The 72,089-nt window shown below is 40.8% G+C and overlaps 1 pseudogene; it reads left to right on the forward strand.

Annotated features, from left to right (window-relative positions):
* Positions 1-10,345: 10,345 nt before the first annotated feature.
* Positions 10,346-29,139, forward strand: LOC147462277 (uncharacterized; annotated as a pseudogene).
* The last annotated feature ends 42,950 nt before the right edge of the window (positions 29,140-72,089 follow it).

Below are 72,089 nucleotides of genomic sequence, written 5' to 3' on the forward strand. Positions count from 1 at the left end.
CAAATGGATCTCAGAATCTCCTACAAGTACAGATATAGTCATTTCAGTCTCGAATGATCACACAAAGATAGAATTGGAGCCGAGCCAATGCCAAAGACCAAAAGGTGACTTGGGGATGCTCAAGGATCACATGGATATCCAAGGAATGCCTGAAAAATGCACAAATTTGGAAAACCTCCTAAGACAGGGTATAAAGTGCCTGATCGAGTCAAAATCAGACAATGGAGTAGGCTCATGGTAGTAGAACCTCATGGAAGCAGTGCGAGCTCTAAAACTAACTTCAACTAACTCTAGGATCCAACCAAATTTCTTCAGGAAAACCCAATATGGTTAGACTTAGTAAAATATGGTCAAACAGTGAAAAATTGCTCTAATTTTTTCATTTTAAGTCCAAAGTTGAAAATAAATCATCATTGGGCTAGGCAGGCATAGGGGTTCATGAACATCTAGTTTTCACTAGAAAAAGGCCCAGAACACCGATCGCGATCGGTGTACCTCAGCATCAGATTTTGACCAAAACCTATCAGATCCCTTGTATACATCTTGTTCAACTCACCAACCAAGTTTCAAGCCATTTGGACATCAAAAACTCATAAAAAGTCAAAGTCTAGTCCAAAACACCCTTGTAACGCAGAATTGGGACCTGTAAACTCAAAAGTGGTTCAAATGAAACACAGAGTGGACCAAAATGACCCTCCAACTATCAACAACCCACTCATGTGATCAAATCTAATTTTGGCCTTTGTACTACGATCACGATCGGTGTACCTCAGCTCCAGAATTGGCTCAGATTTTAATCAGATATGGACAAGAATGGATGAAATTTGTTCAAATTTATGATCAGTTTTAACTTTTGAACAGTTTTTTACTAAAAGTCTAAATGCGATTGATTGCGAAGGGAAAATCCTGACAGCTTGTGATTTTCCTGACACAGAATGCCTTGCCAAAAGAAAGAAAGGCAGTGGACAACAACACCATATGAAGTGGAGGAGCTCGCGACAAATGAAAAGGATCACATCTCGAATGAAATACTTGCTCAGATCCCTCCCCACATATTCACCTCGAAGTTTAAGGATGCGGATGGTGACATGGTAAAGACAACTATCATGCCACGAGAGATATGGAACCTTCACCAAAGGCCGGAGGTAATAGAGGCAGCGCGAGCTGTGCACTTGGAGCAATTTTTAAGATTACAGCCATGGGGAACAGATTACATGAGGTCCCACGAGCTCATGAGCTCTATACAATATGACGGGCAGGAAATGCTCACGGACAAGGATGGATCGAAGGTGAAAGTAAAGGTCACGAAAGAAATCATCAACGAAGCTCTGCATTTCCTCCTAGGGCAACACGATTTGCTGGCGAAGAAAAAGTCACTGGATAATGAGAAGGCATTTGTCAAAGCAAAGGGAAACAAATACAAATACAGTGACATGATATACGGAGAGCTGGAATTGCCGATGAGATTGATCTCTCAGCATTTCAGAGCACAAAAGCCTCCTCGCTACACCGAGCCAATCATGCACATTGTCGTGGTCATGGCTCTAGCGACAACCGAAAATAGAACCATTTGCTGCAAATACGGTTCTTACATTTTGGAAAATTTGATTGAAGCAAATTTGAAAAGCTTGGCAAAAAACAAAAGCTACATGAACGCAGGGCCGATGCTAACCAGAATAGCATACCAGGCTTTGGGAATGATTGAAGATTTGCCAGCTGCCAGTAAAGCTGGTTTCTCATTCCGTAAGGACGACCCCTGGCGCGACATCATCGCGCTCAGCAAAGGCCACCAAAAAAAGCTCGAGTGATGAAGAAAACACGGAGACAGATGATGAAGGAAAATATCAAGAGTCGAAAGACAAAGGGCCATCAGAGTTTGAATAAAGTGAGGAGGAAGACTCCACAAAACCGCTCAAGAGAAAAAGAGGGGAGAGAAGTGCAATACCGCAGTCAGACCTGCAAAAAGCATATGCGGAAGCTCAACAAAGAGTTGAGGAAAGAAGATCCAAGTTAAGGGCTAAGAGACAGGCTAGAGGGGCTGCAACACAACAGACACAAAAAAGAAGATTCAAAAGGGAAAGGCAAGAAAGAATAGATAATGCAACTCGCATACGCGCGGAGAAGCAAAGGTTAGAAGCAGAGGAAAAGGCTGCGGAAGTGGACACCTCTTCGCAGTCCACTGAAGTAATGAAGGAGAAAGACGCGGCTGATGAAACAAACGAGGCAGAGCAGCTAAAGAAGATCCAAAGAGAGAGGAATCTGGAAGCGCGACGGGCAGCGGATCTCACCCGCCAAAGAATCATCAGGATTCTAAAGAAAAGAAAAGCGGAAGCATCCGCTTCGCAACAAGGGGAAGAGACTTCCAAAAAGAGGCACATACAAGAAGAATCAAGCCCACCTCCTCCCTCGCCCAAATCACCTCCTCCCTCACCTAAAAAAGCGCCTCCCCCCTCTCCAAAATCTCCTCCTCCTCCCCCTTCTCCATCGAACAAAAAACAACCAACTCCTCCCCCTTCAACCTCGCAAAAGGAGTTTATACCTCCTACAGAAGTAATCAGATACCACGAAGCCTGCCAGGCAGTGACTGGTTTTGATTACAAGCAAACTCTAAGGGAATTAGAACGGAAATTCCAGTGTCAGCACATGGTGCTGAGTGAAAAGGAAAGGCAAGTACAGGACGCCCAACAAAAGAAAGCATCTGGGCAAGAGGAGTTAGAAAGCCTGAGGGCGCAACTAGAACGCATAACGGAGGAGAGAGACCTTGAGCGACAACAGGCTCAGTCTATGATCAAAGACTTGGTGGACGTCAGGACAGACTTGACCGCCAAAGAAAAGGAGTGCCAAGAAGTGACGACTAGAGTACAGAAAGCAACGGAGCAGCTTGTTGCCTACGAGAGCGCAAGATTTCAAAGGCTTAGCAGTTCATACAATATTGTCAAAGGCACTCTGACAACTTTGATGGTGGCGAATCAAAAACCTGCTGGGGCTTTGGTCTCCACATCTGACGATGCCACAACAATGAACACTATAGCAACACTAAAAGCGGAGCTAGAGCAAGAAAAGCTTCAAAGAAGGCTGCTCGTATCAGGAATGGTGGCCCAAACGGCGACAAATGAGCTAAAGCTAAAAGAAATGGAGCAGCAACTAGCTCAAGCAAGCGCCGAACTACAGATTCAGAAGCAGATCAGTGACACACTGCTAAAGGAAAAATAAGATCTGCTTTTTCAACAACAAATCAAAGCAGACAAAGCCCAGAGTCAACCACAACTGCTGCCCGGACAACAAGTGCCAAATTTGCCTGGAACATCATACCAATGGCATCAAGAGCATGAATTTGAAGGTCCAGATCTGAATATTAGAGATGAGCTCAATGAGAGCATTCAGGACATGCAAGAGGGGCCAGCAAAGGAGTACATGCTCTATGAAAAGAAGATAATGGAGTCAGCAGCCCTGGCATACTTACAACCAGAAGAGCAGGTGGAAGGATTTGGCCATGAGTACCTCCCGTTTCCTCTGCTATGCCATGAAACAATTTTGTGGAAAGAAAAGATGTGGCCAGCCATGCCATGAAACAAAGATGGGGGTTACGAAGGCATTGCACTAACAGTGGAAGAAGCTCAGATGCTTGTCGATGACCACCCCAAGTGGAGGCAGGAGTGATTGGACAAACGGCCACATGATCTAACCAATTACCACAACGCTCCTCATCATATACAAATAGATCCCACTTTCTGCCAAGTCCCTAGAAGACGCACATGGAAAGACTTCGCCACATGGAAAGGGTCAAGGCCACAAAAACTGAATTACCCGGTCTTGACAGCGCAGCAACCCCCTACGATAGCCTACATGGTCAGCACACTGAATTCGACAGTCACATTGCTGCAGGATGTCCCCGACTTGGCGTGCCAAATGTTAGTAAAGATAGCCCGAATGATCTTGACCTGCATTTAGGTGTTTAAAGACACAGAAGGAGACGATCATCTAAGGAATCTGTTCTTGGAAGGACACAGAGGCATTTGCTTGAATCTACAGGATTCACCGCCACGACACATATTGTTGGCCATGTACTCTAGGCTAATGTACCTGACCTCACACTACTTGCAGACATTCAAAGAGGCCTTTGTCATAGGATTCTTTGAAATTGACTCAAGGATTTTCCATCCTATGGCGAAGGACCTCAAGGCAAGGTATGTAGCATACCAATACACATTATCTGAAAATCCATTCAGACAGCATCAAGAAGCCCTGGAAGCCGTCCTGCGAACAAGAAGTTTTTCAGCGACACTTGCTTCATTAGAGCCACATCAATGGCCAAAGCATTGAACATGCACGAGGGAGTGCAAGGATAAGAAAGGGGGGAGTGTTTGGCGGACGAAGCAACAAGCGGCCGTTTCCAGAGAAGGATCATATTTTTCTAGGAACCATTGTAAATTTCTTTTTTAAGGAAGCATCTCTAAACCGAGAATTTGTCAAAGGATGTATGATTATTCTTATGGGAGCAATTGTATATTAGAGAGCCAGTTAGAAGTTTAGGAGCTTATGGCCGGACAAGCCATTTGTAAAGACCTAATCTATAAAGGTCATTTTTTGTAAGTTTGAACACAATCTTTTTGATGGAAAACTGAGAAGACAGCGTACGTTTGAGAGCTCCTTCTTGTTCAAACTTGTAATCTTCGCCATTGCGGCTACGGTAATCCAAAATCAGATTTGTTTATTGCATTGTGTTCCTCTCATCTTGCTCTTCCATTCAAGTGTAATCATTCAAGATTCGGTGTAGGTTTTCAACTATGAGTTTGAGGCCTTAAATCGCTGTTTTGAGTGTCTATATGTGTGTTTTATGTTGTTTTGACCCTAGGAGGGGCTTTAGGGACCCTAAAACGACCCATTAGGATCACCTGGTTGTGCTATTTTTTCTGACTTTGGGACGAACGATCGCGATCGTTGTACCTCTCCAGAATGCTGTGACAGTGATAGGATATGTTCCTGATAATCCCCTGTAGCTTACCTTCAAGTTTTGTGCGATTCCGATATGATTTGCATGGTAAACAGGTATGATGACTGTAGAGCTGTGTAGAAGGACATAGGCAGACTACTTGGCAGTAATGCGTTTGATTTACTTGTAGAGTTAGTAGTTGCATCTCTTCGAGTTCACTTCATTAGGATTGACACCCTAGTGAGTTTCCATGCCTCATCCGAGTCGCTTCCCCTGTATTGATAAATATGTTGATGCTTGAGAGCTATGCTATGGACATCCGTCGCGCGACGAACCGCAAACGAAGATCTGCAGAATGTTGATTCAGAGGGGGTGCAGACTCCTTCATTGACAAGGTTTTGGGAAGCACAACTAAAAAACTGGAAAATTGGTCTTGAATGTGATGATAATGAATCAGAGGGGGTGCAGACTCCTTCTTTGAAAAGTTTCTGTGACCTAGAGCTACCGATCTAGCAGACTGATCTTGAATTTGATGATGGTGATTTAGGGAGGGAGCAAACTTCTTCTCTATCGAGAATTTGTTAGACACGACTTACACTATGGCAGAATGATCATGAACTTGATGATGGTGATTCAGAGGGGGTGCATAATGAAGTGCAATCTCTTGTTGATGAATATGATTGGTTTCGTTGTGCCGATGATACAAACCGGGCCGTAGATGAAATTTTGAATGTGCATGCTGAACTTTGTGCTACAGAAGTGCAAAGATATCTGGATGAGGGTGAAAGACTTGAAAAGCAATTTACTGCAGATGTGTTTAGTATGCATGTCATATGTGAAAATCCTCGTTTATTGCAGCAACCTGAGATGTACAGGATTGAGAAACCTTCTGAAGAGGTGGACCTAGACCTTATGTTCTTACTGGACGAAGCTTTGCAAGGGTTCTCAAATACAAACGCTAAGGATACCAATCAATCCAGAATCATGCATGAGCCAGTTTGTTCAGATTCAATTGATGATGAACTTATGCAGTTGTTAGATGATGCACTACTTGATTTTGAGTCTCTACGAGATAGAGAATTGTTTTCACATGCATCTTTTGAGCCTAATGAAGAGGGTTTTACTAGAGACTTGATGTATTCAGATATGCATGATTGGGACTCCAATACTAGTGAGAGTGAAGGTGCATTGCCAATGCTTGTACCTATGATTGATGATCAACAATTGGATGAGCCAGTTGCACAGGGGATATGGCAGTATCTGATGCTACCTGATGCTATATGGAATTTGATGTTACCCTATGATGTCGAGGATTTTGAGCTAGCTTTTGACCCGGGAGATAACAGATATATGCATGGTCCTGGGCAATTGACTTATATGCCATATGATCCAGGTGGTTTGTATGAATATTTGTGGGCTAATTTATGTTTATGCTGTAATGATTGGAAATTCTTGTATATTCCCTATGATCCTGGAGGATGGTACAAAATCTTTAAAGGAATGCTCACAAAGGGACAAATGACTAGGTTCCCATTTGATCCCGGGGGCTACTAAAGTGTGAAGTTGTTGATTTGAAGAATACCAGTTATCTGTTGAAGCAGGTTGCATGGTACAAGGTTTTGTTTCCTAGATCTATGCTAAGTTAGAAGAGTTTTTTGTTATGCAGTCAATAAGCTTACATGGCTGGATTTCAGTTGATTTCTTTGGAAAATTGGTGTAGTATCTTCACATCTTTTGAGTTGGTTCTACTACTAGAACTTGAAATAAAGGACTTGACGGCCATTCCGTGTGCAGACAAAGTAAGGCATACTTGAGCTTGAGAGGGTTCCTTAAAGAGAGCTTAATGGTCAATCTGTGTGCATCATTAACTAGAGCACTTGAGCCTGGCGGGGTTCACTAAACAAGTTATCCATAATTAAATGCTTTAAAGATATGGCAGATACAGCTTAGAGATTTTTGATGGAGAGCTACCTAATGATTAAGCTAAAACATTGATGATAGGGTATAAGCCTTCTTTCATTTTTCATATGTTTACCAATTACGTGAGTCTGATGATAGGAAAGAGCCTAAGGTACTTGTAGTAGATGCAGATTGAAGTGTTGTTGGCACAGACCGGAGGCTAGGTAGGTTCAGAGGGGGTGGATGTCGTGCAGCTCCGCTCCCATGCTAAGAAATATGCCAAGAAGATGCATATAAAGCTTATTTAAAGCCTACTTAACTAATGGTCAGTGTTGAGAACTTGTTAAACAAGTCAATTTTTCTGATTAATGTATGCCAGATGCGGCTTAAAAGGGCCAAAACATGCCTTAATGATGCCAACAATGATTATGCTTGAAGTGAGCATAGATGGGAGTTTATGATCTAGAACTGTAGTGCTTAAAGTGCTCTACCGACCTGTCTTTACGGCTCATCGATTGGAGCTACAATGAAGAAGTTATAGCAGTTTCAAGTTCAAGTCGATTGCAGATCCGTACCGGATTACGCAACTGAAAGTGAGGTGAAAGAGATGAAATGAATGCAAAGGCCTGAAGTGCTCACTTTGTGGAGCGCGTCGGTCTTTTCAGATCAGCGATCGGAGTCCCGATCGCCAAGATATCAGCCGTTAAAGATTCATCGGGGGTCGGCTCAGTACCAGTCCGGTCCGCTCGATCAGAGTGTCCTTTGGAAATTTTGACCTGCAGCCAGGGTTTTGGAATGCGCGAACAGTAATATTTTGAGGAGTCTCATGTTCGGGATGCCATTTCATGTATTGCTTGGGTGGCAATAGTCGTGATTGGCAATGCCCGGCCAGTTGGACTAAAATTCACGATGAAATTGTCAGTCAAGGCTAGCTTTGGCTGGTATGTCACTCTGAACAATGATTTGGCTGATGCGTATACCAACTATGGTGCCTTTACGAAAGCATGATGTGTATGCCAAATATAATGCCTTGTTTTTGCGGATCAAAGCTTTGATCAATGCCACATGCCAAATAAAGTGAAGCTATCCATGCCAAATGGGGTACCCGTTAAGGGCTGCCCACTACCCATAAAACTATATTGGCCACCCATTTTCTTAAACTCAAAGGCCAAGGGCCCATAACTAATAGCAAGTGGCCGTCTGCCTGCAATCTGAGGGCCGCCCAATCAAAGGGCATGGCCAATGGTTGCCCGCCCAAAGGAAATCAAGCCCATGACCTAAAAGGAATGGCCTCCCAAATTCAATAGGGGCTTAACTGTGAAGCCAAGCAAGGAAAAGAAAAAGGAAGCCTGAGGAAGCGAGGAGCAGAGCGCAGGGGGAAGAGGAAGACTTGCACCGGCCACAGAGGGCATCAAGCGATGTCGAGAAAGAAGGGAAAAAGCGAGAACTTGCCAGCGCGCATCATTTGGTACTGATCCCGGAGGATTTGGTGTTTCTCGTCGCCGTCAATTGCCATGTCATTGGGCCGACTCCCGTGCCACGTCAATGACGCCCGGCGCTACTGCTAAGGGAGGGTACACGCTATTAAAGCGGGACGCTTTTGCAAGGGATGTAGGTCATTACAAGCGAGAGAAGGAGGGGAATCTTGGACGGGAGCAATAAGGTAGAGAAGGATCGAGAGGGCTTAGCAAGGAGGACACTCTCTCTCTCTCTCTCTCTCTCTCTCTCTCTCTCTCTCTCTCTCTCGATTTAAGCAAGGAGGACACTTTCTCTCTCTCGGCGTAAGCAAGAACGAAGCCTCTCTCTCTCCATCATATACTCGAGAAGTGAAGTTCTTACTCTCTCGCGCTCTCATGCTCGGCAAGGTAAAGGAGGCAAAGCTTCTCTCTTTCTCTCTCTCGGCTTAAGCAAGAAGGAAGCATGTCTCTCTCCATCATATACTCGAGAAGCAAAGTTCTTACTTTCTCTCGCTCTCTTCCTCTCTCTCGGTCCTTGAGAAGAAAAGGGAGATGGAGAAGGGCATCGAGCAAGGAGGATAGCAAGGAGAAGGGCAAGAAAAATAGGGAAGGATATTGAAGCTTTTCCGAAGAAACTAGGGCGGGACACTTAAGGTAAGCAAAAGCAAGTTTGAGAAGGAGAACTCTATCAAAGCAGAAGAAGCACAGAACAAGTCTGGTTGAGGCAACCAAGCAAGGGATAAAGTTTCGGCTAGCAATTGAGAAGCAGGAAGAAGTTAAAACCTGTGAGTGGCAATTGAGTGCAAAGCATAAGGAGCAGGAAGCTATGGAATAATTGGCAAAATTGAAGCTTGCTAAATCTAAGGGAACTTGAAGCAGATGAAGCGACAAAAAATAAATTACCATCACGGTCATCGACTAGAGATTAATTAAATAATTTTTAAGTCCGGTGTCGTTAACGGCCCGGTTAATTTTGTAAAGCAGGAGCTTAAACTCCTAGCTAGAAGATGACTCAAGTGACGGCGCTATTAACATCCCTCCTTGGCTAAGGACTAAGTTGTAATGAAAGTAATATTCAACTAATTGATGATTGCGGTAATTGACAGAGCTGTCAGTGTCTATTGTTCTTGTTCTCTCTCTTTGACACCTCCCACAGCCAGAGGCCCGGCGCTTGCCTGGCTCACGTAGCGAATACTTATCCCCTGACACCGCGTTCCCCTAAGTGATACGCTCATTTTGAGTTATCACACTAACCATCGTACGACACGCTTAAAAAAATCTAGTAAAAAAACAAGAAAAAAACAAGAAAAAATGCTCAAAAACCTAGTCACGTCCCCTAGAGAACCTTTTAACACCTTTACGGTACCAAAAGCACATGCACCTACGCTCTAGTCGGGTACTAGAGCACGAACATACAGATAGTGCCTCTGTTCATACAGGCACCCATTACCCTTCTACGCTAGGCTCTAGGCCCTCAGCGGGGACTCAAGGGAATACCACTGAAGAACCCCAACTAGCCGCTAGTGACTCTTCCTCCGACTCAACATAATGCAAGATTATCCTACACAAAGCTCTGAGAGAGAAGGACATGTACCCCTGAGGCTCCACAACCCAATGCTAGCATGTTTAGCCGCCTTATGGATACATTGGGTAGAGCTACTCACTTCCAACCCAATTCCAATGAAGCATATGAAGGGGTGGGGGAAGTAGATTCTCCATTCACCTCGCATGTGGACCCCACACCCCCTAAGAGTGTCCATGTGGATATCGTGCCTACCTCTTACAATTTAGGCCCTGTCGAGCTACCTCCTTTGGAAGTGCTCTCTATAGTAGCAACTATGACAGGTAAAACCATTGAGAGCAACATTGCTTCTACCTCACAAGAGACCCCTAGCACTCCAAATCTAGAAGGGATATTCCTTAACGAACATTGGATGTATGACCTTCGCACTGAGGTATTGACGGATTTATACTCTGGCCACTCCTACCATGTAGGCTGGATAGAGATTTTACAATCCACATCAAGTGCCAATAGTATTGATTAGATCAATAAAAAATGATTTGTAATGTCATCCATGGCATTATCCAATCGGAGAGGCAAAATCAAGGGGTAAATGTACCTTCAATTGGCCTCATGAGATTTTTGGATACGAGCAAGGCCCAATAGCCTACTTTATCACAAATGGGGACTCCTTTAATGAGTCCCATGAACCCCTCATATGTCGTTTCACGTTGAGTCTCCATGCAATCCGAGCCTACGAGCAAAAATTTTAGTTTCCCTAACTTGGCTCCAAAATCTATCAAAGAGACCATAGTTCCTACTCCAGGGATTGGCCTAAAGAGAATGCACCTATGACATCTAGGATGAGTACAGTTCCCCTACCCAATGGCGTAGTACCTACCCCGGGGCCTAGACCGTATGTGCCTATGGCAACTTATGCACACATGGCCCCTACACCTCCAGTGGTACCAATAGCCTATGATCCCCGAGCACCACTCTCGAGCCCTTATCTAAGTGGACCTATGCCTAGTTATGTTTCATATCCTCCATCATCCACATATATGCCAAGGCCAGTACCCACCCCAATCCCACATATGATTCCAAGAGCGCCTCCACCGGCCATGCCTCCACACATAGGTGACTTAGTAATATTTGCTCAAACGATAGGTCGATCTATCGCGGAAAACATGCGTCATGCGCCCGATAGAGAGCCTAGAAGTAAGGCTGTACAAATTGCAAAGCTCACGCAAAAGTTCAATGGCAACGAGGATGTTCAAAAGCACATTGAAGTATTTGAACAAGTATGCGATTCCTTAGGGGAGCAGAATGAACTACATAGTGTAATGCCTTAAGCTTGACCCTGAACGGGAAGGCTGGGGATTGGGGTAGGACCCTAAGGGTGGAAGAAAAAACCATTTACCCTACCCTTCAAATATTGTTACTAAAGGAGTACATACAAGAAGGTGTGCTTTGTGGTGTAGAATCTCAGCTACAAAAGGCTGAACGAAAGGAAGGTGAGCTAGTGCTTTATCAGTCATTTAAAGCACTTCAACTCTCGTTGCCCTGTAAATGAGTGCTTCAACAATAATGAGTTGCTCAATAGATTCATCCAAGGATTGCAACATGTAAATATCTATAATGGCTTAGTCATTAGAGGTATTACTATTTGGGAGGTAGTCACTGCCAATGCAATCCAATTGGAAGACAATCTAATGATTGCAGGTGAAAGAGTGTCCTCTGAGCCAAAGTCTAGTAGCTCACAAGTGTTAGGACATGAACCAATGACGATAAAGCCAATTGTGAAAGAGATGAAGATATCTGATATGAATTTGGTAGACCTCACCAAGGCTCTTCAGGAAAGTCTTAGAGATACTTGTGCTCCACAAAACAGTCTCATGTATCCAAGAAGGGAGCAACAATGGTGCTCGGTTTTCTTGGGACCACATAGCACTAGTGAGTGCCCTACATTTAGAGTAACATTCAATGGAATTTGCAATGCATGTAGTAGGTACGGTCACCAAGCTAAGGATTTCTTGATGTTCAGATGTGTGATGAGGAATAGGCCACCTTTGGCTTGGGCGGATTCACCTCGAGCTCCTGCATTGATGCCTGCCCCACTTGTTGAGCAACTATCGCAACACATGGTCCCTAGACCTCAAAATGTTGTTCAAGCTACACCACTACCACCTCCAATGCTAGGACCATAGCCCCCCCATCCAAGAGTCACCCTTGTGAACCAAGTGGGTTGCGAGCCATGTAGTGCTTATGTGGAGGGCAGTGAGGAGGAAATAGACATTAGTATTGCCTATGGACTTGATACATTGAAAGAGTGTCCTATATACTACATGGAAGATTGTTGGGGGCAAGTCAAGCCCGTTTATCAAGAAACTGCTCTAACAACAAGACGTCAAAACCTCAACCTCATGGCTAGGAGGCCACCTCTTCAATGCTACGAGTGTGGTGGACCACATCAGATAGCTGAATGCCCTATTAGGCTACAAAAGAATGCTACACAAATGCAAACCAATCAAGGGAACATGTCTACAATTCCACTACTCACATGTAATCGTTGTGGCATAGACCATTTGATTGCCCAATGCCCCCATAACCCAAATGCACCCAAGATCACACCCCTAAATTTGGTCAAAATTGCTAGTGGAACATCAACAATACCACCCATTGCACCTGCTAATGTGATTACATGATCCATGCTTCAAAGGCCAAACCATATCCTCAAAGAGAGAGATACTGCATCGGTTGCCCAAGCAAAGAAAAAGAAGACGCGAAGAAAGAAATCACAAAATACCGGGAGTTCAAAACCAAGTTCTAAGACAAACATAGGGAAATGTGATTACCCCATGTATATAAACAATCTCGAGGATGATTTAGACTCAATTGAGACAATGGAGACCAGAGCCGATACCGCAAAGGGAAAGACCAACAAAGAATCCTGGAAAAAACAACAAGTATTTTCAAATCCAATCCAAGACTCGCAAGGTAAACCACAAGGGCCAAATGTGAAAAATCATAAAAAGAAGATTGGAACGTACCCAAACCCAATAGAGGAAATTAAGCAAGCTCAACACTTAAGAGGTTTGGTGGAAGAGACTCTGTTAGCAGCTGGACACACCCAACGGAGTATGATTGCTCGGTAGGATAGTATTATTTTTAATTATTCTTTAATTGAGAAAAACCTTCATTTCACCTTTGTAAATAGTGGGGCTTGCAAAAGCTAGAAGCTTCCAGATTGTATCCCATTTTTGATATTTAGATTGAGTGGATGGTTAAATTGGAACATTAGGGTTTGAGATTGTAAGGTACTTATACCACTTTTGACCTTAATGAAAAAAACCCTTTTTGTCATTTTTAAAAAAGTTATGTCTGTGTGAGTAAGCGTACTCTGTGTACGAGAGAGAGAGTGAGAGTTTTATCTTGACGCTACGCGTGCACCGATAGTCGGAATCGAGTGCGGATAAGTGCAATGTGTTGCCCCTAAAGAGAGCTACGCGCCAACACCTACATTGCAGGTGTACGATCTGGCTACATCTGGTGATTTGATGAGAATACGTTGTCTGTTTTCGCATTTCAACATATCCACACATTCGCATTGAGTAGAGATACACATTAGACACTTTAGTTTTTGAAAACGACGACCTGCAAATTTTGACCAGACATCATACGTGATTTTGCACCAGGTATTTAGGGTTGGGGTTTTGGTTCATGGACCTTAGGGAGAGCTACCTATTGGTGTTAATAGGGTTTCCTTTAAGTTCTGTGGCATTTCGAGAACGTTTGATGGGTATTGGCTCTTGAAAGCGTTGTAGGAAATCTCCTCTTATGCACTCCTGAAGGCTATAGCTTAGACATTGGGTAGAGACCTCTGTATGAAGTAGTCGAGAGTCGATCGAGTGTAGTATGACACCCTATGCTTGCTTCCACGCGCCTGCGGGTCAAGCTTCATCCTTAGCTGACAAATCTTGTTAGGTGAGTTCTCCCTGTGCTGACGTACGTCGCGGCATATCCGCCAACATTGGCGCCGCTGCCGGGGACGAAAATCCTAGGTAGGTGAGCGAGACTAGTCCTTGAGGATAGGGATTCTCTGTCTTGCTAGAGTCTTGTTTTACATTTAGATAGGATCAGAGGGTAGAGGACTCTCTAGGTCTAAGGAGGAGTCTAGGGAGCAAGTGTCTCGCCTAGATCCTTCGACTTGGGTAGACTTAGATAGTTTTAGGTATTAGTTGAGATGTAGTGTAGAGAGTAGGAGTTAAAGTGGTAGAGGAGGTGAAAGGATAGCTTGAGAGTCCGGAGAGGCCAGGAAGCAACCAAGACACCAATATCTCCATCTCACATAATGAGTAGGAGTAGGGTAAGTAGGACATCATGATTTATGATCTAGAGCACTTCATGCATGCTATATTTGTTGTTAGGCTCATCACAAGGTTGTAAAAGACGGAAAAGAGTGTTTAAAAGCTGAAGTGAAGTTCAAAAGTTTCTGTGAGTGTTTCTGAGAGAGCTGCAGAGCATAAGGAGTACTTCTGTTAGAAAACAATTAAATTTTAAGCCAGGAGACATCCTACGTGTAGTATGTCTACAGGGTGTTCTGGTGGAAATTTTGAAAATTTGAGTTGACTAGTGTGTTTAGAAGGTAGTTTTTATCCTATTTTCACTTGGAAAGTGGAAGTTTGACCATATCTTGACAGGATAAGGCCAGATAGAAAGAAAATTTCCATACATCCTACCCAAATTGTGCCAAGGCATTATTTTAAGACCAAAACCATAGGATGGCTGCATGAGCATGATCTGCATGATTTACTGAGAGCCTGAGAAATGTTTCATCTCAATTGGGTGAGAAAATTGGGTTTTAAACAGACTTTAGCATTCTTGACTGAAAAAGGCTAGTATAGCTAAAATTGGGGTCTTTTGAGATCCAAACCAAAATATAAGCATAGCACTGGGTTGCTGACATCAAGGGGAAGTTGTGGCTCAAGTTTGGGGTCAAACAGACTATATAGACATCCTACGCGTAGGATGTGTGCTGTGTGATTTAGAACTCCAAACCCAGCTTTGAGCATACCAAAGTGACAAGCACTTTAAGAGGAGTCTGTGCTTTTCATTTGAAGCCATTTTGATTAGTTAAGTCATGCTACGCGTAGGATGTCTACTGCATGATATTGAGCCAAAAACTGATTGTAGGCACAGCAGGGTGTTGTATAGCCTGAGGCAAGCCTCCTAGTCAATTTTGGTCCAAATTGGAGTTGATTTGATTGGTCAGACCAACATTAGGCTGCTGAAAGAGATTTTTGATCAATTGACCAGCTTATAGGTGTCCAAATCAAAAAGTAAAAACAGTTGTGGACTCAGCACATCAAGGGGAATCTATAGTGCAAACTCCAGGCAAAACAGAGCAGGAAGACATACTACGAGTAGGATGTCTACAGGGGTCTAGTGAAGAGAAAAGCTGACTGGGGATATAGAGTAATGTTCCAATTGACTTAAGAGTTCCAGAACTTCTTTCAGAAGTAAAATTGGACCTTGTTTGATCTTTTGACAGAGCAAAGACGGAATTAATACTTTCCATGTAAATTGACCAAAATCCGAGGGAAGTACATTTCCAGATTAGGAGACCTAATCAAGAACATCCAAAGTGTATAAAATACAATAGTGGTTGAGGTTAACCCTCCAGCTATACCAATCATTACTACGACCACCTCTAGCGGGGTTAAATGCTTTGATTCGATTATCGAAATTAAACGCTTGTGTACAAGAAGTTGTGCGGAAACTGATCCTTTTCAGGTGAGTGGTCGGATTTGTGATAAATTGCATTTCTAAGTTTGATGAATTTAAGAGCAGGAAGACACATTCCTAGAGATCAAACGAGGATAGGTGATCAGGGTAGCTAAGTGTCTACCGAGGAGAGTGTAACTCAGGCAAGGCTAGATCCACTAGCACCGATTATTGAGGAGGGTAGTGATACTGACACTTCATTAGATAAGTCCTTCCTCATGATGGGTAGTCAATAGCCAGGAGGTTTCTCCAATGAAGGACCAATGCTAGGAGGAAGCACCTCCCAAAATTTGGACGATTCCAAGTTCACTATAATCTTCTTAGAAGGAACAAACTCGAGGGGAGCCCTAGTTTATTTTGACTATCAAGGACGCAAGTGTATTTTTATTGAAGAAAGACCTGCATAGAGACTAGAGATAATTCGAGTCTATGATGATGGAGATAGATTCCAAGACGAAAAGGGGAACCACTATCTTATAGTTCGTAACCCTGAGGATTACAATAGATATGGAGATAACGTGGCAAAAGGAAAAATGGTTTCAGAAACTCAAGAACCGCCTCCAAAAATTGATCGACCTGGAGCTCTTTTTATGTATGATAAGAAAACAACTAGGGTCTCTACCTATAATGAGAATGTGGGAATCTACAAGCATGAGAGCGAGGGAGTAGTCTCTTACTTTTGATGTAAAGAACTCTACCCAAATGAATTAAGCAAAGACAAGGTTCTTTACTTCTTCTCTTATGAAATTTCTATGGGGAAGGATATCTTTTTTATTGATAGGTACGGGCAAGAATACAAATGTATTCTCCCAGAGGAGGTAGAAAAGGCAACAATTCCAGAAACATCAACATATGCCCCCGATGTTCAACTACCAGAACCAACAAGCAACCCAACCATCATTGCAGCATGGCTTCGACAAAGTGCAACATTAGAACAAGACCAAAATCGAGATGGTTATCCAGCCGCATGAGGGCTAAGGGACTTACAAGAACCACCACTCTATTCACGGTATCAAGGCTAGAGTAAGCCAAAAACTCAAGGGTCAACAGAGCCTGGGAGACGACCCATAGAACGAGTTCAAAGAGATGAACCATCTCTTGCAAAAACCGTCAGAAATTACGGCTTAGGGGCACCTCTGGGAGAGGAACCCGCCCACTACCGAAGGCCAGAGGAGGTATATCGAGTAGGACGAGGAGAACCAATGATGAATTTGTAGACCATCGTAGAATTAGACCTTCTCAGGTGCAAAAATGGGTAATTAGAGAAATACACGGGAAACAGAGATCCTAGAGATGATGTAGCAGCCTTTGTGCGTGTAATTAGAGCTGAAGAGGTGTTAGACTTACCTACCCAATTTGCAGTGTTTGGACTGACCCTAGAGAAGTATGCTGCTACTTGGTTTGACTCTGTGGTGCGTAGAGACTTTGAGCCTATGGAGAAGGTGTTTGACGAGTTTATTGAGGAATTCTCACAAAGGGGGATAGCTCATAATACAGTCTCACAAATCCATAAATTCAAACAAAAACAAGGGGACTCTGTGCGAAAGGCAGCCCTATGACTAAAAAGATATGTTAAGTTCTGCCCTGTGGAAGAACTGCCAACTAAATCCAGACTTATGCTTATATTTATTCAAGGACTAAGGAATGTAGATCTCTAGAAGGACTTACATATGAAGAGGAGCACAACGCTAAATGAGCTAACTAAGGAGGCTCTTTACCTTGTAGACAATTGTGCGGTCTACAAGGAGGGTGAATTCAAGGATCTTGATGACAATTCATCCTCACAACAAAGTGGAAGCAAGTCCGCTAAGGCAGCACCGAAAGGAGAAGTAGCTGTAAGCCAGGAGCAGCTTGTAGAGGAAGTGCTAAAAAAAATAGATATGTATGCCAAACCTCAGGCTAAACAACCCAAAGTGGTGCGCTATTGAACAAAAATGGACAAACATGTGATGGAGGAATGTTATTATAACAATATGTGAGAAAGCGATCTTATACTCCCCAGGCTCAGGTAGCATCTCCTCAACTTCCACCGATGCCTAGGTATCAAGCAGGAAACCTACTAGGACCTTTCTGTGTAGAAAGACCACAACCAGTGTTGGGGCAGCAACCACCCCTACCAGGATTATGACCAGTCGGCATAAGATACACACCAACAGTAAATGAACTAGAGGAGAAGGCTTTGGTGCCTATGCATGCATATTATGAAGATTCCAATGGATATGCTACAAATCCTGTCTATTATCCACCGGAAGAACCCCCAACGCCAGAACCTTGGAGCATGATGGGAAGTGCAGGACCACCAACAGCTGCACAAGCACCAGGAGAAGGAAGATATAGCTTGGATGAACAAACATTGTTGTTCATAGCCAATGGCGACATGGGTGGGCAAAGACATGCATACCAACAAAGAGGAGCTTAAGGAGCACCTCAACAGCCTAAGGGACCCTGCTACAAGTGGATGGAGACCATTGGCTAAGAGACTGTCCTCATGATGAAATCATTAGATTCAACTCATATTGCACGGAGTGTGGAATTGCTCATTTGATTCCTGATTGCCCTAAGAACCCTAGCAAAGGAGCAAAAACTACCTTGAACATACGGGAAGTAGTGCCTTCCAGTGGAGGGTCAGAAAATGAGACAGTAATACCTATTCAGGTAGTGACACGAGCCCAAGCTCAAAGAATGACAAATGAACCCATAACTAAAGAGCCAAAAACCGATGCCCCAAGTTCAGAAATGAAAAATCAGAGAAGCACTTGGAAAGCTAGAAAGGCTCGTATGAAAGCCAAGAGAGAACAAGAGCAAACGGCTCTATCCGAGGAGTTTAAACACACAAAGGATAGATTAGAGAGGTTAGAGTATCTATCTAGTCTAAGCTCACACACTGCGGCAACCATAGCACCCAAGGAAATAGCAGAACCCAAAAGTGAAGAATGACGAGGATCAGTGTTGGCAGAAAAGGTAAATGAGCAGTTAGATGCACTTTTAAAAGCATACAAAGCCAGACTCAAAAACAACAAACCCAAGACTCAAAGACTTATCCATATGCCAAAATAGAAAAACAGTGGTTGGAAATGTGTCGAAAGATGATTAAAACAGCCCAATCCTTGATAGGAAACCCGCTTGGTAAACCTGCAAGTTGGCATGAAGTACGATCTCCAATCCCTATCAAACCAACTTTAGAGAAACAAGTAGACACGAAGGAGAGAATCACGACTGCCTCTCAGTCTAGGAGAGAACCTATCATAGTGCCAAATACAACAGATGAGACAATTGATGGTTTTTAGCCTAACACAATGGTAGAAATGGGTAAGGATTGTAACGGTCTAGATGACCTGTGGAAGAAAATCTGTGATGCCAACGAAGCTAATAGGGGGAGCTACCAAATGAATAGCACGAGAAAAGAGAAAAATGGGATCTTACCTCCTATTGAAGAATTTGAGGCAAGATCACAATTGAACTTTGATATGCATTCACAAGGGGGAGACCAGGGATCAATTAGTTCGCGGCACAACCAACCAGACTCGCTAAAAACTCTACCCTCTTACCTGGGGGAGTATGAAGCCAAGTCTGAGGTGAGAGAAATCCCATATCAAAGACTTTCTTCCAACAGAGTGATGGATTCACAAGGATTGATTGAGTTGTTGTCCACTCCTGTGGCATGCACAATCACATTAGCCGAACTCCTGAGGTTACGACCAAACATGTGGACCACCGTAGGCAAATGTTTAAAAACATTTGGAGTAAAAGACCCTACCTCGAAGCTTCAAGAAGGGATCAGAGAATTGGAAAAGCCTCAACTCAATACTAGGCCAGTATCTTTAAACAAGGTTGGAGAATATTGCGAGGGAGAAGATGGAAATACCACACTACCAATAGAATTCCAAGGAGTAGTTTCCAAAGCTATTCTTGACAGTGGAGCAGGAGTCGCTATCGCCACCAAGGAAATCTGGAAAAAATGGGAAAAACTGGCTTTGGGAGCTATCAGAATGAAATTGCAACTGGCAGATGGGTTCATGGAAAAGCCTCTAGGACTTTTTAAAAAGTAATTATCACCTCGTGAGGAATCAAGTATGAGCATACATTTACAATAGTCGATTTTGACAAAAAGAATAATTACGAGATCATCTTGGGAAGACCATTCATGAGACAATTAAAGATGGTCCAGGATTGGGGTTACGACCACATATACCTCAGACATGGTGAGACTACAACCAAAATACACCTAAAAGACCATAGTTACAAAGATGTGAACTAGACACCAGTGGAAGAGTTTGATTCAGCTACATTGGAAGGGTCCGAACTCCCAACATGGTTACGGAAAAAAAAGAGCTATGGATGTGCGGAGCTACACATTGTGGGAGCTTAAAAAGAGAGGAATGCATCTTAGAAAGAGCTATTGAGGACAAGGATTACATTCCGAAACCTTTTCCGGAAGATTCCTTAGAACCTCTAGAATGGGAACACATACTAGCAACATTGGATGTCTATACCATTAGAGATAGCCCAACGACAAAATTTTGCGATAAGGATGGCTATGATGTGCTACCCTATTACATGGTAAGCCTTATACCAACAGGAGATGAGATTGTAGACCCCCCAGAACAGGAAGAGTTTTATGACTCCTCTGAGCATCTGGAGGTAAATAATGATGCAGATAACGAGTGTTCAGATAGCTCAAGCGAGCGTGGGGAGACAACAGCGACTATCAAATTTTATGATTTTGTCAATCAACACCCTAGACGCCAGGAACGCCATAGAAAAAAAAAGAGCAAAAAACAAAATTAGAGAGAACGTGATGCCCGGGATAAAAGATAAAACTCACTATCTAATGCTTGTCAAAGCAAAGGATTGTGTAAAAGACCAAATATCAGGAAGACTCTCAAAAGTTCAAAGGAAAGGAACGCATGAGGAAATAAAACAAGTACGAAAGATTAAAACAGAAACAAAATCAAAAAAATCTCAACAATCAAAATAGGAAAAAAACAAAAGACCCAGGGTGGACCAAAATGGAGCGTAAATAGAAATACCAAGAACTAAAACGGTCGTTACGAGAGGTATGGACTACTGAGGGAGAAAGTGATGGTAAGGAGGAGTCAGGAAAAAGGAAACATGAATGTACCATCACATTATCGAAAATTCACCATCCAGGACAGAAAAATCATAATGACACCACCAGTCAGGAAAGAATAAAGCAAGAATCTTACGATGGGCCAAAAAATGCAAAACGGATAGACCTCGCTGCGCCAGGCAAAAAGCCTCAACCGGTCTATATCGCAACTGATTTAGAGCCTGAAGAAGAAGAACTGCTAACACAACTTCTCAAGAAGTATAAAGATGTGTTTGCATGGTCCTACAAAGACCTCACTAAGGAGTTGATCCATCGATATGCCAACATACAATTCCATTGAAATCAGATGCCAAACCTAGCAAACAGCGTCCTTACACATTTGCTAAACAAATCAAAGAGGAGATTGACAAGTTGATGGATGCTGAATTCATCTATAAAATCAAACATACAGATTGGGTGTCACCCATTGTGGTTGTCCCCAAAAAGAACAGAAAGATGTGTGTGTGTGTGTGTGTGAACTTCAAAAAGATAAACATAGCCACAATAAGGGATAATTATCCCTTGCCGATCATAGAACATGTACTTGAGATGGTGGCTGGAAAACGGGCTTATTCCTTTTTAGATGGGTTTCAGGGTACAACCAACTGGCAATTGCAATAGAGGATCAACACAAAACAGCGTTTGCCACAGAATGGGGAATATATGCGTATAGAGTTATGCATTTTGGCTTAACCAATGCCCCAGCTACCTTTCCAAGGCTAATGACTCATGCGTTCAAAGAATACATGAGAATATTCTTATAAATATATATGGATGATCTGTGTGTGCACTCTCTTCTACGAGAAGAACATATCAACCATTTACAAAAGGTATTTGAGAAATGCAGAACATATAGAATCTGTCTTAACCCGGAAAAGTGCATTTTTATGGTTAGGCAAGGCCGCATCTTAGGACATATTGTCTCAAGAAATGGCATAACCACTGACCTAGACAAAATCAGAGTCATAGTAGACTTACCCAGGCCTACTAATGCCAAACAAGTACAATCCTTCATGGGACACTGCGGATATTATCGAAGATTCATATATATGTATGCAGTCATTGCACAACCTTTGTATCGCTTATTAGTCAGTTTCGACTGGACTGAGGAGTGTGAAAATTCATTCCAAAAGCTTAAGGAGAACCTTGTATCAACACTTGTACTTAAAGCACTACATTGGGAAAAGATATTCCTTTGTTCACATTGATGCATCTGCATATGCAATTGGGAATATTCTGGCTCAACTTGGAGACGGAATAATGGATTTCCCAGTTTGTTATGCGAGCCGACAGCTAAATAGTGCAGAAAAGAACTACACGACCACCACTAAAAGAGAGGGTTTATGAATGATTTATGTTGTAAAGAAATTTCAGCATTATTTTCTCGCAAACAAATTTGTGTTCTTCACAGATCATCAAGTTCGTTTGTATCTAGTAAATAAACCATGCAATACTGGGAGAATTGTACGCTGGTTTATTATATTGCTAGAGGTTGATTTCACAGTGGTGGTCAAAAAGGATAAAACTCATCTACGGGCGGATCATCTTTTAAGGCTGCAAAATGGGGAAGCTCCTGAAGGAGTAGACGATGACATACCTGATGCTTATCTTTTCAATATTGAAATGATACCCAAATGGTCTCAGGAAATTGTTAGCATTCTTTACTTTGGAGGTAGATTTGATAACAAGGAAGACAGATCCAAACAACAAACAATTCAACAAACAAAATACTTCCAGTTGATTGCAGGACGACTATATCATCTAGGCTCGGACCAAATTCTACGATTATGTATAAATCTTGAGGAATTCGAGTGTTATCTTGAAGAAGCACATGTCCAGGATTGTGCATTTCATTGTTCAACAATGAAAACACACCAAAGATTGAAACAATTAGGGTTTTATTGGCCAACTATGTATGCTGACACACATGCTTATGTTAACAATTGTACTATATGTAGTGCCAAACGACCGGTGGATCACACGACATTGTTTCAGGTAAACATTGCACCTCCATGGAGTCAATATATCATTGATTTCTTAACAACAAGGACATTTCTGAAAACATAACAAAAGCGTGGAAAAGGGCTATAGACTTGGAGGCTCGCGAATTTGATTTAATTGGGAATCAACTCTACAAGCGAGGAAAGGATAATCAACTTAAAATCTGTGCAAGTGAAAGTGAATACCTGCAAATTATAGAACACACACATGAAGCCATAAGTGGAGGCCATTTTTCAGGCGATAAGGCAAAAATTGTCTTAACCGCAGGAATATGGTGGCCTACATTGCATATGGATGCTGAGGAGTTTGTAAAGTGTTGTGACGCATGTCAGCACACCAAGGTGCCGATAAAGAGAGATGAGATGCCACTATAGCCAATGATGGGAGCAAGGGCATTTGCAAAATGGGGCATTGATTTTGTGGGGCCTATTTCACCCCCTACATATCACACCCATACCCAATATATCATTGTGGCGACGGACTATCTCACAAAATGGGTGGAAGCCAAGGCAACACAAAAAGCAAACGCAAAAACCACTGCACAATTTTTGTATGAGAATTTCTTTGTACGATACAAATTACCAATAGAAATTGTCAGTGATTGAGGAACACATTTTCTTAATGAAGTCATTGAATATTTGCTAGAGGAATTCATGGTCATACATATAAAATCTGCTCCATATCATCCACAGGCAAATGGACAAGCTGAGGCCACAAATAAAATACTATGCACTATTCTGACTAAAATTGTATCAGAGTCAAGGACAGACTGGGATCAACAGTTACACTCAACACTATGGGCATATAGAGTAGCTTACAATCGGAATGACACCGTACAACATGGTGTTTGGTCTAAACGCTATATTACCCATAGAGTTTTTAGTTCCAACTCTACAAGTAGCGAAACGCTTGGAATGGACAGAGCATGAGCTCTCTTCAAGAATAGATGATCTTGAAAAGCTAGATGAACTTCAATTGAGAGCTGTAGCTTTGATCTATGCTAAAAAGAGAAGACAAAAAGAGTTTTTTAACAAGCATGTGTGCACGAAAGAGTTCAAAACAGGTCATTATGTACTTGTATATACCTTGAAGCAAGATGCCAAGAAACTTAAAAAGCGAGGGATGGGACCCTTTGTCAAACTTGGTACATTAGCGGGAGAAGAAATGCCAAATTGGATTAGTGACTATCGATTAAAAAAGTATCATTTACCACTAACACAGGACATGCTTCAACAAATCCATCAAGAAAAACAACGGGTGAAGGAGAAACAAAGGGTACGAGAAGAAGCGGAAGCAGAAGCAAAAGAACGAATTGCAAAAAGAAGGCTTCTACAACAACAACAATAATGTGGCTCACCGCTGCGAATAAATGCTATTCGATTGATGAATTTTGGTGAAGACACAGTGGAGCCAATAATTGCAGTCAAAGTGGATAGAAATCCAGTTGAATCGATGCCATTGCTTGATTCTGGAGCTCAAGAAAATCTGATCTCTTACAAATTATACAAACAGCTCAAGCCCAAAGATCAACTACATCCTACTCCACAAAGTGCTGGAAAGTAGTACATCACATTCGCTAAAAACATTGGGTTGGACTATATTGCATGTACAAATACATCAATATATTTACCTACACAAGTTTTACACCCCACCCCTTGTTGTTGGAACAACCTTGGCAAAAAGAGTATAATGTGCACATAGATTGGAATTCGAATGCAGTCAAAATTCAGGATGCACAAGAACAACAGATGGTAGCCTTTGCTCAGAAACCCCGGAAGAACTAGATGACAGAAACACAATCACGGGATAAAGAACCAAAAATAAGGGTGCCACTAATGTACAACACAATACCCATGGCAACCAACCAGGGAACTGCAAACCATGTTCACTACAAACATAAAACAACATAGAACACAGTGAAAAGATCAAGGTTAGCAACACGTGAAAAACAAGTATGGGTGCGTAAGGATAGAGGTGGCATGGCCTACAAACCACAATACAACAGAAGAAGTCAACAGGAGAACACAATTCAACCAAAAACCAAGGGAATAAGATCCCAAAGAGCATGCTCAGTAACAACTTAAATGCGACTCGCATTTTGATCCCGAAACCAAAGCAACAGGGACTCCCTTCAGTACAAGCAACATCGGCATGCAGAAATACACTACATATGAAACCGGCAAACCGATGAATGTGGGTGCCAATCAGCAGCACAACAATGACAACGACAGAAGTAGCAATAAACCTACCAAAACCTCCAAAACAAAGCTACAAATGGAAAGCAAAAGAGACAAAGACTATGGCCTATTCCGCCATGACAACACTCTCCAAGGAGACAACCATGGCCATATCGACAATAGTGGCAAACCAAGCGACTTTTGCAAGAAAGACGATCAAACAAAGAGCTTTAGAGTTACAACTTTTACTTGCAAAGAAAATCCGCCAACCAAATCAACAACAAATAGGAAACCTCGACGTTGAATGCCAATAAGCATTTTGCTTATTCCCTCCTCTTGCACAACATTGATTTTTCTATGCATTGACTGAGTATGCATCATATAGGGTCACATTACACGGCCGAGCATTACCTCAATTTTTAACCCATGCACGGCACATACACCGAGGCGATACCTTGTCATCCGAGAGGACTCCGGCTAGGAGGGGGGGAGGCATTCTCAAATGTGGACCCAATGGTAAAAAGCGCAAAAAAGGATATGATTTTCGACTATTTTAGAGAGTTTTCGTTTGATTGCAAAATTTTCTGGGCTAACCTAAGTACATATGCCCTTATACAGCACAAATCTACAAGTATATGGGGCCAAATGCCAAATCAGGCCCCTAGGTGTGTGTATATAGGTAAAAATAACCATTTTTCGGACAAAATATTGATAAAACATAGAAATCCGGCCATAAAAATTTCATGTGAGTGTATATAGTGTTTTGCGGTGATATTTTGAAGTTATTATGATTTTTGAGGATTTTCTGGGTTTAATTTGCTATTTTCTTTTTTATTTTACTAATTATTGGCGAAAAAACTTCAAAAATACAAAAAGCAGGTGAAATATGATCGTAATGAAAAACAAGAAATATGGGGATAATCAGTGACTATAGGAAAACCTATAGTACAATGGGGGTGCAATTATGTGAATCGAGCGGAAAGCGTGTTTTGGCAAGATTTTGACCGAAACGTGAAATTTCTCGGAAACTGGGCAAACGGAGCCCAAATCAAGAATTTTTCAAGCCTAAACCGTATCTCGCAAGTTGGGAGCACATGTCAATTTTCATGGAAAGTGGTTCGGGGACCCCCATTATAAAATTTTTTCACTTCACTTAAAGCTCATTTCTACTATTGCCTTCTTGAGAGAGAGCTCTTGCCACCTAGAGCGAACCAGACTTCTAGCGGCAAGACAGGCTCCAGATATGAGGGGTAGGCTCACCACCTTGAGCTTTTCGCGTATGTTTGATGTTTTGTCGCGAAAACTAGCGTAGGGTTCACACGGGAAACAGGCAGTAGAGACCTACAGCTAGAGGTGGCCACCTAACGGCTAACCCAAAATCAATAAGGCTTCATTGGTGGTTTACCCTAGCATAGGAGACCACTTTTGAATGCATAAAGGCGGCAGAAAACCATTGGGAAAAACCTTAACTGCTAGAGCCCTGCAAGAGGCCACCAAATGGTAAATTGGTGGAAAGACGCCCAAATGCTACCAAAACTCATGGGTAGGAGCATCTCGACATGCTCTACAAGTTTGTATAGCCCACATGGCCATAAGGCGACCCGAAGCGGCACTAAGCTTCAGAAATGGCATAAGACACAAAAAGCGTCGAACATCTCTCACGGCCAAACCGGATGTCCGTTTGCCACCAAACTTCACGAGAGGCTTTCCTAGACCATCAACAACCAAGTCCTATGGTGGTAGACCACCACAAGTCATTGAAGACATGTGAACGCAACCACGGGCGCTTCTAGAGCGACAAATTGCCAAACAGAGCTCTGGTGAAGCCAAAGCCAACAAAAACCATATGGCAAGGATCCCCAAGGAACCGTAAAGCTATGGAGACTAACATCAAGAAATTTCATCACCGAAAAGCACTCCAAGAGTCAAAAAACGGCTCAGAGGATCTGAAAGCCAAATAGGGAGTTTCTATCTATCTATTTGACTTTTTTGTTGAAATAGGGCTTAAAAGGGACTCAGGGGGGCTTAGGGTATGTACCAGTAGCACTTCTCATATAAGTTTCATCAAGAGACATCCTACACGTAGGATGTCTCGCTATGTCTGGGAACCAAACTCAATATCTCATCTCACACACAACTTCTGAATAGCTTATACATGCTAGCCATCAAGTTTCATCACATTTGGACAAGAGTTGACCTCATATGCATCAAAAAACGGAAAGTCAGAGCATAGAGGCAATAATGGGTCATAGACCTACCAAAACTAGTCCAAATCACATGAAACTTGCACAATATACTCATGAGCACATTGCCAAGCTAACTGTGGGGTCAGATGTGAAAATTGATGAAATAGACATTCTACGCGTAGGATGTCTAAATGACCTATTTGACCTCCAGCTGGTAGTTTTTAGTTCCAGATGTCTTTATAACACCTTCATAAGCTCATGTATCAAATTTCAAGCCATTCCCATCACATTTGGCCCCCAAAACCTCCAAGCTACACTTTTTGAGCCTAAAAACACTACACATGCTCTTAACAACACCAATGCTTATCCAAATCAAAATCTAAGAGCAGGGCCATGTTCCACATGCTAAGGGCACCCACAGAACCAACTCCAAGTCATTCTGATAAAATAGACATCCTACGCGTAGGATGTCTCCAGTGTCATATGGACCTTCTGTGCAAGAATTGACTTCATAGGAGCCATTAACATGGTATAAAAAGCTTGTATATCAAATTTCAACCCACTTGAATATCATTTTCCACCTGTTGAGGACATACTACCCAATTTGTGAGCCAAAAGCCTAAATCTGTCCAAAATTGCACTTTATGATGCCCAAACCCAATTCCAATGACATAGCCATGTTGCACAGGTTAAGGGCCACAGGCCTGCCAAGTTTCACAAAAAACAGAGAAGGTAGACATCCTACGCGTAGAATGTCTACATGATTATTTTTTCACCAGAAAGGTACTGTGAGCAAATGGAGAGTTTCCCAAGTTCCTTTTGAGTTCTTATTTCAATTTTCAAGTCATTTGGGTAGTTAGAACTCAGTTTATCAACTAATATGTAAAAAACACTAACTTTGGACTACTGAGTGCAACAGGATCCATGGAAGCCGCAAAATCACCTACAAAGAAGAAGAGGGTGACTATAAAGGACTACTTAGAAGAAGTGGAGACTTTTGTGATCCCAGAGGGAACCTTGAAGCCCACAAGCACATGGATTCAAGATGATCTGCTAGAGACCAATGATCTGAGAATCTACCAAGGAGTATTCAAAGATCCTGAGGGAAATGCAGTGGAGCTACCCATGATACCTCGAGAGCTCAATGAATTTATCAGGAGCAAGATGGGGGATTACTTGGAGAAATTGGATCTCCAAAACTACTTTGAAGCCTTGCCAACAGGGATTGATATTAAAAGAGTGCAAGGCAAGCCTGATACAATGATTGTCATCATAGAGAATGTGGTAGCAGCCGCACTTGACATCTCAATCAAAGGAGACAATGTGACAAGGAGGCGATATGACCTCAAGGTCTACTCGGAATTGAAGAATAACTACACATTTGAAGATATTGCAAACCCAAAGGTGGCTATCATGAGCCAACTATACAATCAATACTTCCACATGTGTACAAAGCGGCCACAGAAATACAGGATGCCACCTGGAGCCATTGCAACCACTTTCACCTGGGCAATTCAGAAGAGCAAACCAAAAGAGATAAATTATGCCGCTTACATCCACGACAATTTTGTGAAGATGGGGACCAAAAATCCCACCTATATTGTACCTGGTGAGCTGATAACAAAAGTTGTCTATGGAGCATTGCATGCCAAGGGAAGCTGGCCTCTACCTCCCTCACAAAATGATTGGCTAAAGCTAAAGGAAGACAAGGACGAAGAACCTCCCAAGGCACCCAAGGCACCCAAGGTAGCCACATGGTTGAAGCGCCGGTTAGAGACCGTGCTAGAAGAGTCGCCAGAGTTAAAGAAGAGAAAGAAAGAAAATCCAGAGGTGCCAATCGAAGAAACCAAGTCACAGAAAGCGGCACAGCTAGAAAGATTGATGGAGGGTTTCAAAGCCGAGAGAGCACTCAAAGGGGATCTGAGCAAGTTGTGGAAGCCATCCCTTGAAGCTATGTCTGGATCATCTCGAAGGGTTGACCGGTATCGGTTCAAAGATTATATCAAAAACTTTGAGATCCTAGATGCTACGGCGGAGAATATCCCGAATATCCCTTTTATGAAAGAAGAGGTGGACGAAGTGAGATGGTAGCTGCTAGAAGAGCAAGAAGGCCAAGAAACAGAGAGAAAAACCAAGGTGGATTGGGATTTCAAGAAGAATCAACCAACTCCACTGTCAAGCCGAGAATCCAGCCCACCACCATCACCACCTCCTCTTAGTCCTCCACAAACCCAACAAAAAGAGGACCTGAAAAACTTTAGAATATTTCTTGATTTACTAGCTGCTGGGTACTCTCGAGAAGAGGTAGCTACTGCAGCTTTTGAGTTGGCAAGCACAAGACCCAAGGAACATATGCAGAGCGTTTGGTTAGTGGAGTTGAAGGAGATAGTCATAGATACAGTGGATCTACAACCACCAACCAATGATTGGGATGTAGTAATGCAAACGCTAACTGGGCTCATAGCAAGATCAATGGCCACTGAGAGTGAGATTGATAATCTCAAAACAAATGAAGTTCATATCAAAGCTGAAGTGGAATCACTGCAAAAACAGGGCCAAGAGAACATAGGAAAATAAACCAAGCTGCAAGCCAATCTAGACGCGGAATAACAAAGATGCCAAGAGATGGAACGACAGAATCAGGAAGCAGAACACAAGCTTCAAAGAGAAGAGGAGGAATACAAGAAAATCTGTCACTACAACTTGATGATGAGTCCAAAGAGGTTGAAACCTTGAGGAATGCCAAGGAAAAGGCCGAGATAGAACATGAGGCAAGCCAAGATGAAGTGATAGAGCTAAAAAATTAGATGAAAGTGAAAGGTCAGACCATCCAAAGGCTAAGGGCATCTCCGGCCAGAGTCAGAGCTGCTAGCTCGACTGGCACAACTTCAGAGAATGATCTGTATGAAAAACAAATGAAGGAACTCCAAAAGGAGTTGACACTAGAGAAGAGGCAAAGACTGATGCTGGCCGAGGAATCTCTTGTAATGCAAAACTGCCTGGAAGAAGAGAACAAGGCCATGAAAACTGAGCTAGAAGTTGTGAAAAAGAAGATGAACGAGGAATTTAAGAGATGGAAAACAGAAAAGGAAGACATCTAGAGGAAGCTTAAGGTGGCGGAAAAAATCATGCAGATCTGAACGACCTCCTAGTGAACATGCGAGATCAAGCGGAACAGGCAAAGAAGGCATATAAGAAGAAAATAGATAAGCTGAAAGGCCAACAACAAACTAAAGAGAAACATTTTGGCACCAGGCCAACAGCAATGGAAGGCATTGACATAGAAAATGTGTCAGATCCAGTGGACACCACTATGCAAGAGGACATCCTTGTGGGACCATCACAAGAACCCCAGGATCTGACACAAGAAGAAGAAGAAAAGCTACATAATGCAATAGAAGCGGCAATAAAAGACACGGCCAAAGAAGCATTGGAGTGGGAGCAGAGAGTGTTTAAATCTATGACCATTCAGAAGATAGATGCCAATATCATTCGGTGTGAATGGCTACAACCTTCTCTCCCATATCCTCTTCTAAAGTATGAGGCTTCTACAATCAACAAACGGATAAAAGAGGAACCAATAGTGCCATTATACAAAGCAGATATCTCCAAACTAGAAGGAGGTAAGCTGATCATGGACTCTCAGCCCAAGTGGAGAAAGGCATGGCTCACCAAATATCCACAATATTTAATTCATCTGGTAGAGGCGCCTAAAAAAATGAGAGACAACCTTAGTTTTTCCTCTACCACGGATGCGCACATGGAAAGCACAAGGGCTGCTGCAGAAAAACCAACCCACATGGCTCAATTACCCGAAGCTGCCTGGCTTGAAGGCAGGCAAGAAAATGAGTGAGCAATACATGGTGAAAACCCTAATGGGTGCCATTAAATTGTTCACTGGCTCGCTTGACCTATCTTGCATCATGCTTAGAAAAATCTGTAAAACCCTTCTAGCGGTTTTCAAAACCTTTAAACCTGGACAGGATACAAAAAGCCTCTTCTTCTTCCAAGACACATACAAATGTGCATATGATCTATCTACTCAGCCTTCTCACGAGGTGATACATGCACTTTATCAGAGAATCATGTTTTTGCCTTCTTATCACCTCCAGGACTTTGAAGAAGCCTTCTACACCGGCTTCTTCACCATCAACACAGAGATATTTGGCCCAACATTACTGGCTTAGCATGCACGATATGAGTCCTTCTAAAGATGTGCGAAAGCCTCCACTAAAGAAGCAGCTCTACTGCCATGTCGGGGACGACATGAACTAGGAGGGGGGGGAGTGTTAGCAACTGGACACACCCAACGGAGAATGATTGCTCGACAGGATATTATTTTTTAAAATTATTCTTTTGAGAAAAACCGTCATTTCACCTTTGTAAATAGTGGGGCTTGCAAAAGCTAGAAGCTTCCAGATTGTATCTCATTTTTGACATTTAGATTGAGTGGATGGTTAAATTGGAACATTAGGGTTTGAGAATGTAAGGTATTTATACCACTTTTGACCTTAATGAAAAAAAAACTTTTTGTCATTTAAAAAAAAGTTATGTCTATGTGAGTGAGTGTACTCTTTGTATGAGAGAGAGTGAGAGTTTTATCTTGAGGCTACGCATGCACCGGTAGTCGGAATCGAGTGTAGAGAAGTGCAGCGTGTTGCCCCCGAAGAGAGCTACACGCCATCACCTACATTGCGGGTGTACGATCTGGCTTTGCGAACTTGACCCGCGAGCTACATCGGGTGATTCGGTGAGCATACGTTGTCTATTTTAGCATTTCAGCATATCCACGCGTTCGCATTGAGTAGAGCTACACATTAAGCACTTTAGTTTTTGAAAATGACGACCTGCAAATTTCGAACAGACATCGTATGTGATTTTGCACCAGGTGTTTAGGGTTGGGGTTTTGATTCATGGACCTTAGGGAGAGATACCTATTGGTGTTTATAGGGTTTCCTTCAAGTTCTGTGGAATTTCGAGAATGTTTGATGGGTATTTGACTCTTGAAAGCGTTGTAGCAAATCTCCTCTTATGCACTCTTGAAGGCTGTATCTTAGACATTGGGTAGAGACCTATGTAGGAAGTAGTCGAGAGTCGTCGAGTGTAGGTTGACACCCTATGCTTGCTTCCACGCGCCTGTGGGTCAATCTTAGTCCTTAGCTGAAAAATCTTGTTAGGTGAGGTCTCGCTGTGCTGACGTCCATCGAAGCGTATCCACCAACAGACTCAAAGGAAGTTAGAACCAGAACCTAGGTATGTCAAGATTCGTGACACAGTGTTTCCTACGCAAGTCCATCCACATCACACGACCCATAGATCGTTAGCCATACCCAGTATCATTGAAGAGGAGAATGAGGACATGACATCAAGAAGTGGGCATACACCTTTCTTGTTTGAGAGGATGTTTAGCGAGGGCATACCTAGTCCCATTGATGAAGAGGATATTCCATTCTCACCAGTTCCTGGTCAGGGACCTACACCTCACGAAATGCCATTGAATGTTGCCAAACTAGTGGATTTCATGTCTTCAAAGGTCCGGACCACTATCATAGCAAAGCTATACGGGGATCTTGATATATTCTTCGCACTTCGAGCATTCCTTAATGGGGAGCTACAAGCTGGATAACCACAGTTTGTGCAAACAAATAGACCTGACTCTATTATGAGTGTTGAGGAGAATCATGTGCAATCGCCTTACTTAGAGGGACATGAGTATGTGATCGAGGTACCCATCAATAAACTAGGACAATATTTTGAAGGTGATGAGTCTAATGCGACCCTACCTATCATTACCAAGGGATTAACTGTAAAGGGAATTATTAACGGTGGTGCTCGAGCTAGCATCGTCACTAAGAATTGTTGGGAATCCATGGGCAAACCCCACCTCAGTGTTACTAACATTGTGGTAAAGATGGCCAATGGAACCATTGCAAAACCTATTGGGATGCTCAAGGATCTTAAGATCAAAGTTCTAGGGCATAGGGTATGACATACTTTCATTGTGATGGATTTCTCTAAGCACCCTATGTCATATGAAATGATTTTAGGATGACCTTTTATGAGGGAAGCACAAATGGTCCATGATTGGTCTAAAAATCATGTCTATTTTCAATTCCAAGACTCTGTCATTAGAGTGAATTTGGTGATTGGTAAGGTACACCCTTTAGGGAGTAAAGACATTATCGATCATTGCTCTGACACAAAGTTCACTCGGCCCCACTACAATATTGTTATACTTGTAAGAAGGATACAGACATTGGCCAAGATTCTCCTTATATGGATGTGTTACCAGGTATGAAAAAATCAGATAACGTTGATTGGATACACCTAGCTGCAACCATAGATACTTGGGGAAATAGAGGAACCACTTGGGTCACACCAGAGGGGAAAAATGTACCACAAGTTGCACCCCCAAACATGATAAGTGCAATACATGCACCCTCTGAGGGCAAGACAATTGTAGAACAACCTGATAGGGACACCGATAGTTTTTTAGAAGACCATGACCAACGCGACTCAGATAGTGAATCCCATAGTGAAATTGATTTTGAGCCTCATGAATTGGGGAGTAGAGCAAGTTTGGAGTCAAATCAATCAAGACCAAGTACATCAGCCTATGTTAGCTCCTCAGAGAGTGAAGAGGACACCAACAAGGACTCATTTAGTGAGCTAAATCTAGATGCAAATAAAAAGTAGGTCTTAGGTAAGAAAAGAAGAGCTTTAAGAGACGTAAATATCGAGAAAACATGCGTGCCAAGATGGACCAAGCAGATTTGAAAAAGACACAAGCCCAAGCAGGGGCTCGAGAACGACAAAAACGTCTTAGATGCCAACAAGAAGCTAATATGGGGGTCACGCAAGCCTTCTTTGAGGAAACTGATGATGATTCATTAGAATCCAAGCCACCTCTATGATACCCAATTGAACTAAAAAGCCCCTATGGGAAGGTGTTGTATAATGCCTTGTTAGATATGGGAGCTCAACATAATTTGTTCTCATATGGAGTATGGTGCCAGCTACGAAAACCACCCCTATATCCTAGTACCATGCAAGTGAAGGGCATTAATAAGAAGAAAACAACTGTTTTTGGAGTCGTTCAAATAAATGTCGCCTATGAATTGGGAGCGTAGAAGAAAGTTTTTTGGTAATGCCTATGGGAGCTATGGAAAGAAAGTTTTTTGGCAATGCCTATGGGAGCTATGGAAAGTAGTATCAACTTAGGACGTAAGTGGATGTTGGCAACCAAATGCAATATTGACTGGGGGACTGGGAGTTTCACAACACAAAGACCGTCTATTCTTCCTACTCCTTAAGAAAGGACACCGACGTTAATGACTCCGATAAAATTGCAAGATAATGAACTTTCAGAAACTGAAGTCGTTAAGTTGTCCTCATTAAATGCTCACAAACCTGACATACTAATTCCCATAGTGGCAGTAGGTAGTGATACTATAAAGACTCAACATAAACTACCTAAAAGTACATATCAATGGGTCCCAAAACCCTCATTGTGCAATCCTTCAACTCCTCCATCTAAGTCAAGAAAGATGTCTTGGAAAAATTCAGCAGCACGCTACAAGAAGGTCGAGTGCACATCACGTTGGATTCCCAAAACTCTATTACACGCTCAAGGATATTATGATGGGAATGATCAAATTTGGGTCCCTAAACGTAACGTATCTACCTCTATCTCACTCGCCACACCAAGTAAATCCAATTTTGCAAACTGCAATCTTAGTTGAGGACCGTGGCAAAGGATAGATTATAGAGTATCCAACACTTGTACAAGAGTTAGTTTGGAAACCAAGACAATTTCCACGTACTCCATTCAGCTCAAGAAAGGAGGTGTCCCAGGAAGATTCTAGTTCCTCATCTAATTCAAACCCTTTTGAAGAAGCTCCTACATAGCCTCCCCATATCATTGTGGATCACAAGAAAGATATGCAAAACTCCATGCCTACACCTATAAAATCGCCGATTATTGCTGAAACATTTCAGGCACATTCATGGGAGAACCTTGATATGGCACTTGGGGTAGCGAGAACCTATTGTCCTAAGACACCTCCCATCACAAATTGGAATAAGTGGCTTCAAAGGGTGACGGCAACACTGCAAGAGTATGATCTACCCTAGGAAGGGGGGAATGCCACTCGATGTGTATCTCTTATAAATACCCTTCAAATCTTCCTTCCCTGATCTATTAGTTGCTGCATCTTAGAGAAATGTATATATATACCCTCTAACATAGATTACAAAAAATAAAAAAGTGAAAGAGTAAGAGCAATCCAACAGAAAGAACTAAACAAAAACGCATTCCCAAATCACTATGTCACTTCATATGCACTTACCAACCCAAGAATTATAGAGTCCTAATCCAAATCTATCTGTGTTCACAGATATGGATCATTTACCAACTTCATTCACTAGTCCAATTGAAGAGAGATACCCTTTTTTCCTAAAACAAGTCTGTCATTTGTGCTACCCTGTTATTTCCTTAGAGTGGGACTACATCGAGCTATTAGCCAGTGAGAGAGACCTGGATGAGTTAGAGTGGCTGATTTGTCTATTCACCATGAGTGATCCATACCCTGTCGAAGCCATGCACCCCATTGCCCAGTATTACCCTCTAGCAAAGACTGACTATCCTTGTACTCTTGTGTGAGGATGAGGACGAGGATACTGTAGACGATTGGACTGATGCAAGTCATGGTATGATTGAAGCTTATTTCATCTATCTAGATGATGAGGAAAGAGGATTACCCTTAGGGCTTCCAGCCGATTTGTACAATACCCTCTTACCTTGATTCTAGAATGTAGCACGGATGGATAGGATAGGATCTTTATTTTGTTTGAATTTTTTCAATAAGGGTTGATGCCTCTTCCCACTAATGTGCCTCCTAGAGGTATATGGTATTGTTGCTATGATATGCAGGAAAACTTAGCAATTTCTCAAATCTGCAAACTTACCCATTCAAATTCAATCCTACTGCATCAAGGCTTGCTGCAAGCACAAACAAGTGTTCCTTATCCATTTTTGTTCCATGTCTAATGCATGCTTGACCTGTTTAAACGGTTTCTTATTCAAAATAGTTAACAAACTTGTTTAGGCTTTTGCTTAGATTTGATATGATTTTGCCTTGTAGTTCTTTGTTTAGGTTTATTAATCAAGACTTTGGATTGAGCTAGTTGACCAAGATAGACCATCAAGATCCTCTCTTAATACCATAGAGAATTCCTCCTAATTTTTCTTAGTCATGTTAGGCTCTTAATCCGATATTATGAAGCATTGTGTAGAATGTGTTAGTGCTTTCTAGTGGGCTTAGTCCTTATGGTCCCTTAGTTTAGGTATTATAAAGGAATTTTTCTATTGTGATGAGCCTGGGGAGGGTGATAGTGTTATAATGACCCCCAAAGTATACAAGCATAAAAGCCACCAAAAAGAAAAAACAATAGAGCAAAAATCAATTAAAGCTTTAAGTGGCCAAAAGTCTAACAAAGACACTTGGGGGGTCAAGAAAAAGGGAATATATTCAGGCAATGATTTCATGTGGGATTTCCTTTATCATATCTAATCTTGAGGGACTCTTAGGTTTACCCTCTAGTCAGGCCCAGGGACATTAAACCATTTGCTCTCACGATTAAACATCCATAATTTGACCTAGAGCACTAGGAGGATTGTCTATGAGATTAACAATCAACCTTTTTGTTGTATCGACAATAAACTAGTAAAGCTAGAGTCCTTGATTCATTGACCTCTACAAGTGCTAATAGGTTTAATCATATTGCATATGATGAAAGGATTAAAAATGTTTTTTAAATATTTTGTGATAAATCACTTTTGGTGCTTCTTTATTGCATATCATTTTTTACTCACCATGTTTTATGAAAATGCAATTGCTACGTAATTTTCTTATTTCTTTTTGCGGTGATCAAGGATGTGGTAGAGTTGAGATCGTGTCGAGGAGGGATGCTTGCTATGTCTATGTAAACATTCTAATTGAGAGCATGTGCATGGGCCAATACTCTCATTAGGATGTTTAGCACTGCTTAACATTTTAGCTTTTTCTTATAGATTCAAAGGACGGAAAAATCTACATCACGAAGGGGGGGGGGGGGCATGTTAACGTGAGGCGTTCACTTATTTTTCAATGGTTTTTATATATTTTTCAGTTATGGACCGGGCTTGTTGGTCCCATAATAGCTTAGATGGATTGGATCGCCGATGAGAGGCGCACCACAAGTAGCTCGTAAGTAGATGTACTTAAGATTGTCTGACCATATGTGGACGCCCATGTGTGAACAAGGGTGAGGCCTATAAAAGCCTGTAAACCTAACTTTTAGGTCATTCTTTTCATAACGCAATAGAGGTGCTCTTGCTCTACTTCTTCATTGTGTGCAATTCCGAAATTCTATGTGTGTGTGTGTGTGTGTGTGTGTGTGAGAGAGAGAGAGAGAGAGAGAGAGAGAGAGAGAGAGAGAGAGAGAGAGAGAGAGAGAGAGAGAGAGAGAGAGAGAGAGAGAGAGAGAAAGAGAGAGAGAGAGAGTGCAATTGAGCATCACCCGATGGCATTGACGCCGAGGAGGCCGTTGAGCACGGCGGTAGGGGCAGTTTCTTCTTCTTCGTGGGGCAAGAATCCTTCACGACGGACAGCGCAGAGCGGTGAGTGACACACCATTTGTCTCTTCTTGAGCTTGCTACAGTAGTAGTTGTGTGCTTGTAGTCATCTATGGCTCGCACACGGTGCACAACAAAGCCCCAGCTCCGGCTGTGCGACCAAAATCGTACACACTCTATGTTGGGAAATTTAGAAGAAAAGAGAATGTGGGCATTGAGCTCCAAATCATGCCAAAGGAAATTTATGATGTAGCCACAAACCCCCGCACCAGAGTAGCTCACAGGCGTTTGAGACTAAAACCATACTATGAAATGGAGCCTTGTGGAGTTGATCTCAATGCTTGTATGAGCTACTCAACTCTATTTAGGAAGATGGCTTTAACACTTTGAAAAATTTAGCGGGAGAGCAAGTGGAAGTAACCATCACCAAGGAGATTGTGGCCGAGGCACTGAAGCTACCACAAGAGGGAGCTTCCATGCAATCTAAGGATAGAAAAGTGATTGGCAGTTTCACAAAGTCAACCGTTGTGGCCACCTTCTTAGATTTGATTCATAGGCCAGTAGAGAACCCAACCACGTTGTACCACCAACATTTTCATTTCATGGCTAAGAAACCCAACCCATTGAAGTTAACTAGGGAATTTATCTCAAGTCCTACAAAAATCCCTAATCTTATTTTTATGCAACAAAACGTAAGAAATGACTGTTTTGATGAAAATGTACTGGTCCATCAACTTTGGAGGCTTGGTGTGACCAAAAGATGAGAAATTTTACAAGTTTCTTATTTTTTCCATGTGTAGTAGGCCTTGAACTATAACCTCATGAAAGGATTTTACAAAATGAGTGGATCTACTATGGTTTTGGAGGTTTTTTTCAAAACCCTGAAAGGACACTTTTATGTCCTGTTAGGTTACCAACCTAGTGTTAAGGAATAGTCCAATAGTCATTTGACACGTACATAAAAGTATGGCACTCTTGTCTCCTCTACTTTGGGTTCAAAAGCTTTGATTTTGGTGGAAAACGGCTAAATGTCTTTGTCTTATGATAGAAATCGCTATATTTGAGGTATTTTTGGCCGCTCACATTAAATTTAGAACCCAAAGTACTGATGTTTTGCTTCATTTTATATTTCACAAAATCAAGTTAGGAGATACGAAATCTCTCTTTTCAGGCACTGAAAACAACATCATTTATTACAAACCACTTTTCATTTTCAGCCGACTACTCTTTTCAAATTTTGTTCGTTTAATGAGAGGAACTCTCTTTTCAATGCATCTCTCTCTCTCTCTCTCTCTCTCTCTCTCTCTCTCTCTCTCTCTCTCTCTCTTTGATCTCTGAGCTTCTATGGCATCCTCTACACGTGGCCCTTCTCATACCATAGTTTCTTGTGATTTCTATAACATTAAAGAGAATGGTTTTTTGAAACCGATGTCTTTTCATGTGAATGATTGGGTGACAATGCTTCCTTCTTGCAAGCACATAGAGTGAAGAGAGCCAAGCGGGATGAAGTAAAGAACCATTGGAAAGGTCGTTTTCTTGCCTTCAAAATAACTAATAGTGGTTGTCTTGCAAAATTTCAACATGTCTATATGACCAAAGACATGGTTTTGAACCAAAACAACCATCCAATCCTCCATTCCTATTGTAAGAGATTTAATACAAAAGCTTATCATTTTTTACATTCTTATTGCTCTCTCTCATTTAATTAACTTTTTTGCTTCATTGTCAATTGTTTTTCCTTCAACGGCTGTGGAGTGACAGCATGTGGAGAGCCATAGTGGCACATTCAAAGCAATTCACAAGGGAATTGCAAATGTTTATTATGCAAAATACAGGGTTCCATCTAGAGAAGGTGCATATGGAGAGCTTCAAGAAATACCTACTCCAAAGCTGCTGATGCGGGTACTACATCAAGTTTGAAATAAAAAATCAAAGATGATATCCTTAGAGCTATGTCCTCGGGTAGGATTTCAAGGAGGATCAAAATCCAATGGTTCTTACCTATACATGTCTTTGTGGCATGTTTCAAAATAGTGGATTTGCAAAGGAGAAGGATGATGTGGCTTGACAAAAGACTACCTACAGCTGCACTAGACACTCTCCTTGGAGAAGGTTGGGATACCAAAAAAATTTTCCATCTTCGTGACAATATCACTTGTAGAGTTAGCCCAAACCCTCTGTCTACCTTGTACCAGCTATGTCATCAGTCGTTGGTTTTGGGATATGACTATAGGAGATGGAGAAGCAAATTACGAGGTTGGGTTTCTTTAGAATCTGAGGAGAATTGCCCAGAGTTTATCTAAAAGTTATAGTCCATCGTTTCAATGAACCTAGAATTATTATAGTAACATCAAATTGGACATTACAGAATGTTAGAGATTCTTTAGAGTATTTGGATGAAACATCTATTGAATATAGGTTCAAAGTTGATGGCATTGTTGTGAACACAAGGATGGAGAGTTGAACCTCTTGCATCACATGTCTTTCCCCAAAAAGATTTGTATTTTAGAGATTTGGAAGGACTTGATATTCTAAACTGAAAAACAAGTCCAATTTTGTAGTGATTACACTTTATCAATATAAATGTCTATTTCTTTTTTCACATTTGATGTTACATTTTATTTTAATGACACTTTGATATACTACTAAAAATTGAATGGTTGACATTAGTTAGATATTCAAGTACAAGAGAGTATGAACCCAAAATATATTTATGTTCATATGGACAAAATTTTACAAACTTTGACAATGTGATCAATCATCAAAATCAAATTTCCTTTTCACATGAGTGGATTGTGGATCCTCAGAGACTCTCTTCCTTTTTGGTATAATATGTTCTTGTGATGCAGAAGAAGGCTTGGGAGGGCGAGGTGACTCAGGCTTTTGAGGGGTTACCTTAGGAGATTTGATAGGACTGGGTTCATTGGGATATGGGTTGATCTGCCTTGAGAGACTTTGGAGACTTCTTGGGGGACATGACTGGGAGATAGAAGGGAGACCTTAGGTTTTGCTTCTTGCCATTTGAAGACGCATTAGGGAAAATTTGGACTAACAAAGGGAAAATTTTGATTCTTCTCTCTTGCCCGAAACGGGCATGCGGTAAATTTTTTGCAAATCAACTCTAAACTTGGCAGAGCTTTGGCAATTAGAATCTCCTCTTCAAGCTCTTTCTAATAATATATAGCACGCCACGAGATTCTTCATATTTTGAAAGATTCTTATTTTTATACTCTCTAGGTTCTAGACGGAGTTGTCACATCACAAGAGAATCTTTCACATTATGAGGAATCTCATGGCGTGCTATATATCCGTAAAAAGAGCTTAAAGAGTAGATTATAACTGTCAGATCTCCGCCAAGTTTAGAGTTTGTTTATAAAAATTTATTTGCACACCCAGTTTGGTAGAGAGAGGTAGAGTCAAACTCCTTCTAGGGTGCATTTGTGAGTCTAAATTTTCCCTAATGATCGAAGCATTTGAATTTTGAACTTAAGTGGTGAATGCAATGGAGGACCCTTTGCATCTCCTTTTGCAACTTTCTTGGTAGGAATCTTTCTTATTGGCCTACCCTTTGCATCTCCTTTTGCAACTTTCTTGGCAGGGATCTTCCTTATTGGCCTCTTCTTATCTACAGGAGCTTTCTTTGATGGGATCATCCTTTCTGCAAGGCCTTTCTTTGCTGGGAGCTTCTTTGGGATCACCTTCCTTTTCACCCTTTTCCTCTTACCTGTAGCTTTCTCTCCTTTTGGTGGCAAAGGAGAATTTGGATCATTTGGGTTGATTGATCTCTCTAAGATCATAGAAACATCTTTTTCTCTCACCCACTTGACGCATGACTTTGGATATTCATGCAACTATAGCAAAAATATGCAACATTTTGACATAAGATCGGGAGCTCTAGAAATGAAACTAATCAATGGCATAAGTGATATACAACTTACACTAAGAGTAGACATCTTGAACTTTGATTCAAGATATCTCCATGTGTTTGCAAGCACCATCAACCCACACGATGTTGAATCATTCCGTAAAGGAACCTTTTGTGTGTAGTACTTGAAGGAGTCTAATTTGTAGTCAGGATTTGAACTACTCAGGTGACTTAGGATAAGCTTTGCAGCACTATAAGTAAAAAAGTTGTCAAAAAGGAGGACATAATAATAATATATGAAGAGCTCACTAAACATAGACCATGCTTACATTTTTCTTCTTCCATGAATAGAAGAGAGTGAATTCATAAAAATAACTTATCTTTCCAAAAGATTGAACATAATAAGACTCCAATGACCCCAAAAAAATGAGCAATTAGCTAGTAATAATAACTCTTGCAAGTACAAAAGTAGAAATTGATACCTACACCTCAACATAGGGATAAACTATGTAATTGCAAGTGAGTATAATTAAACTTGTCAAAAAAACTTTCAAGTTGACCAAGGTTGTTGAATAGGAATTATTTTACAAGTGCGTACAAAATAAAAATTTGCATTGCCATAGGATGAGGGAGATCCCTCATAAGACATCGGCAAAAATAGAAAAGACACCATTGAGCACTATTTACACATGCACAAAAAAATACAAGGATTCTGATAGAAAAATTAATCTTAGACAAATGTAAAGCACTGTGTCACCTATCTCAATGTTTGGGTTAACAAGCATGTTTGTATCTTTAGGTGCTATGTCAAGGTATGCCTCCAAACATAGAGACATCAACAATCATTTGGCATGTGACACTTTTAAAAAGTTGCAAGTTGGATGCCTTTAGAATTTCATACTGTTCTGTCAAAATAGTGTCCTCTAACTTGATCTCAATGTCCCTTTCTTCTTCTTCCTTCTTTTCCTTGGTCTCTTTGATATCATGTGACTTCCTTGTATCATACAAATATGAACATATGATTTTGGTTGCCTTGCAGGAGGAATGTTCAATATTTTTAAGGTAGGATAATCTTTATTGGTAATGGGCTCTAGAACCTTGTCAAACTTGTACCTCAGTCTTGAAACAAGCACAAAATCTTTGCTCATGAGTGTCACTCTGTGAGCAAATGCAGCAGCAACGTAGCCATTTTCATAAAATCTATTAAAAAGTCCTCTACAGCTTCTTGAAGGCATAAAAGGGCTTGGGATTGCCATCTTTCTTTGGGAAGATATTTGCTCTTCATCTTATTCAAATATCTCTAAAAAATATCCTTGTGACAACCCTCATAAAAGGAAGCCTTGGAATGAGCAAAGAAGTGGACTTCTGAGCTTCTCTTATCTCTCTAAGAGATTTCACCTGATACTTCATTCTCTTCCTTGCATTAGGACGCTCGCGAGGTTTCGGAACGACTGGTGGAGGCTTCTCCTCTTGGGGATGCTCTTCCTGGGGATACACATACTCTTTTCCTTGAGTTTTATCTTGGAAAGGATAGATCTTCCTAGGAGTTTTCTTGGTTCTTGCCATCAAAGCGATATGGGAGGAGGCGGTAAAAAGGGCCTGAACAACGCGATACGGAGGGAGGAGAAAGGTCGAACTTGCATTATCGCATCATATGGGAAAAAATGCAGGGAAAGGGCTCGAACAACACGATACATAGGGAGGAGAAAAGGTTGAACTAGCTTAATCACATTGTGCGGACAAAATTGGAGGTGAGGAAAAGGAAGGGCCCGAACAACGTGATACGGAGGGAGGAGAATGTTTCCTTGGATGGTATCACATCGTGCAGGAAAATCCTTGAGTGTAGAAAATAGAATTTCAAAATTGGTTTATATATAGATATATAGCCGTTGTTGCCATGTGGCATATCATCATTGAGACACATGTGTTCAACGATCACGTGGCTCAATGATGATGGTGACACGTTTCACAATGATTATGGCGGCTTTGAGACACTTGTCTTTAAGTATCCTGAGACATAAACATCGATTTAGAGCAACTTAATTTTCAAATTTACTTATATCTCCACGAGTCTCCACGCTTCCTCTCGATTACTCGCACGACGCGATTACGGTGTATCAAAGATTTCCTATAACATGTATCGCGTTGTCTGGGATTTTGCTTCCATAATGAGTAAGAATCCCATTGAACGTGAGGAGATTGTTGAAGAGAGCCCTGATGACAAGCTTTTAGATTCAATTGTTAACAGTAGTTTGGTACCAAAATAGGACACATTAAGTGTCCTTTTAAAAAAAATCTAAATTAAATGCTACTTGTATTAGATGATTTATTGAAGAAAACCCTCTTGATATGCTTAACTATGAGAGCTAGAGGGTCTTTTAAAAATGAAACCTTGCATTTTCGAATGTATCATGATCAAGAACAATAATCATCAAGTTGACCCTCGTAAGACTGCGATTGACGATTTGAAGAAATTGCCTTTATAAGCTCAAGAAAAAATGAAGCAACCTTGTATAAAATTTTAGGTGAAACTTCCACAATTTTGCTATAGATAATTGAAAGTTTCATGTGCAAAAAAAATGACTTTAGAGTATATAAAATAATGGAAAGTTCCATGTGTTTGACAAGTTCATTTCAAGCATATCGTTGTACACAAAGAAAACTATGTTTCTGATGTAGATACATTGCTTGCCCTTTCCATTGAGCACTCAAGGTGGCAAGTAGAAGGGCTTTGGTATGCAAAAATTATTGGATCATTTTAAATATTCAAAACTGCATAAGAGAAAACTTTCATAGTTTCATTCTTGAGACATAAGCATTCAAAACTTAAAATAATATCAAACTTTCCATGTAGATCAACTAAATGTATCAAAGTACATGGTATATACACAATTGGGGTGCCTAAAATCTTGGTTTCAATGTTATTATGGATAACTCAAGATTTTCAAGAGTTTTTGCACGATAAAAAATTCAAGATAGAGTTCAAGCAACGAGATTTAATTTAGGGAGCCCAAAAAATAAGTTGTTTCTTGGTTTAAACATATAAAGTCACTTGTAGTTGTCAAATTTCACTAGAACAGTACCAAGTTCATGAGGGGACCTTTGGGAGACCAAAATTATGCTCTTATTCACCACGTGCTCAAGTATGAAATTATGTCTATAGCTTGCTTGTGACTTAAAAAATTATCTTTGAAGTGAAGTCCATTATTTTGCAACACTAAGAGCTCACACTTGGCTTTTATAAACATAAAAAAGGAAATCTCTACAAAAAGATATAATGATTTTATGATTTTTTTGGCAAAACATATTGAAATTGTACTAAAATTTATGTCTTAGAACTTACCGAAATTCTCTCCATATAGATTGTATTTTGATATGGAGAAAAATCCAGTGTTTTCTTTCCCTCATAACCAATCTATGGTAGAAGCAAGGAGTAAAAAAAGTCTTTCTAGCCTTACAAATAAATTGCCAGAACATGGTAGAAAAAAAAGGACACTTTAGTGTTTCGGGACACTTAAGTGTACAATTACAGAACTAGTGTTAAGGATAGTGGGGACATGCACATATTCAATGAAGCTTTAGAAATTTTCAATGATTTTGGAAAAGCCATTGAAGGAATTTTTTTTTTCTTGGAAGACCATTATTATTGTCACCTTATAGACTTTACCCGGAACCCGGTTGAGAAGGGCAAAATCACCAAGAGGTTTGGAAGGTTCCAAAATAAGTTATCTTGTATATGCCCACTCAATTTTCCCTATCCTATTCATTTCAAGCCTTCTAACTTAGTGAAGAATGAGTTTTCCTTTTTTTTTTTTCTTATTCCTTAAAATGGAAGTTTTAGATAATGAGAATGTTGTTCATATGGAGGAAACAAATACAAATGTCTCCACAGTTTCACAGCTTGAGAAATGTGAAAAGCTTTTAGAGGAAGAGGAGATTGACTTTGTTGCTAAGGAGAAAGAAAGTGCTAGATTTGATGTTGCACATTTTAAAGCTAGCACTATTGTTGAGCCCATAGAGGAGGTAGAGGTAGAGATATCTGAATCATCTCTCACAATTCCAAGCCTTCCTTTCTTTCATATCAATGAGAAAGATTATATCCTTCTTCATCATCTACAGTGTCTTCTTAATATCAGAGAAGATTACTGTATTGCAGCAATAACTGAAGCCTCTGAGGTTGCAAAGGACTTTATCGATATAGAAGAGGAGTCCAAGGAGGAGTTTTTGGCACTTGACCTTCAGACATCATACCAATCTTTCATTCTTGCAACCCCACACTTGCAGATGAGGATTTTGAGAACAGACTTGTTGATCTTGGTGTAGAGTCTTTTGGAAGGGATGTTGTCCTAAAGGAAGTAGAGCAAGAGGATAAAGCAGAAAATCTTGGTTCATATGACATCGTTAAGGAAAAAGTCATTGAATTTGATGAATTGAAAAAGGTAACTTTTTTTTTGTTTCTTATCCCATACTTGTTTTTTGCTTTAATGCTTAAAAATTTCTTTTCATTTTTGCATGTAGATTGAACTTCTTGACAAAGATAACTTCCTAGGCAGAGCCAAAGGTTCTATAGCAAAAGCAATAGAAGGAAGGTCAAGAGGCCTTGGGTCCTCACTCATGCACTACTTTCCTGCATTGGACAAGGCCACCTTTTGTGCATTTCACATGCAATATTCTGAAGATCCTGAGTTTCCTATTTTTTCCTTGAAGGTGTTGTCACGGTTCACAGGTTACACTCCCCTTCAAATCAATGCCAATAGGATTTTGCTGCTTGAGAGAGTTGCTGTCTTTAGAATATTTGGATATGCTTCAAGATTCAATGCCTCAAGAGCAGGATACTTTCTTTGTTACTCTAGTTATCCACTTGCAGTTGAGGAGACAAATGTCCACCTTCTTGGGGTTTACAAGAGGAGAAAGTTTTTAAGATATAGGGGTGACATGCCAAATGATGCAAAAAGAATCAAAAACTAATGTACCTCTGAAAATTTTATATAACAAAGTCATGTTATTTTTTATATTCTTATAATCAGATACAAAGATATTATAATATAAGCATCAAGCTTGAGATGGTGTGGTTGAGTAGCATTGTTGACTGTTGTCTGATCTCATCCTTTGTAATTGTCTCCTGTAGAACCAATTGAATAATTCTTGAAGTGCATTGCTTCTTCTTTGTCCCCCTCCTTTTCTCGTGCACCTAAAAAATGAAGTTCTCGCTTGATAGTGTGACTTTTCCATTCCTTGAGTGTTCCAAGTTTCAAGTGGTCCGTATTTTGCAAAGTATGGTCCATGAAGGTAGAGAATATGCTGCAAACAAAAAGTATTGTTAAGTCATGAAATGAATGCATTTTTTATAAACTCTATTTCACTCTAAGTGTTCTCTAACCAAGTAATAAGTAATGTATTTTTCTCCGCAAGCATCTGTGATAGATTCTATTAAAAGCTTTATTGCCCTGTTAAATTCATCTCCATATGTATTTGTGCCTATTTGCTAGCTATATCTGGTCTGCTTTTGATGTTTGTAGTTATGACACATAGATCTATCCAAAAGTTCCACATAGCATTGACTTGCTTACGGACTTGGTTACTCGATAATCTTCTGGATTTTGTTCCTCCCATTGAAACATCTTGCAAAACATCACCTGTACTTTTAGAAAGAGTAGGATCTTTTTTAAGTTGCACCTGGCCGCCATGAAAACCCATTTGAGAAAGTAAAGCTTGGCATTTTTCTATGCATTCATCTGGAAGTTTTGTTGGCTTGATCGAGTATGCAGAATCAAGATGCAGTCGTAACAATTTTTCTAAAATTCTTATCTTTACATGCACTGTACAGATATGTATGTTTTTCAAATCTATTGATAGAATTGAATCCCAAATCATAACTGATGATGGATAATCACTAACATTCACATTATTCCTTGATGGTGGTTTCCCAACCTCGTGTTGTGCAAGCCATCCTCTAGTGCCAGTGCCTACCATGCAATATAAACATGGATACTTGGTATTGGCACCCCCACAAATACCAGACATACTTTTTAGTGCCTTGAGACTGGCACTCATGTGCCATTCCACATTCAAGTCACCCATACCATCCACATGGAGGTGTTCACCTGCATGTTGGCTCTGTATAGTAGAAGGGATGTCAGTCTATAAGAAGAGCCACTTTAAAGTATAATGTCTTTCTTTTGGCACTTGAGCAAATCCAATCGACCAAACTTCCATTTTTTATTAGATTTTGTGGGATGGAGAATTAAGCTTACCTCGACTATAGTTCAATGCCCTATTCATTGAGGATATAGACACTCGTTCAAGCATTTTGTACAAGTAAAGAGAGGTGGATAAGAAGTTGCAGAGGAAGCTCAACAAAAGATGGGCAATAGGCTGGAGCATTACGCAATGGACCTATAGATTCAGCTGTATCTTGGCATTTCCTACCCCTATAAAGCATGGTTTCCTTCTTTGGCTTATCCTAGATAATGGGGTTTGGACAAGGGCCAAGGCAAACAAAGTCAAGAAGACTCAAGATATGTGCAAAAACTATCATAAGCAAGAAGAGTCCCTAGCCCATCTTTTCATCAACTTCAAGTGCTCTCAGAGACTCCTTAAATCTCTACATGAAGTTGTGTTTCCTCTTCATCCTCAAATATTTAGTTGGGAGGAGATTCTATTGGATAATTGCATCAAAATGGACATTTGTCTATGGAACCAACTAAGGGGAGCCTATGTATGCCATGCTTGGGTCAATAGGAATAACAAAATTCAAAGTCCTATTTACTCCCCGCATCCATTTGTATAGGAGATGAAATGTATTGCATCAACTTGTATGCAGGAAACGAGGGTTGTATCTGAGTTTTCTCAACATGAAAGTTACAAGTTGTCTCCCTGGCACAGGTGGAAGCACGTCATATGTAAGGCTTATTCTGCGCCTAGGCTGTTGATGATAGACATTGATGGGGGCTTTTCACAAGCCAAGCTCCCATACCCCTCTTCTCTCGTCCCCACCCCATAAAAACCCCCTCTTAGGGAGGGAGTGATAAAAGGCATTGGAAAAAGTAAGAAAAAAATAAAGTATGATTATGTAAATATATGAGAAAGGTAAAATAGGCCACCTCATGCCTGCGGGGTAGCCCATCCCCACCTTGCCTCATTTTTCTTCACTGTTGCCCCGCCGTGTGTCCCTTTTCCTCTCCTCCACTCAAAAGGTCAACCCCCTCTCTCTTCCCCTTGTCCTTTCTCCTTTCTCTCTCTCCTCAAGCTACCCCACCTCTCACCAATAATGCATTCTAACTCACCAATAATGCACCCTAACTCACATGCAACTTAACCTATCTTCCAAAATAGTATACCCCACCCCCCTTTCTCTCTCCTATCATATCCCATGACCCAAATACCCCCCCCTCTCTCTAAAGGGCGCCATGTCTCTTGTCTTGTAGCTAAATAACCTCCCCCACACTCACACACACTCAGTTTCACTGAAAAAGGTGCCCACAGACCCATCCCCACCCGGTGGTTACCTGATTTTTCTTGTGTTCACACACATCTACACACAGATTCATCTCTGAACACACTCCCCTCTCTCCCCTCTTGTAATTACTTTATTCTCCATGTCACCTCTCACTTTTTTTCATCAACCCATCTCTCTCTCTTAGTCTCTCTCTCTCATGAGAGTGCTCTTCTGGCACATATACACACAGCCAGACAAGTGGGGCCCACAGTCACATGGCCTATGTAGATAATGATTTCTTCAGTTCTAAATTCTAGAATTTCTCTCCCCTCCTCCCCTCTATAAAGAGGGGTCACCATCACACTAAACACACACACAATATCACCAAAGAGTACACTATGCACTGTGTGTGCCTAGTGCACACACACACACCCACACCATCACCATCACCATCACCGCAATCACCATGCTCGTCTTGAGCATGACCTCTACACCCTTGGGCTATGGAAGATGAAGGGCAGCTAAATGAAGGATGATGGCTATAACCCTCGTGCGAGTCTTCGCCATCAGCTCCCACCTATCAGCCATGCGCTCTACCACTCTCTCCCTTCTCTTTCCCCTACCCTATGCCCCCCATTTCATCGCCTTATTCTCTAAATAAAGCTTGAGTTTTTGTGAGTATGTTTTCTTGCAATGTTTTTCCCATGTGAGGTGTGCGGAATCGGCACCTAGTCTTGTGTTTGGAGTGAGCTTGTGTATGTGTGAAGGGTGTGCGGATTCGCCATCCTTCTGTGGTGCCTAAGTACTAAGCCGCTATACTCTCTCTCTCTCTCTCTCTCACTCACTTGATCTCATTCCCCTTCCTCTTCATCATTGCTCCCAAGCATCCATCTCTCTTGGATGAAAACTTTGTTATGGGGTGTGTTGTTTGCGTCCTAGCCGCTGAAGCTAGGTGGTGCCCCCCCTGTTTGCTTTACCATGACAGGCTCGAGGCGCTCCATTCGGTCCCCGATGTTTTAGAGGCCGTCGGGGGTTCGGGGTTCTCTTTGCTTCCGTCATTTGGTGCCCCCACGGAGGATCTTTTCATGAAACCCTTCAGTTTACAAGACTGAAACCCCTAAACTATTGTGAATGGATGAATGGATAACAGGATTTGCTAATTGGACGACAGAAGAAGAAGAGCTCCAAGCACAACTAGATGAACTCCGCATCTCCATCGAAGCTCGAGTGCCAGGCGTAACGGTAATCGATTTGGAGTGGGAGAGTCAACCAACAAGCCAAACCCAGTGGATATACATAGGCCAAGTGCCAAGAAGAAGAAGGAGAAGGTCGAAACCATGTCCGCAACCTACAACAAACCCACAACAACAAAATGGAAGGAGCTCTGCACAATAGAGAATCAACACTATTCTACTTTGAGAATCGGGTAACTCAAGTCACCGAGGTAATTATCACAGTCAGTTTTCAAGTCGCACCTGATGCTGCAGCACAGATAACAGAATCATTGGCTCACACTCTCACTGGAGAAAATAGGGATCTACTAAGTTTGTTTCAGGAAAGAACACCACCCTCTCCCACAAGCTTGGACAGTGACTAAGCACCTCTAAGCTTCACATGAATTAGTACAACCTACCTCAAGACAGATCACACATACCAACACGTGTACGCTCAATCAAGGTAATAATGGACTTGAAGGCTCACTACCAACACGTCATTGACACCATGCTGGGTGGGGAGCGGTTTTTTGAGGTTCTGGCATCAGATCAGTCATTCGTCTTACCTTTGGTACAAGGCAATGTGCCGTTTGAAGTTTTAATCTATGTCCTAGTGTAAGAGGGTATACACGCCTCCTTGTAAAGAAGAAAAAAACTTTTGCAAGTTAAGAAGTGTGTCTTTCTAGCTCTCTCTCAGTAATCATGGCAAGTGTAGCATTTCCAACATTTAAAGGAAAGAAGGGGGAGGATTTGGTAACAGACTTCCTAGATGACTTTGAACTAGCATGTGTAGTGAGCAACAAAGATATGGATGAATCCCGGGTTAGAATATTTAAGCATCTCATGAAGCTAGAAGCTAGATCGTGGTACAATGCACTTCCACAAGCAACCAAGGATGACTGGGAACCCTTAAAAACCGCTTTTAAGAGGCGCTTTGGGGGAGGTACCACTTCAGAAAAGTTGTGGGACAAGTTGAGAGACTTGAAGCAGGAGGGTCTTTTAGAATCTGCCACCTATGAGTCCAAATTTGTGGATTTGTGGGAACGGTGGGTTGAGTCACTGGCAAGGGGGGAAGCTGCACCCAATTTCCTAAAAAAAGATCGGTTGACGCATGGCTTATGGCCGCTTCTCAAGGAGAAGGTGAAAGGTAGATTCCCGGCTACGTACGAGTTAGCCATTGAGATTGCTCGCCTTAAGGACAAGAAGCTACGAATGAAAGCCAAAGAAACCGAGTCAACAGAAGCAGGAACATCGCGTCGACCAGCAACTACGACAACCACCATTCCACCACCACCACCGGCTCTTGGGGTAAGAGATGACCAACAAGATATGTTGGCCCATATTACTGACCAACTGCAGAATTTGTCTGTCCACTTAATACAGCAAGGGAGGAGTCAAGAAAGAGATGAAGACCCTGGAAGAGCACGACGACAAAACAGGGAGTATCATTGTTACAATTGCGGAGAAGACGGTCACGGTATGTACTACTGTCCCAAACCACGACAAAACTATAATAGAGGAGGTAGGAGGAACCAATTGTCACCCCCTAGAGAAAGAACACCCCCACCCCGAGCACCACCCCCACCAACACAAATTCTACAACCACCCCAGACACCACTACAAGCATCCATTCCACCTCTTCCACCATCCCCACCACCTGATCGCCCTGTAAACATCATAAGGCTAGAAGAGAAAGGAAAAGCCATAGTAGTGGATCCACCTAGAGCAAAGGAGAGGGACAAGGGTAAGGAGAAGGTAACCGTTTTAGAACCACTTGAGGCCATGACTGTGAAAAGAGCTAGGAGGGACAAAGCTACACAATCAGATGATGAGAGAAGCATGAGAGGAGAAACTAGCAAGAGGCCATCCAGGCCACGAGAGAAATTGGGCATCACTGACTTCCAGCTAGGGGAAAGTTCTAAGCCCTATGATCTAACATTGGATGTGGCAGAGCAAGGACCGAAGATTACATGGCCACAGCTGCTACATCTTGCACCAAAAGTAAGGCGACAATGGTCCAAAATGGTAAGTACAAGACGCTCCAAAACAAAGTTAGCCAGAGCAATTTCGGGATGCAACATGGATGACATCCTTCCATTTGTCGACGTAAACATAAAAGGAAAGAGGGTTGGAAACACCTACATTGATGGAGGTGCACAAATCTGTGTAATGAGCGAAGCTATGATGCTTCGATTAGGGCTCGAGGTTGACAGGCCTTCTCCATGCAAGGCAAAGATGGCAAACAACGCAAAAGTAAAGTGTGTGGGTGTGGTAAGTGCCGTAAAAATAAAAGTTTTCAACACTGAGATAGAGGTAGATGTTTTTGTAATGCCTACTAAGGGGGAGGGCTATCCACTAATCTTGGGAAGGCCATGGTTGATGGCCATGAAGGCAAAACAGGACTGGGGTACTGGCCTTCTACGCATGACCGGTAAGAAAGGGGAGACAATATACTACGACATGAGGATTGGCAAGCAAAAGCAAATGAATCTGGAAACATTGGCAGATGAAACCACTAGCGAATCTTCCAGTTCTGAGGAGGAGACCACATCCACTGATGAAAGTGACAGTTCCATTGATGTGATGGGTATCATTATGAAGGATCCACAAAGGGTAAGAACAATTGGGGATCCATCACCAAAAGGGAAACCCAATGAAGAGGAGAGCAAATCACCTGGCCTCGGAGGAAGTAGGTTGAAGGGTATGTTGTCTACGGAATTAACACTTGAGGAGAAAGATAGTTTTTTGCAAATGTTGATGGGATTTCCTAACCTGTTCATTGAAAACTATGAAAGAATCACATGCATTACAGTGGTGGAACATCATATTAAGCTGAAGGAAGGGGTAAAACCAGTTGTGCAAAAGCTACGACGACTGGGGGTCATACAAGAAAACGCACTCGTGGCCGAGGTAAGGAAACTGCTGGAGGCAGGATTCATCTATCCTGTAGAAAACTCAGAATGGGTGTCACCCGTAGTGGTGACGCTTAAAAATAATGGTAAGTGGAGGGTCTGTGTTGACTACAAACCACTAAATGCAGCTACAAAGAGAGACCACTTTCCTCTCCCTTTCTTGGATGAAATTCTGAATGAAGTAGCGGGTTTTGAATGCTATACCGTCTGTGATGGTTATTTTGGATACTTTCAAATACACATAGATTTGGAAGATCAGCTAAAAACCACTTTTATCACGCCATGTGGTTGTTTTGCATACAGGGTTATACCATTTGGTCTCACAAATGCACCTGCCACATTCCAAAGATATGTCACATATGTTTTTCAACCGTTCTTTGGAACATCCATAAGAGTGTTCATTGATGATTTTTGTATATATAGCTCCCGTATTTCACATTTAGAAAAGGTAACTGAAGGTTTGGCGAGGTTGCAGAGCCTAGGTGGGCAATTAAATGTGGATAAATGCCACATTGGGGAGAGTAAAGTCATTCTACTAGGCCATGAAATTTCAGCAAAAGGTATCAACGCCGACCCAAGTAAGGTGTCCGCACTCATAGCCCTACCTTCACCAACGACTGCACGTCAACTGGTCTCTTTTCTACAGAAGGTGGGGTACTTAAGTAGATTCACACATCTACTATCACAACTTGTTCTACCACTGCAACAACTCACTCAAAGATCAACTTTCACTTGGGACGAAGAAAGTGAACATCACTAAAACAAGGTAAAGGAAGTCTTAGCCACCCTGCCAACTATCTCACCACCTAAGTGGGATGAAAAATCCTATGTCACCTCAAGTGTTGGTAATGACTCATTGGGGGCTGTGCTACTCCAGAAGGATACGACAACATCTTTCATGAGGCCAATCTACTTCTCTAGTCGAATGATGACAGCAAGAGAGAAAGGTTTCACCCATGTGGAACACTTAGTCCTAGCTCTTAGATTTGCAACTACAAAGTTTAGGTCATATTTGCTGCCTAAGCAATTTGTGATTCTAACCACGGATGAAATATTTCCCTATGTTGTACAACACATGGATGTGTCTGCTAGGATTACTAAATGGCTAGTTCGTCTGCATGATTTTGACTACACGGTACAGGTAGAAAGCACGACAAGGGCAGGTTTGGGGGGACTCATGACCTACCAAGTCTTTGAAAGGGAGGAGAAGCAATCTAAGGAAGGACATGTCCGATTACCTCCAGTACCACCGATGGTAGAAGGAGCATACTCTCTCTACTTTGATGGAGCCTACAAGCGAGCGTCTGACAAAGCAGCTGCAGGCATAGTGGTCTTTGATGACAAAGGGACAAAGGTATTTTCATTGGGCCAATTGTTAGATTCACATTCTAACAATGAAGCTGAGTATGCAGCACTAACCAAGGGTCTACAATGGTGCGTCTCGCAAGGTGTACAATGCCTCAATGTATTTGGGGATGCTCTACTTCTGGTAAGGCAAGTAAATGGAGCATGGACATGCAAGAATCCTAGTTTAAGGACTTACTTAAGTGGTGTAAAAACCTTGTTGGGTAAGTTTGAAGAAGTTCAAATACACCATATCCTAAGGGTTCAAAACCAAGAAGCAGATTCCCTAGCAAGTGAAAGACTACAGGAAGTGATGGTTGGAGCAATAATGCTAAAGCTCCCTCTATTTCAAGGCAGTGATGCCTTGCCTGACATCATGCATTTTTTGGAAACAGGAGAATGCCCATCATATTTAACAAAGGGAATCATCAATGACAGTTTGTACTGTAAGGGTAAGGACCAAATACTCAGTAAGGTCCCTCTCTCTCAGGAAATCACGGGAGTAATTGCTAGCTGTCACGACGGGGTTTGTGGTGGTCACTTTGCCCTAGACATAACAAGTAGGAAAATCTTACAGGCAGGCTTCATATGGCCTAGCCTCAACCGTGATGTACACCACTGCTGCAAAACGTGTAAGTTGTGTCAAAAATCCGGCACTAGGTCACTTATGCTTGAACCACAGACACCTATTCTCTCATATGGCCCATTTGAAAAATGGGGTATCGATGCCATTGGGCCATTACCTAGGGCCAACTCAGGAAAATTCTACATTATCATGGGGGTCGACTACATGACTAGATGGGCAGAGGCTACAGCCACCACTAGAATCACAGCGGTAGAGGTAGCTAAATTTATCTACGAGCACATATGTTGTAGGTTTGGCACACCTTTAGAGATCATCTCTGATAGAGGGCCAGGTTTCAGAGCAGACTTGGTAGGAGAATTAATGCAGAAACTGGGCATTACAAGGAGGCACTCTTCACCATATTACCCTCAATGTAATGGCCTAGTTGAAAAGGTAAATGGAATGGTTTCTAAATTTATTACCAAGGAGGTAAACAATCATCCTGTAGATTGGGATAAGTACCTACTACCAGCTTTATGGGCCTACAGAACTTCATTCCGTACATCCTTGGGATTCACACTGTATCATCTAGTATTTGGTAAGGAAGCAATCTTGCCCATTGAAGTGCAACTACAAAGTCTCAGAGTAATGGCAAGCCAACTTCAACAACCCAACATGCATTTGAGAGATCACATCATCAACTTGGAAAGACTACAACTGGACAGAGAAGAAGCAATAAATTATTATGCAGCACAAGCAGAGCATAGACGGCTTAGCTTTAACAAGCATCTTCGGAAAAAAGAATTGAAGAAAGGAATGTTGGTGCTCTGCTACGACAATCGCTTCGACACGCGCAAGCATAAGAAACTTCTGCTCCGATGGGAAGGCCCTTTCATCATCAGGAAAAAGTATGCCAATGGAAGCTACAAGCTTATGGAGGCTGATGGAAAACTTCATAAAACTAAGGTAAATGGTTGGCGACTTAAACCTTATTTTCTTCGATTTGACCAGGCTCCACCTATTGACATTCCAGATGAGGACACACCATCAGCCGCCACCTCCGACGATAATGATCAAACAGATGAGCTAGAGACATGAATGCCTCTAGCCAAAAGGAGAGGGCTAATGATGCGGGCTTTTCACAAGCCAAGCTCCCATACTCCTCTTCTCTCGTCCCCACCCCATGAAAACCCCCTCTTAGGGAGGGAGTGATAAAAGGCATTGGAAAAAGTAAATAAAAAAAAAAGTATGATTATGTAAATATATGAGAAAGGTAAAATAGGCCACCTTGCCTCTTTTTTCTTCACTATTGCCCCGCCGTGTGTCCCTTTTCCTCTCCTCCACTCAAAAGGTCAACCTCCTCTCTCTTCCCCTTGTCCTTTCTCCTTTCTCTCTCTCCTCAAGCTACCCCACCTCTCACCAATAATGCATTCTAACTCACCAATAATGCACCCTAACTCACATGCAACTTACCCTATCTTCCAAAATAGTATACCCCACCCCCCCTTTCTCTAACCTATCATATCTCATGACCCAAATACCCCCCCCTCTCTCTAAAGGGCGCCATGTCTCTTGTCTTGTAGCTAAATAACCTCCCCCACACTCGCACACACTCAGTTTCACTGAAAAAGGTGCCCACAGACCCATCCCCACCCGGTGGTTACCTGATTTTTCTTGTGTTCACACACATCTACACACAGATTCACCTCTGAACACACTCCCCTCTCTCCCCTCTTGTAATTACTTTATTCTCCATGTCACCTCTCACTTTTTTTCATCAACCCATCTCTCTCTCTTAGTCTCTCTCTCATGAGACTGCTGTTCTGGCACATATACACACAGCCAGACAAGTGGGGCCCACAGTCACATGGCCTATGTAGATAATGATTTCTTCAGTTCTAAATTCTAGAATTTCTCTCCCCTCCTCCCCGATATAAAGAGGGGTCACCATCATACTAAACACACACACAACATCACCAAATAGTACACTATGCACTGTGTGTGCCTAGTGCACACACACACACCCACACCATCACCATCACCGCAATCACCATGCTCGTCTTGAGCATGACCTCTACACCCTTGGTCTATGGAAGATGAAGGGAAATTAAATGCAGGATGATGACCATAACCCTCGTGCGAGTCTTCGCCATCAGTTCCCACCTATTAGCCATGTGCTCTACCACTCTCTCCCTTCTCTTTCCCCTACCCCATGCCCCCCATTTCATCGCCTTATTCTCTAAATAAAGCTTAAGGTTTTGTGAGTATGTTTTCTTGCAATGTTTTGCCCATGTGAGGTGTGCGGAATCGCCACCTAGTCTTGTGTTTGGAGTGAGCTTGTGTATGTGTGAAGGGTGTGCGGATTCGCCATCCTTCTGTGGTGCCTAAGTACTAAGCCGCTATACTCTCTCTCTCTCTCTCTCTCACTCACTTGATCTCATTCCCCTTCCTCTTCATCATTGCTCCCAAGCATCCATCTCTCTTGGATGAAAACTTTGTTATGGGGTGTGTTGTTTGCGTCCTAGCCGCTCAAGCTAGGTGGTGCCCCCCCTGTTTGCTTTATCATGACAGGCTCAAGACGCTCCATTCGGTCCCCGGTGTTTTAGAGGCCGTCGGGGGTTTGGGGTTCGCTTTGCTCCCGTCAACATAATTCTATCTATGTAATTGCTTTTCCTTGGGAAGATCCTCAGTCCATCCTTGAGAATCATATACAATTTTTTGATTGCATTCTAATATAATTCCACTTCTTTCAAAAAAATAAGATGTATAGACTTAATTAGATGTTTATAGTAACAAGAATTTGAGATGAAGGCTAATTGGATATAGAACTTATAATAAATTAGCACAACGGTGGGTGAGGTTAAATGTTTATGTCCACGTGGAACTCATCAAGAAACCATTTGGAATAGGATATTTGGGTTAGCATTTTGTTCGTATTATTTGAATGAGGTTTAAATTTCAAAATCCAAATTTTTAAAGGAAAATTCTTTTTCTCAGTTAACGCGTTTGGGAGTTTTTGGGGTAGTATGTACATATAATCCAATGCAAACTTTGCAAAATTATGTTAATTCTTTCATCTTTTGTATCTTGCAAGGAGGAAATATGGCGATTGGGAAAAGATACTTTCTCAAAGCTCGAGAGGATGCCCAAATCACGTAAGAAGAGAATTATTATATGCTTGGTTTTTGTGCAAGCATTAATGTAACGCACTTTATTTGGATCTCTTAAACCATGAGATAAAAACGAGTCAAAATTTGTGGTCCCCATGTATGATAATAAAAGCAAGCATTAATGTAATGCACTTTATTTGGACCTTTTAAACCATGAGATACAAACCAGTCAAATTTTGTGGTCCCCATGGATGATAAAATATTCATAATCTTTACCCTCTTGAGCCTTTATCTCACCTACCAAAACTAAATCTACAACCTCTCTACTAGAACCATGACAACCATCATCCATGACAAAAGAGAAAGAATCCTCAACATGGTTGTCTTCTTCATTAAACAAGAGAGACAAATCAGTAAGTATATCATTATGCTCCTCTATATCTTCTATCAATAAAATAAAGGAAATAGATATTTTCCTCACATGGCTCTTCATAAAATAGAGAAAAAAATCCTTCAAAAATACTTCCACAATCAACATGGTCTTCAAAATCAAGATATTGTGCATGCTCAAAAAGAGTTTGAGACTCTATCCTAGTAGCTTCAAACTCTTGATTGTTCGCATAATTTGAGAAAGGAAATCCAACATCATAATCTTCATCCTCTTCCCATGACTCCTACAATAGGTTAACCTTGGAATTGTACTTCTTGTTGCATATAGCAAGATTCATGTAAGTAACCTGGTGGGATAACCTTTGAAGTGCTTGATGTAGACAATCTTCCTCTCTAGTTGGGTCAACTCCTCTTGAAATCTCAAGATGCTGCTCCATTTTTACATGCATATCAAATGGAAGAGGTTGCACTTCATGACCACGTATAACATGATCTTGCCAAGTATCTAAATGTGTCTTGCTTTTTATTGGAGGTTGTTTCTTTCTTACCTTCTTCTTCCATTGCTCACTTGTGGCAAGCCATACTGCATTCACATAAGAATCTAGATCTTTCAACTGTACCTTTGCTTTGATATATCCATGCAGTAATCAAATAGACTTTTCTTAATCCTTTGCCAACAAGCTTCAAATATTCAAACATACTACTCTACATGTTTATTTTCCTGTTCTTTCCACAATTTTTTACGATTTTTCCACAAGTCATATTTGTCGATCATAATGTCTTTAAATCTGCCAATAATTTGTATTAGTCATATCCTTCTCAAGCCAATCTTTTATGTAAGTCCTTTCACAAGAAAACTTACAATTCATATTTTGTAAGCATCGACATCTTGATTGCTTTGATATGTAGAAAATTTGAGTTTTGTAGAAATTTATCCACATATTCACCTACATCTCCCTGAAAAGTCTCAAATCCCAAGCTAACCATGGTCTTGCGTGCTTGATCTCGATCTCAAGAAAAATAACAATTTTGGCCTTTTTGGTGTAGAAAAAACAATGTCACAATTTCACAAACATAAAAATCAAATACTATAACAAATCAAAACTTATGGTAAACAAAACAAATCACATCACCATCAAAACTTATGGTTAAAAAAATGCAAATAATTTTTTGATCTTGCAACCTCAAGAACTATATAAACAATAGAGCTTTCTCTTACTTCACAATAAGGAGACTACACAAAAATAGCTTCTATGCATGCAAAAAGAGAAATTCTTGCAACTAGAGAAATTGGCTCTCATTTTGAAGAGAAGATGGAATAAACACACCCTCAACCAAGCGTCAAATCACCCTCAAAAGCATCAGCTATGGCCCTCAACCAATACGCAAGTATTTGCCCTCTTCTATGCATAGATAGGATTGTTGTTTTCTCCGTTGTAGTGATTTCTTCCCACCAGCTACCTAAAAAGTGACCTCTCTTTCATGAAAATATATTCTCTCATACCACACAAATGTCCTCCACCTACTTATTAAGCATCCCACTTACTTTAGAACCCTCTCTATCTCTAATTTTGGTAAAACTATAAATATATAACAAGACTATTTCATCCTCGAAAACTAATATACAAAGCATTATGTTACCTATACAACTTATTTTCAAAAATGGTTTACGGACTATCTTGATGCATTATTCACTTTTGTACATGTGTCTTAGGCATGAATCACATGGTCCATATTGGAGCAAAAAACCAAACACAATGTCATGAAGAACCTTCATTACACTTGATGCACCTTCATGAGAGATATCTTCTTGGGACAAAAACGACTCAAAAAGGATTGTGTAAGGAATTGGTTATTTTGCTAATTATCGGAGCCGTTGATGGTCAAAACAGTACCAAATTTGACCATTTAGGATATTTAATGTGTATCTTTGTAATTTAAAGCGTATCCAAGTACATATCTTTAAATATATAAAAAGGTGTCCTTTTCACAAGATTCCTTCCTGGTTCACCTCCAAATTTGTTCGCATTCATTCAAGTGACTTGGCGGCAAATCCTTTTTAATGACCACTCTTCTCTTTGTTGTTTTTGTCCAATACTTTGCTTGATCATGTTTACTAATGAACTTGATGTAAAAAGTGATATGTGAAATGCTGTGGGCATGAAGACAATCTGGAGCTTCTTAAATATAGACCTTGTCAAAGCCTCTATGAACTGTTGATATTGTTTTGGAGCAGTAGGGTTCAGACAATGTAAAGGTCCATCTCTGAAATGGAATGGAAGTGTCTCACAATGGCTTCATAGACAAAATTTTGTTGATGTTTTACCAGCTTAATCTCTGTCATATCTATAGAACATAATTACAACTAATAAGTACTACGATAAAATTGTAAGTTTTACATAAATGACGTGATTGTAATTTACAAAATATACTATACAATATTGATTAAAAACAAACCACACACACACACAGAGAGAGAGATAGATTTTAGATAGATAGATTTTATTATCGTCCTCGGAGGTCAAATATGACCTATGGGACCAAAGTTACATGTGATGTAGTATGTGTATGGCTGATGAGTGACTCTCGATGCTCCAAAATTGTAGTGATGAGAGTCGCAATGGAGAGCCCACTTTTTGGCTGGGAGAGGAAAGTGTGTAGGTCTAAGTTATGGCTGAAAATGTGAGAGAAGCAAGTTCGGATGTGATCAAAAGCTGAGCACTCTAGTAGGGTGTGGTACTCAGACTCTCGAACTTGCAGTGAGCATAATGTGCACAATCGATTTGACTCTTCTCCATTGCCCCAACGCCCTATCTCGCATCGAAGGAAATGGGAGCTAAGCCGAATTGCTGCGATAGTGCGTATCGCGGACAAGGGAATAGGCTCAAGCATGTAAGTGTGAGTACGGTTTCCTCTCTCAGCGAAGAACATGGTTTTGTAGTTGGGGGCAATATAGGTGGTGTAATGTATGAAGCGTGACCCACCGGATTTCTCCCAAGCCGTAATACATTGGCGTTGTAGAAAAGCTTCATTCACTTGAGAGTCAATTGAAGCATCATGTAGCAAGTGTAATGCATCCCATCTCCCAAACCACTTCTTTATGTCTTGCATCCATCCCGTGCTCAAGATCTTGCTTTTATGCGTCTTTTGAACTTTTTTGCTTGCTTCCCATGCAATTGTAGGAAGTCGATGTGAGGGGTTTTGACGCATCTTTATCATGTACTCCACAACCCTTTCCATGCCCACAACCTCAATTGGAAGAGATCCCGACTCAAGAAGTAGGAGCATATATGGTGTTTGTGTCTTAACTTGGAGAAAGTTTGTAAGAAAACGCTTTTGGACATTCTCAAACTCTTTCCAAGTAGACTTTGAGATGCTCCCGCCCCACACTTCAACTCCATAAAGAAGAACCGGTGTCACCAATGCATCAAAAAGATACTTCTTGAGAACCCAACACTTGATGTTTCCCGCATTACACATGTTCTCAAATGCATAATATGCTCTCTTTCCCGCTTCCAAACGACGCATAGCACATTCATGCCACTTGTGATTGGATGGAACCTCGAGGCCAAGGTACTTAAAGCTCTCAACAACTTCAAGTGTCTCGTTGTTGTACACAATGCATGGCTTCTCCTTATGGTTGGTTTTCACAAGCATAACCTTTGTTTTGGATTCATTTACAATCAGCCCACTATGAAAGCAAAAGTTCTCAAGGACAACCATAAGCTTTTGTGCATCTTCTAAAGTGTGTGCTAGAAGCACTACATCATCCGCATACAACAAAAGCATGATTACCGCATTGCAAATAGTGACCTCTTCAATGCCTTCTTCTTGCATAAAGTCAAGTACCATTTGTTCCAATTGATCGATGCATAGACCAAAGAGAGTTGGTGACAATGGACATCCTTGTTTAACCCCAATAGTGCTTACAAAAATTTCTGAAATTTCTCTTCCCATGCGCAATTGACAAATCACCTTCTCATAGATTCGAGAAACCGCAAGCATAAACTCACTTGGCACTTGGAGTTCTTCCATCCTTCTCCACAAATTGTTACGTGGAATCATATCAAAGGCTTTCTTAAAGTCCACAAAACAACAATACAATCTCTTGCCTTTCAACCGACTTTCCTCCATGAGAACACGAAGAGTGACAAGATGATCAATGGTGCTATGGCATCGACGAAAACCCGCTTGTCCCTTTGCATGCTTGTCATTCTCTTCAGCCCAATCACTCAATTTCATCTCCATTATGCACCCAAACAACTTTGCCATAAGAGACCCAATTATTATAGTCCGGTAGTTGCTTACATTCTTTACATCCCCTCCTTTATGCAAAGGCTTAACCCAATTAGTACTCCAATCATAAGGCATACCATGTTGAAGTGCAAGGTTGAACATATCACACATCCACTCATGGGTAAAATCTCTCGTCCATTTGATCATCTCCGGCTTGATACCTTGAAGATCTCCCGCTTTGCGAGTGGCCAACTTTTCAAGCCCACCGCATACATCCTCAATAGTAAAAAAAGACGGCATACATGGGAGTGAACCATAAAATGGCATTTTTTCAGTATTTTCTTGCTCATATAGATTCCTACAATGTGTGTACATATCCACTAGACTCAAGTTACCAAAATTCTCAACCCGCTTGCCTCTCAAGTTTCTCCAAAATCTTCCACATGCATGTGCCTTTTCTTGGACTTGAAATTCTTGTTGCTTTACTTCCCATCTTCTTCTCTTCTTTTGAATCAATGCCTTGTATGTATGCAAATGACTTTGATAGTTGTCTTTGTCCATAGTTGCATCAAGCTTTATCAAGGACTTTCGAGCATCTTGACATTCTTTATCAAACCACCTTTTGCGTGATCTATCTTTGTTGATACCATGGAGATGCTTTGTGGCAAAGCATTCTTCCGCACAAGAACAAATAGCTTTCTTGAAAGCTTTCCATTTAGTTTCCAATGGTGCATCACATTGAAGCTTTGTCATCCATAATTTTTGCTCAACCATTTCAATGTACATTGGTGCCCGTTTGAAATCCATACATAGTGATAACTTCTCTTTCCTTTGGCTGAGATTATCATGCTTAGTTGCTTCTCCACATGAAAGGTCAATACATAAGGTGCGATGGTCGGATTCCGGGGTCCATTGACCAAACATAAAACTCTTTATGCGATACATGATGGCTTCAGAGAGTAGCATATAGTCAATCACACTATCCCCATTATGTCTCCTACATGTAAATCCATTGGTTCCACTCCACAAAGATACACCATTGGCAATGAGCATACCCGTGCTATTACACATGTGTAAAAGTAACTTTCCATAGTGATCCGGCTCTTTCTCATCTATTGAAGTACGATCATACAAGTGAACTTCCTCCAACTCCCTTGAAATGTATGGCATATCAAATTGTTGAGTATCATGTTGCAATGTTTTTGTGCGAGCATTCATATCCCCAAATACAATAACATCACCTTCACCTTTGAAATAAGCAATGTCCTCTTCCAAATCAGAAAATGGTTGATCTCTATCCATGCAAGCATAAAAGGGAGAATCATGATGAGGAATGTAGCAACCGGCTACAAAAATGGGTGCTCTTTTTGGTGTCATAATTTTCAGCCATACATAACGTTTGTACTTGTCATCTTTCACAATTGATACAAAATCTTCCAATCCTTTCTTAACCATACATGCTAACCCTCCTTGTCCTCTTCGTTGCTTGAGATTCTTTGACCACATCAATGAATGTACATTGTAATCCTCCAAGCCGTTAATCCTTTGTGTATCATGCTCCCAAGTTTCAACAAGAAGTAAAACATCGGCTTTGCTTGTTAGTTCATCAATGCCAACCCCCGCATTCCATTGGTATCCATTACAATTCCAAAAGCATATTTTCAATTGTAACTCGGTCTCATAGGTCACGCATCCCTATTTGCTTGAGAGACTTGCCTCCTCCTTGGGCATATTTTCTTCATGAGAGATCTCCTTGTTTTTATTATTCTTCTCCTCATATGCCTTGCGACGCATATTTTGTTGCTTAATAGTGCGATCTTCACATACAAAACATTTTGTATCCCTCAAATAGATCCAACTATTATCAAGGATAATCTTTCGCTTGGTCTCATCCGGCATGGTGCATACAATTGGCCGTTCTCCCGAGCGAGGAGCTCCTTGCTTCCCCACTCTATGTGCTCCATAGACCATAACTCCGGACATGCCAAAGTGGGTTTTGAAGAAATCTTCAATAACAATGGCAAGAGAAGGAGGCGTCTCTAACTTCTCTTCGGGAATTCCACGAATAACAATGTTCTTGGAACGTCGCTCCCGTTCCTTCAACTCCTCCACATCCACATTCTCAACATTCTTTGTTTGAACCATAGCTTGCATGAGTGAGGAATTAGAAACCACATTGCTACCACATACATCAGCCCAAGACTTGTTTGTGCATACATTTTTCATGTCGCATACATCCCGGCTCATAGTGTCAAATTTCTCCTCTTTCAATACATGGTCATGCTCTACTTTGCTCATCCGCTCCTTCAAAGCATTCAAGTCCACAAGAGAGCGTTTACATTCCTTGACTTCCTCTTCAAGTTGCATCAAACGTGTTGTTTGCATCTCAAGTGTCCTCTTGAGATTCTCATTCTCAACCACAAGTACCCTTAGTGTGCCATTGTCCATTGCAAGTGCTCGTAAGTCTTCGCCTTGTTTGTTTACGGTCTCTTGCAATGATACCAAGTACGCCATGATCATGGTTTCCGATGTCGTTGGTTGGGTGGTTGTGTTGCTATCTCCACACTTAGGAGATTTTGGATCATTTTCCACAATGGTTGTGGACCTTGTTGAAGAAGAAGAACCCTTGCGAGTGCCGGAAGACATTGTATGTAAAATAGGAGATGAGAATCAATTTTGTTGAACCTGTTCACTTCGGAAATGCTTCTACAGAAATGCCTTCCATAACTCTGAAAATTTCTGTCTTTACATCAATACGTAGAGGACTTCGTGCTCTTCGATTGAGGCTATAGATCACCCAAATCGGAGTTCGGATGAAGAAGTTATGATCAAAAGAGTGGACTGCTGTCTACTAGGTCAAAAAACGGCTGCACTGAGAGAGAGAGAGAGAGAGAGAGAGAGAGAGAGAGAGAAAGAGAGAGAGAGAGAGAGACATGCGAGGGGTGTGAGATACTCTCAACACAAGAACTGGTCCGTGTTTTGTGCATAGGATGGAATATAGAAAACAAATACCTAAAAGATTGGAAGAGTGTGCACGTGAACAGCCCAGCTAGTGTGAGATACTCTCAGTACAAGTACTGGATGTTGTCGTAGTATTGATTGATAGTTTCTATCTGTTTAGTCCCAGATGAAGTGTGTGAAACTCATAGCACAACCACTAGCGGACTGTTTCATACTTTTAGATGCAAGTCATCTATCACACATATATCACCACATCTAAAGATGAACACTCGTGTACCTATAGACATGAAGCACAAGCATAACATGTGCGTCACACTAAGATGAAGAGGGCATAAAGTATGCATCTCTTCACTCTTAGAATAACGAGGGTTATCTCTTGTGCTTCTATGTAGTACTATCGATAGGGTGACCTGATCTAGTATTGATTGATAGTTTCTATCAATCAATGATAGATTCTATCAATTTAGTCCTTGATGATGTGTGTGATATGCACATCACAACTACTAGAAAACTGTTTAACAATTTTAGATGTAAATCAACGATCACATGTATCTACATCCAAGACAACACCACATCATCTAAAGATGAACAGTGGCATATCTATGGAAATGAAACACAAGCATAACAAATATGTCACACTAAGATGAAGAGGGAATAAAATATGCATCTTTTCACTCTTAGAATAAGGAATTTTATCTTGTGTTTTTATGTAGTACTATCGATAGGTTGATTTAATCTAAAATTGTGAATCCTAAAGGCCACTATGAGGTGAGCGGTGAAGCATCATGCCCACTACACTCTAAGAGTTGACCACTAAATCCTATGTCGTCTCTATGGTGAGAAATTGACTACTACACCACACGAGTGAGAATCTAAATATGTTGATAATACTAAACCTTCCCTAGAGTGAGCCATATGGCTACACACCACAAGATGGGGCACTAAAGACTACACACTCTTGGAGTAAGCTATATAACTACACACCACAAAGTGGTTTACAACCTGCAAGTCATCTTTGTGGTGAGAGAAAATCTACTACACCACACGAGAGGCACACCACACAAACATGTTAGTAAAAAGACACGTAACTAAAATTATACTTAAATGCTTGTTGATGTTGTTACTGTCGTGCCATTGTTGCTCGCGCTTCCAAACGACTGCTAGATGCTACAGGAGGAGGGGGAGGGGGGAGCTCTCCAAGCAAGAATGAACGTTTTGATCAGATTCAGTGCCGTACGTTTTTGGATTGAAATAGTTTTCGATTGAAAAGATTTTTGAATGAAAATACGAAGTTTATACGCCTATTTGTGTATTATATGGGATTATGCCAAACAATAGTGTTTTATACGTATGTTTTTCATTATTCGAACGTATAAATGCAACATAGCTTAGATTCTTTCCTGAACATAGCTCAAATAGATTTCCAAATACCTCTTCCATTGAGCTCTAGGTTAATTGAACAATCTGCGATCTATCAATTGCTAGCACAAATATTGTATCAAAGTAATCGTTATCAAATATTACTTCTATGTATCAGCGTTGATGAACAAGACCAATATTTGCAACAAGCTCATTCAACTACAGTGGGAATCCACTTTGTTGAACACCAGACCCTTCAAAGGCTTGTGTGTTTAGGTGTATATTGGTCAACAATGAGGCAAGATGCTTACATCTTTGTAAAACAATGTTTACAAGCCATCAAAGAGCACCAATTCCTCATGTAACCATGTTTGAGGTATCAATAGTTCCTAAATGGAGCAACTACCTAGTTGCTTATTTGAAGGATCAAAGTTTTCCTGAGAGCATGAGCAAACATTGCCAAAGATCTATAGAAACAGAAGAAAAAGACTTTACCTTGATTGAGGATCAAATTTATAAAAGGGGTAAAGACCAAAATCTACGGCTCTGTGTCAACGAAGATGAATACATCCGAATTCAAGAGTAGGCCCATGCAGGTTCAACAGGAGGATACTTTTTGAGTCACACCACTGCTAGAGCTATTTTGATAAAGCATATGGTGGATAACATTATTTGCTGATGCCGAAGAATTTATAAGGAGATATGATGCATGTCAGAGGGCATGAATGTTTACAAGGATAGATAACATGCCACTAAGGCCAATGATGGAGCACGTGCTTTGGTAAAATGGCGGATATATTTTATAGGACCAGTCCAACCACTTGCTTATAGGATGCAATCGTAATAAATCATTGTGGTAAGAGATAATCTAACTAAATGGATAGAAGCATGAGTCACCAGAAATAATCGTGCACAAACAACATTTGCATTCTTATATGACTGCATAATTTGGATTACCAATTGAATGTGTAAGTGATAGGGGAACCCATTTCTTAAATGAAGTGGTTGAAGACTTGCTTATTGAATTCATGGTAATTTATAACAAGCAGTCCCATATCACCCTCAAGCAAATGGACAAGCTGAACATACCAATAAGATCCTTAGCTCAGTACTAACAAAAGTTGTTATCTCAGGACGTACAGATTGGGAAATGAATTTGCATACAACCTTATGGGCCTATAGAGTATCATTCAAGACCGCACTTAATGCTACACCATTCAATCTTGTGTATGGATTAGATGCCATTCTACCAATGGACTTTTTGTTGCCAAGTCTATGAGTAGAAAAATACACAGAGTGGATAGGCCATGAGTTATACAAGTGCTTAGAAGACTTGGAAATGTTAGATGAGAAAAAGCTTATAGTTGTAGCACATATCTATGCCCAAAAAAGAAAACAGAAACAATTTCATAACTTGCATTTGCTAATAAAGATTTTTAAAAAAAGGGCTTTATTTTAGTTTATTCACTAAAACAACACATTCCAAAGTTCAAAATGAAAGGAAATGGACCTTTTGTTATTGAAGATGTATCTTCTAGCGCGACAGTTAAAGTAGCTACTATGGATAGTGAGGTAATGGCCAATTGGATTAGTGGATGTTGATTAAGAAAATATAATTTGACACTAACCAATGAGCTATTAAAATGAATGCATACATCAAAAGAATGAAAGATGAAGAGACAATAAGTGATAGATGAAGCACAAGAAGAAGCTCACATTCAAATATTGAAGCGACAAAAGCTGCAATTAAGTTTCAAGTAGAGCCGATTCCTCTTAGCACAATGCAATTGGATACATTTAGATTTACACAAGCTTTAGCAAAAGATGAGGTAGATACAAATAATGAGTGGTTAGACGAAATAGATCTTTGCATTGAAGTGGAGCTGAAAAATGGGATCAAAGTCAAGGCTCTCACTGATACAGGAGCAAGGATTAATGATGTAAGCTACTTGACATATAGAAAGGCTACAACTCAACCGCTAGAGGCTTGCCACACCAAGGGAAAAGGATGCCACAAGAATATAACACCCACACTAGGGGCAATCAATCTAAATTTACTTGCCGCCCGATGGATTTTCTTGTTTGCATCATTTCCTATGCGCTCCAAATGAGCACATGAATGAAGACATGGTATTAGGAGTTCCATGGATGCACACTTACAAGCACTACAAAACTCAACTACTAACAAGCTAGAACTCTCCTTGAAAGGTGCAGATCTACAAGTGCCTTTTGCATATAGCAAGGAGGAGTTGGTAAGCTAGTCTTCCAAGACCCAAGAGTAAAACTTTGGAGAAAAATGCCAGGTCTACAAAAGAGAAAAAGCCAATCTATACCCATACATACTAGTATCAAACCAACATGCAAGGAGTCAAGCAATATTGGGTACCAAAATATCAACTACAAGATAATCCAAAGCAGATATGGGTTCCCAAGCAGATGAACAAAATACAACAACAAAGTAGAAGTCAGAATGTCAAATCAAAGTCTCCAAAACTTGCAACAGCTTCAAGGAAAGCAAATCCAGTGAAAAAGCTGGTTTGGAAACCAAGAAAATTGCAAGTTGAAAAGACAACCAACGGTGCTATTCAAAGATGGATGCCAAAAATTAGTCAATCTCAACCTAAGCTAGCTGAAGAAATGACAGAAGTACTAGCTCCAAAACATATCTACAAAACAATTAAGAAAAGAGCGTAAAATTTGATATTCAAAAGAGCAAATTCACTGCAAACCTCTACTGCAGAAACCCTTGAGTTTTATGCTCAAGACCCCTCTCTTGCATAGCATTGTGTTTTGAACTTCATTGACCTTCAAAGCATGGTAGAGCCGATTTGGGTTATTCATAGACATGATTTCTCAACCCATACACAACAAACACATAAAACACAATGAATCTGGAGTGTACCAAATAGAAGGGGGGAATCAAACTTAAATCCGTTTCTATCGTTATATGATCTACAATAAAAGGGCAATGTTTGAGTATAGAAGAAGAAAGTTCTTATGTTAACGTGTGGTTTTATTGTTTTCCAACTAATAATGCCCTATATCCACAGGAAAGTGAATACATGCCCATCTACTCCCCAAAAATGTTTGTATATAGTGTAAATACTCGCCAAAAAGACCAAAAACTATGGCAATTTGCTTGATTTTGTTTAGTTTTTGGTAATTTTGGAGTCAATAAGGAGAAAATTACCAAACACATATATAAGCAGTACTTTTTAGTTGATTCTACTAATTATTGGCTTGAAAATTTGATTTTTGATTGCAATTTTTTAATTTTTCTTATTTTTTTGAATAAAAAGATAAAAAATTAATAATAAATAGCCACAACCTCTGATAGAGGAATAGAGTGTACCACGATGTTTATAATGAAAACATAAACATGCATGTCAAATTTGGTTCAATTTGGAACATGTTGACGAAAAGACCAAATTAACACTAGTTCTGTAATCGGACACTCAAATGTCTTGAGACACTAAAGTGTCCTGTTTTTCTAGCAACTTTTCATAATTGTTTGGTGAATCTAGAAAAAAAATTCATAGGTCACATTCATATCTTAGGTCAGCTATGAGATGAAGAACATAGCCAAATTTTACTTTTGCCTAAATTTATACCAAATTAAGATTATATGATAAGTTTTAAGATGAAAAATCATAGAAATTTAGTGCAGTTTTAACAAAAATTTCATAAATTAAATATAACTTCTCATCAAAATACGATTTTGCATAGATTTCAAGGTGTATGCATAGGAAAAAACTTATTACAGCAAGAAATTGAGCTTCATAACCTAGTTATGGAGCTTGATTCTTCTTATAATCAAAAGACCAAAATCTTGAAAATGCTAACAAAGAGGAAAATTTTGGTCTTTCAATGCCTCTTTCATTAACATGATATGGTTATGGAACAAAAACTACGGTTTATAATGTATCTATAGGTCAACACCCATCAACTAAGCATTTTTCAAGGGTTCAAACTCATAGGCATCTTGTAATTTAAACTCATTTTAAAAAAATTGTAGTGCATAATTTCTTACAAAAAAACATTGCTATGAAAAACTAATGAAAGTGTATATATAAATCTCCCAATTGTGTCCATATGAGGTATTTGTATATAAAGTGAGATAAACGGAAAAATCCAAAAGTGAACTTTATTTTAGGGCTTATCTTTGATAAATAAAAAATCATAATTACAACATGCGCAATTGTTTTTGGATATGCCATAAATCACCAAATGTGGCTTGCATAACCATAAAATTTTAGCTTTATGTAATGGAGTCATAGATCTAGTATATATGCATCATACAACATTGTATATTTAGATGAACTAAATGTTGTTTATGATCATTAATTTAATTTGTGAACGGGTTGCATATTTGACCCACAAGACTTTTTATATTTAATTCTAGTCACAAAGGATTTTTTTCTCACATGACAATTGCAAGAATATCAAACACATATATAAGTAATTACCAAGGATTATTGCATGCAACCTGATCATTTTTTTCTTAGGCTAGAGTACGGGTTTTAATGAAACATTGAATGTTGTTTTGCGTAGGTTCTTTTCATGAGTCTAGTTACTATTGAAATTATGATGAAAAGTGAGAGATTATAATTTCTATGAGTACTTTGAATAACATTTAATAAGTTTGCAAAACCATTTCTTGAGATGTGTTCTAGAATTCATGTACCATTTTATTTAAATCCGCAAAAAAAGGATACTAAAGTGTCCTTTTTGGTACCAAACTAGTGTTAAGCCATCAAAGCTTGATTTTACAAAATTTTCATAGACTGGGCTAACGGACTCGAAATTGCATGATTTTTGAAATGAAAGTAGATTTTAGAACTTACTGGGACTAACCGGGGAGTTCGAGTGAAATTGTCCAGAAAAATCGGGGTATCGATATCCTAGGTAGCCTAGAATAGCCTCATTTCCACCCTCTCACTCTAGAGGAGTTCTCTAGAGAGCTAGCTTTTAGTGACTTTTTGAGCTTCCTCCATACCACTTATGAGGGGTAAGTTTCTAACCTTGTTTAGAA

The sequence above is a fragment of the Adiantum capillus-veneris genome, chromosome 2, assembly GCF_014529385.1.
Source record: "Adiantum capillus-veneris isolate H3 chromosome 2, ASM1452938v2, whole genome shotgun sequence".
NCBI lineage: Eukaryota > Viridiplantae > Streptophyta > Polypodiopsida > Polypodiales > Pteridaceae > Adiantum > Adiantum capillus-veneris.